This window comes from Triticum urartu, unplaced genomic scaffold (assembly GCF_056163025.1).
Source record: "Triticum urartu cultivar PI428250 unplaced genomic scaffold, HENAU_Tu73 scaffold1, whole genome shotgun sequence".
Lineage (NCBI taxonomy): Eukaryota > Viridiplantae > Streptophyta > Magnoliopsida > Poales > Poaceae > Triticum > Triticum urartu.
In genome coordinates, this window is record NW_028259461.1 from 3,373,316 (window position 1) to 3,445,404 (window position 72,089).

At 45.7% G+C, this 72,089-nt stretch overlaps 2 protein-coding genes and 1 pseudogene across 2 annotated transcripts; 2 read left to right on the forward strand and 1 right to left on the reverse strand.

The window, feature by feature from the left end:
• Positions 1-4,561: 4,561 nt before the first annotated feature.
• On the reverse strand, positions 4,562-6,518 carry LOC147956163 (uncharacterized; annotated as a pseudogene).
• A 24,973-nt stretch (positions 6,519-31,491) lies between these two features.
• On the forward strand, positions 31,492-33,967 carry LOC147956164 (uncharacterized). The gene is made up of 5 exons (XM_087538196.1): positions 31,492-32,065; positions 32,152-32,217; positions 32,433-32,677; positions 32,771-33,466; positions 33,608-33,967. Exons 1-5 carry the CDS (start codon positions 31,492-31,494, stop codon positions 33,965-33,967), a joined length of 1,941 nt encoding a protein of 646 aa, XP_087394322.1.
• Positions 33,968-34,577: 610 nt separating this feature from the next.
• LOC147956165 (uncharacterized) lies at positions 34,578-35,492 on the forward strand. Its single transcript, XM_087538197.1, has one exon. The coding sequence runs from the start codon at positions 34,578-34,580 to the stop codon at positions 35,490-35,492; it is 915 nt and encodes a 304-aa protein (XP_087394323.1).
• Positions 35,493-72,089: the final 36,597 nt, after the last annotated feature.

Below are 72,089 nucleotides of genomic sequence, written 5' to 3' on the forward strand. Positions count from 1 at the left end.
TAAAGAGAGAGGCATAACACTAACACCGGCTCCAAGATCACATAAAGCAATTTTAACATAATTTGTTTTAATGGAGCATGGTATAGTAGGTACTCCTGGAACTCCAAGTTTCTTTGGTATTCCACCCTTAAAAGTGTAATTAGCAAGCATGGTGGAAATTTCAGCCTCCGGTATCTTTCTTTTATTAATAATGATATCCTTCATATACTTAGCATAAGGATTTGTTTTGAGCACATCAGTCAATCGCATACGCAAAAAGATAGGTCTAATCATTTCAGCAAAGCGCTCAAAATCCTCATCATCCTTTTTCTTGGATGGTTTCGGAGGAAAAGGCATGGGTTTCTGAACCCATGGTTCTCTTTCTTTACCATGTTTCCTAGCAACGAAGTCTCTTTTATCATAACGTTGATTCTTTGATTGTGGGTTATCAAGATCAACAGCAGGTTCAACTTCTACATCATTATCATTACTAGGTTGAGCATCATCATGAACATCATCATTAACATTTTCACTAGGTTCATGTTCATTACCAGATTGTGTTTCAGCATCAGACATAGAGATATCATTTGTATTATCAGGTGGTTCAGCAATAGGTTCACTAGAAGTTTGCACAGTTCTATCATTTTTCTTTTTCTTCCTTTTAGAAGAACTAGGTGCATCAATATTATTTCTTTGAGAATCTTGCTCGATTCTCTTAGGGTGGCCTTCAGGATACAAAGGTTCCTGAGTCATTCTACCAGTTCTAGTAGCCACTCTTACAGCATAATCATTTTTCTTACTATTCATTTCATCAAGCATTTCTTTCTGAGCTTTAAGTACTTGTTCTACTTGAGTGGTAACCATAGAAGCATGTTTGCTAACAAGTTTAAGTTCACCTCTAATATTATCCATATAATCACTCAAGCATTTAATCATAAAGGTATTCTGCTTTAATTGTCTACCAAAATAAGCATTAAAGTCATCTTGCTTAAACATAAAGTCATCAAACTCATCCAAGCAATGACTAGCAATTTTAGTAGGAGGGACTTCAACTTTATCATATCTATAGAGAGAATTTACCTTTACTACCTATGTCGGGATATCGGGAGGTTCTTCAGTAAATAAGTAATTGAGATCATATACTTCTTCAACAGGCGGTAAGTTAAGACCATGTATTTCTTCAATAGGAGGTAAATTCTTAACATCTTCAGCTTTAATACCTTTTTCTTTCATAGATTTCTTTGCCTCTTGCATATCTTCGGGACTGAGAAATAGAACACCTCTCTTATTCGGAGTTGGTTTAGGAATAGGCTCAGTAATTGGCTCAGGAGCTGGCTCAGGAGGTGCCCAATTATTTTCATTTGCCAACATATTATTCAATAAAATTTCAGCGTCATCCGGTGTTCTTTCCCTGAAAAGAGAACCAGCACAACTATCCAGGTAATCTCTGGAAGCATCAGTTAGTCCATTATAAAAGATATCAAATATTTCAGGTTTCTTAAGAGGATGATCAGGCAAAGCATTAAGTAACTTGAGAAGCCTCCCCCAAGCTTGTGGGAGACTCTCTTCTTCAATTTGAACAAAATTGTATATTTCCCTCAAAGCAGCTTGTTTCTTATGAGCAGGGAAATATTTAGCAGAGAAGTAATAAATCATATCCTGGGGACTTTGCACACAGGCAGGATCAAGAGAATTAAACCATTAATTAGCATCACCCTTCAATGAGAATGAAAATATTTTGAGTATATAAAAGTGGCGCGATCTCAGAATATTAGTAAACAGGGCAGCTATTTCATCTAACTTACGAAGATGTGCCACAATAGTTTCAGATTCATAGCCATAAAAAGGATCAGATTCAACCAAAGTAATTATATCTGGATCAACAGTAATATCATAATAATCCTGATCAGGAACACATATAGGTGAAGTAGCAAAAGCAAGGTCGGGTCTCATCCTACCTCTAAAAGATTCCTTACTCCACTTAATTAGTAACCTCTTACGTTCAGGTTTATCCGGACAAGCAAGAATAGCTTCATAAGATTCATTATTAAAAAGATAACTCTCAGGAATAACAGGCATAGGTTCATCATCACTAACATCATCGTGTTCAGGTTCACTAATTTCTCTTTCTCTAGACTTAGAAATTTGCTCATCTAGAAATTCACCAAGTGGCACAGTAGTATCAAGCATAGAAGTAGTTTCATCATAATTATCATGCATAGCAGAAGTGGCATCATCAATAACATGCGACATATCAGAATTCATAGCAGTAGTAGGTTTAGGTGTCACTAGCTTACTCATAACAGAAGGCGAATCAAGTGCAGAGCTAGATGGCTGTTCCTTACCTCCCCTCGTAGTTGAGGGATAAATTTTTGTCTTAGCGTCTTTCAAGTTCTTCATAGTGTCCAGCAGATATAAATCCCAAGTGACTCAAAGAATAGAGCTATGATCCCCGGCAACGGCGCCAGAAAAAGGTCTTGATAACCCACAAGTATAGGGGATCGCAACAGTTTTCGAGGGTAGAGTATTCAACCCAATTTTTTTGATTCGACACAAGGGGAGCCAAAGAATATTCTCAAGTATTAGCAGCTGAGTTGTCAATTCAACCACACCTGGAAACTTAGTATCTACAACAAAGTGTTTAGTAGCAAAGTAATATGATAGTGGTGATAACGGTAACAAAGTAAAGATAGCAAAAGTAATGTTTTTGGTATTTTTGTAGTGATTGTAACAGTAGCAACGGAAAAGTAAATAAGCGTAAACCAGTATATGGAAAACTCGTAGGCACCGGATCAATGATGGATAATTATGCCGGATGTGGTTCATCATGTAACAATCATAACATAGGGTGACACAGAACTAGCTCTAGTTCATCAATATAATGTAGGCATGTATTCCGTAAATAGTCATACGTGCTTATGGAAAAGAACTTGCATGACATCTTTTGTCCTACCCTCCCGTGGTAGCGGGGTCCTATTGGAAACTAAGGGATATTAAGGCCTCCTTTTAATAGAGAACCGGAACAAAGCATTAACACATAGTGAATACATGAACTCCTCAAACTATGGTCATCACCGGGAGTGGTCCCGATTATTGTCACTTCGGGGTTGCCGAATCATAACACATAGTAGGTGACTATAGACTTGCAAGATAGGATCTAGAACTCACATATATTCAGGAAAACATAATAGGTTCAGATCTGAAATCATGGCACTTGGGCCCTAGTGACAAGCATTAAGCATAGCAAAGTCATAGCAACATCAATCTCAGAACATAGTGGATACTAGGGATCAAACCCTAACAAAACTAACTCGATTACATGATAAATCTCATCCAACCCATCACCGGCCAGCAAGCCTACGATGCAATTACTCACGCACGGCGGTGAGCATCATGAAATTGGTGATGGAGGATGGTTGATGATGACGACGGCGACGAATCCCCCTCTCCGGAGCCCCGAACAGACTCCAGATCAGCCCTCCCGAGAGAGATTAGGGCTTGGCGGCGGCTCCGTATCGTAAAACGCGATGAAACTTTCTCTCTGATTTTTTTCTCCTCGAAAGCCAATATATGGAGTTGGAGTTGGCATTCGAGGGCCACTAGGGGGCCCACGAGGTAGGGGGGCGCACCCAGGGGGGAGGGGAGCGCCCCCACCCTCGTGGACAGGGTGTGGGCCCCCTGGTCTTCATCTTTGGCGAGGATTTTTTATTATTTATTCTAAGATATTCCGTGGAGTTTCAGGTCATTCCGAGAACTTTTGTTTTCTGCACATAAAACAACACCATGGCAATTCTGCTGAAAACAGCGTCAGTCCGGGTTAGTTCCATTCAAATCATACAAGTTAGAGTCCAAAACAAGGGCAAAAGTGTTTGGAAAAGTAGATACGACGGAGACGTATCAGGTTGCATAGAGTTCAAAGGAGTGAGAAGAGGGTTTGAGGTTTTGAAAATGCAAAAAAAATCAAAAACATCACCTTAGCTTCATTTTAGAGTGACTAAGGAGGATCTGAAGTTATTTTTGCATTTAAAAACTATAAACTTGTTTTATTGCTGACTTTGTATTAAAGGGTGTTTTTTAAAAATAAATTAAATAATATGAATACTTATTAAAAAAAGGTGAGACTTCGTATTGATCCTATATAGGTATAATATAAGCTAAGAAAATCTTTTTTGGGTGATTTTGAGAAGGTCGAAAAAAACTTGCTTAGAAATGGGGCCGTTTTCCCTTACTTTGGAGCCTGTTTGGACAACGTTTTCAGTGACTATGAGTTGGACTTCACAAAAAGGGTTGGATTTATGAACTAAAGTGCATAGTAGTACATAAAACGATGCAACATCATAGAACAAACAAATGAACTCAAAAAATATTGGAGATAGGTTCAAATTTGAATGTCGGTTCAAATTTGAATTTTATTTCAAGTCAAATCAACATCATAGCACATAAGTTTTCACATGAAAGAACATAAGTTTTCACATCAAATGACAACAAACTTAAGTTTTCACATCAAATTTGAATGATTTCGACTCTATTTCTTTTGCTTCTTTCTACCACTCGATTTCTTCTCCTTTTTTGCACCGTTTGGTTACACGACGCATAGTTTGTTGATGCTGATGCTCTTGCTTTTTGGCCCCTTGGTTTTCTTGCCAACTCCACTAGGCCCCCTCAACTTTTGCACCTGAGCATGTCTCACTTCTTCAGTTTGCACTTCTACAGATTGAGTAAATGGCACACATTGTTCAACTACTTCAGTTTGCAACTCAACACTTGGCAGCACAACCTCCAAACATGGCAACATAGTTGTCACAGCAGATTCGCATGGCGACACAACAGTTGCTTCATCTGCAACATTTTCAAATTGCCCTAGCGCCTGCAAAACAGATTCAGTATGCATCACATCGTCCAAAAAAGAAACACTTAGCTCATGTTCAGCAGTAACAGTTTCAGTTAGCTCCATATCTTTGTCACCAAACATTATCTGCTTAGTGCTCTTCCTTCTAAAGCCATTGAGTCTTGCTTTTTTCACTGGCCAGCATTGTTCAACAACAAGAGGTGGGGCTTTTTCTGCACGCTTCCTCCTAAAAAATAAAGCATTTGACTTGGTTAGATACTACAACAAGTAGCAAAATCAAAAGCTTGCAAAAACAGTAACATAAACATACTTTGGCCTCTGAGGAGTGTAGATGCACTTGGATGAACCAATTATGTGCCCAAGTACCTCACACAACTTGCACCTATTTTTGTTACCTTTTTGAGCCCTTTTGGGCTTATCATTCTTTTCCTTTTCCTTTTCCCCTTCTTACTACAACCACCTTTCTCAAACCAAGCTTTGAATCTGCTCTGTTTAGGCCTCCCAGACTTTCTTCTAGTGACAGGGGGACACAAGGTAAATTCTATTTCCACCTCAGGCCACTGAGATTGGTCAGTCAGTGCAGGAATTGGACTTGCATATGCAGCTTTGAATTTCTGTACTGAATAATACTCATGCAAATATGGGTGCATATTTAACCTGGGTTTAGATGCCAAAAAAGTATGGAATGCTCACATGGTTTTCCAGTGTGTTGCCACTCTTGGCAAGTGCACTCATGCAACTCAGTATTTACCACATGCCTCTTGCCACTCTTTGTATCTCTAAGTTCAACACCCTACAAGGAAGATTTCTCAACAGATAGATGTGAAAGATTTCTACTCCTGTTGACCACCTGTTGTACCACTACTGGAAGCTTGTCCCCTTCCAAAATATTAGCAATTTTTCCTCTCGACTCCCACAAACGCATGATCATGATCCTTATTTGGTCCACCATGTCATGCACAGGCAAGTCTTTCAAATCCTTCACTTTGTTGTTAAAACTTTCTGCCAAGTTGTTATTGATATGATCACATTTTATGGCAGTATTAAAACCTGATCTATACCACAACAGAGAATGGTGGGTGTTCAACCATGAAGCAAATTCATTATCACTACATGATGCCAATATCTTACCAAGGTGATAGGAATGTGTCTGTCTGGTGTAGGATCTTGCTGCTGGCCACATGCGCCCAAATTCATCTCCTCTGAATTTTTTTATCAGATTCATCCACATATGTCCAAAGCACTCCCTCTGCTCAGCATGTGGGAAAACATTTTTACTGCATTTTCCAACCCTTTACATGCATCTGTGTGGATGGCCAAAGGAGAAACTGGCCCTATGCATCTTTTCAGTTGCATCATGAACCATATCCATGATGCCTCTGTCTCTGATTGAAACATTCCTATTGCAATTGGGAACATCCAGTTGTGTCCATCTAGAGCATTGCATGCAGCCAACTGACCATTCCACTTTCCAGTCAAAAAAGATGAGTCTATGCTCAAATATGGACGACAACCTGCTTTGAATCCATCTATGCAAGGCTTCAAACACATAAAAAACTTGCTGAATAAAACCTTGCCATCCTCTGTTACCTCTGTATCTATCTCCACCACACTCCCAGGTGACCTCTTCTCCACCTCTACTTTAAAACTATACAACATCCTAAATGTATTTGCCCAGTCACCATACAATGATTTCATGGCCCTTTGTTTTGCTTTCCACACTGTGGTATAATGCAGCTGGATGGGGTATAGCTTCTCCAAGTCAACTTTAAGCCTCTTTGCAGTAGTGTTTGGAGTCTTGGCTAAAATATGAGTAATCTTCTCTATAACCCAAAGCTGTGATGTCATCTTTGAAACTCTCTGTGAAGTGGTCATACATGTATGCTGGTGTGCTATTTGATTTACCCTTATTATACTTCCATCAGGTTGTAGTCTGGCAGACAAGTACCATTTGCAAGGATTGCCACCACCATCATAACCTTTGCACCGAGCATAAAATTTCTTTCGATCAGTCCACATAGTCTTGGCATCAAACTCTTTTTTCACTGCATAGGTCCTAAAAGACATCCTAAACTCCTTCATGCTTGGCCACAACTTTCCCACCTCAATAACTGGGTTCTCTTTGTCATACAAACAAACCAGCTCATTATCATCTGCATCATCCACATCATCTGCAGCCTCTCTCATCAGTTGTTCTTCATCCTCATTTGCATTTCTAGGGCCTGTGTTACCTTCAGCAGGCGAAGAACTGTCATCCTTCTCCTTATCTTTGTCATCAACTTGAATGCCAAACATTTCGGCCATATCAATGTCAGATATTGGTGTAATGACCAAATCTGTTTTTCATTCAACTCTACTACATTCCAGTAAACAACAATCTTCCTAGCACCATGGGTTCCCTCCTCTCCATCTGCATCAATCCCTGTATCTTCAGCTACTACAGTCGGTTCAGTCAACAATGCCAACATCTTCTTTTGTGAAACCTACTCATCATCTTCCATCTGTGCAGCCATCTTTGATTGCACATAACCAACTCTGGAATGAGTTTGCAGATCAATTAGCTCTACATAAAATGTTACTTGTTTGCTTGCCCACCCTTCTTGCTGATCAATTTCAGCAACCATGGATTCTCCATCTTTAATTCTCACATATTCACCATTATAGTTATCGAAATGTTGCAGAGATACCTCTTGTTCTGGACCCCAAACAATACTCTCCCAAATTCTCTCCACCAAATTGCCCACGCCCTTCTCCTTCATGCTCTCCAATTCCTGGGGATCAACATCTGCAAATTTGACATCCAACCTCACAGTGGTATCTCTATCAATGTCTTGGACACTGCCATCACTGAGCTTGGCTTTACAGGGAAAAAATTTCCACTATATTTGCGAATGTGGTGGCAAAACCTGAACCTCCCCTGTTTTGTCAATGGCAGGCAGCGGCCGCAGTCACTACCAAATCGAGTTCGATTCTAAATCGCCAAGAAAAGAGGGTGGCATTACCGATTTGAAGCACTGGCTCCTCGCTCCATCTCGTCCAGCCCTCGCTCCATCTCCTATCCAATCAAGATTCTAAAACGCCAAGAAACAGGGGCTGCATGAGGCTACAGATTTATCCAAAATTCAGTGGAATGGGAGTAGTGTTTGGAAAATACTCAGTCGCAATAGCCGCTGCAGAGAAAGGCGCTCCGCCACCGGGCCGCAGAGAAGAAACAACCCCCGGATCCAATGGAGCCTGATTCTAAATCGCCAAGAAACAGAGGGCAGCATGAGGCCACGACCCCCCAAAATTGTGGGGAGTGGGACTAGGGTTTCGGGCTCACCTCGCAATAGCTCTACTGCTGCCGAGAAATGCGCTCCACCACCGCGGAGAAGAAACCGCTGCCGGAGAAGATGCTTACGGCAGCGCCGCTCGCCCAGTCCAGCATGGGCCCCTCCAGCACGGGCGAGTCGAGCACGGTCACACAGTCACCGGTCGAGTCGTGGACGGTTGACTCTTGACTACATGGCCATAGGTGGACCCCACCAGTCAGAGCACATAACCCCTAGTGTCCTAACCAAACCTCAGCATAACTAACAGCCAACTAGCCGCGTAAATGGTGTGTCGCATGGGAGCTATTTTTTCCAACGCAGATGTCGCATGAGAGCTATTACAGCCAACGACGTCGCATGAGAGACAATTCACACCAACGACGTCGCATGGGAGCAATTTGCCCGAATTATTCACTCTAGTTGGGGTGGATTGTTGCTTTTGCTGCTGCTCCAGCCTGAGCGGAGTCTCTTCCAAAAATCTGCGAGTGCTTGGGCAACCGTCCTTGTCAACCTCATTTACTAGAGGCCCACTCCGTGGTCCATTTGGGTTATTCCTTAGCGTGCGGATTCCCGAGTTTGCTCCGTCTTCCTTCAAGGAGGCCCTCGCTCGTTCAAGGTTTTTTTCCCTCGACAGTGTATGCAGTTCTACCATATATGTGGCGCCGACGAGCTCCGAATCTTGTATGAGAGAGGCAGCTAGCCGAAGGAGTCATTGTCATCTTACATGGTGCCGACCTTCATCACCATCATCGGTGCTCGTCTATGTTCCATGCTTGGTTGTGGTTGTCGACGGCGAAGGTTCAAGGTGGAAGCGCGCTGGTCGGTTGTCGCTTGGCGTGTCACTCTACACATGTGTGGTTGAGTGGCATGAGTAATCTAGGGCATTATAGTAATTTTGCCCCTACTTGGGATTGTAATCACTTCTTTTAAATCAATGGCATGTCTATATTTTCGACAAAAAAATCGAGCATACATTTGTCTCGACACAAAAACTATCGTAATCGGAAGGAATGGCGCCTGATGGCACTGCACTAATACCCCAATTTACTTTAGTCTTCCCGAGAGAAAAAATAGATGGAAATTGGCATTTAATCTCGGTCAACACGGCAAGCATATCCTTCACCTCATCTCCTGGGCTAAAACGATATTTAAGGACGTGATCCCAGCTGACAGGAACAGATGAAACAGCAAATCTAGGTCAAGTTAATTTGTTAAACTGGTAGCAAGATCACGGGACAGATAGAGATAGCTTGCCTTGCCGGATCCGTTGATACAGTCGCCGTGTCATCGCAAAAGGGAAAGGAATAGAATGGAAAATCGAAATTTAAATTCGATTTCATGCAGGCTAACGATCGGCATCCTTTCTTCGCTAATCTGAATAGGTTGTCCATCAGATGTAAAATGGGTGGTGGGGAGCAGGGATGGGAGCACGGCGAGGGGAGCAGGCAAGCCTCAACGCAAATTATATTGTCGCCAACAGGAAAAAACCAACAAGCACTAGGACGCCGCGCCTACATTTGCAACGGAGATGCGACCACCGCACCGACATTCTTCTCGGCAGCCGCCGACTGCTAGTTCCTCCGGGCCACGTAGGAGCCCTCGCCTGGCCGGCGCTGGCCCTCCTCCAGGCGACCTGCCTAAAGAGCTGACCGAGAAGATTCTCCTCCACCTTTGTCCGGAAGGCCAAGGCCTGTGTCGCCGGCAAGAACCAGTGCCGTTACATCTCCAGCCCCTGGTTCCTCCGCCACTACCGCGCGTTGCACCCGACGCCTCCGTTGCTCGGCTTCCTCAAAAACACAGGGAAGAGGGCCATCTCCACCAGCTTCGTTCCCACCTCCACGTTCCATTTGAATCCCCGCTCGGTTCCATGATACTACAATGCCCTTGATGTCCGGAATTGGCCGCGTCCTCTTCCACGACGGTCCATCCCTCCACAGAGTGATGGAACATCAGAAAGACCTTTTTACACCCTTCCCCCGGGAGGCTTTGTTGAGGGGGCATCTGGCCCAGATTACCGGCAGAGAGGTGGTTACCAAGGTCATCGTGGTGGTCGCGGTGGTCGGAACCGTTATCGCCAACCTCCACCGCCTGTCGTTGTGGAGTCGACGGCGTCCTCGGAGGTGGCTGCTTCAGGACAGACACCGGAATTGTCCGGCTAGGTTATGGATGCGGTGACGGCGCCGGCTAATGCTGACGTGCCTGTGATTGAGCCCTTGGTGACGGGTGCTGTCAGTGCCGCCAACAAGACAGATGGTGATAGAGCTCCCAAGTGGGCTTGTAAAAGGAGAAGATGTTGTGTTATCGTTGTGGTGAGAGAGGACACTTTATAGCAGAATGTGTGACTGAGTTATGTGATACCTGCCTCGAGCCAGCGCATCATACGGGGGAGTGTCCGATATTGCGTGATCAGATACAGAGTATTACCATTTATGAAGTTTACTGTGCCGAGTTCATGTTTTTTGAGTCTCCTAGTGCGAGGGAGATCCCAAAGGAGCCCCAGAGCACGACCACGGGGATTGTCAAAGTCACGAAAGGTGATGTGTCTGAGGCTCAAACTATGCAGAGGCTTAGTGTGTTAGCTCCAGGTAATTTTCAGTGGGAGCTTATGCGACTCGAGGCCAATATGTATAAGGTGGACTTCCCTACAACAGAGGACTTGGAGCGTCTTCTCTGTTTTGGGTTGTGCCGAGTACCTGGCACCGAGTGCATCCTCGAGTTTCATGAGTGGAAGAAGGTAGAGCCACAGGGCAAGCCTCTCACTCAGGTCTGGCTACGATTCTCGGGGGCTCCATCGAAGCCGCTTCAGGATGCTCGGGTCGCTGCTAGATTGAGGATGCTGGTCGGGAAAACTGAGAGGGTGGACATGGCCTTTACCAGAGCTAACGGGGTGGCACGACTAATGATGAGTGTCCTAGACGTCGAGTTTGTGCCTGACGTGGTCAAGTGGACATATAGGGGCCTGGTATACAACCTTGAGATTGAGTTTGAGGACACCGATCTCTTTGCTGAGGCTCTAGCAGGGACTGATGTGGATATGAAGGATAAGGATGATGGATCGGGTAATATGGAGGCATGAGGGGAGGATGTTAGGCATGAGTTGTCCAATAACATGGGTTCCGCCTCACAGACGCCCGGGACTGGGGCTGCTCCTTCAGCTACGGTGCCTATGAACACTCTGAGATTTGATTCTTTTGAGCCAGCTTCTGCTCCTCCTAGGTTGTGGAGCGATCGGGTGGCGTGTGAGGATGTGCTAGAACACACGCTTCCCACAGGACTTTGCAGACGCAGATGCCTATCCTGTTGTTTCACCGCACGTGCGGACTCAGATGATGCCGGTCGTGGAGGTGACTGCGTTGTCGTACGGTGACGGGACCGGTTTGGGAGGGGGTGTTGTGGCTCTAAGATTGACAGTAGAATGGGGGGTAGGTATGAGGAGGCAAGATCCTAGATATGGAGTAGTTGTACACACGAGTTTTACGAGTTCAGGCCCTTCTCGGAGGAAGTAACAGCCCTACGTCTCGGTGCCCTGAGGCGGTCGACTGGATTATGTGTGTGTGTTTACAAAAGATGCGAACCCTTGTCCCAGAGGAGGGGGTGGCTTATATAGAGTGCACCAGGACCCCTGCTCCCCGCAGTTACACAGGGTTCAATGTACATTAAGAGAGGAATGTTACTGGTAATGCTAGCCATTAAGTGCTATAAATGAGAATTAAGCCTATAAGTAAATGCTCGACCATTGTTGGAGCAGAGTGGCTTTAGATCTTCTGTTCGTCGAGTGGCTTCTGCGACGGTCGAGTGACATTGATTCTTCCGAGTGGAACGTCTCTGGTCAAGTGGATGATGGTACCCTTTGAATGATTCTGGCTTTAGGGTGATATCCTAGCGGAAGGTGTCTAGGTCAGGCCTATGACCCTACCCTAGGTACACAACCTCATCATTAGCCCCCGAATGGTTCAGGGTCCGAGTGGAGAAGGAGTTGATAACCTCTCTGATTCAGCTTTTGCGCTTCGGAAATGTCTTGTCGAGAGGTCGAATGAACATTCAAGATGACCTCAAATGCTTGTTCAGTCACTTTGATCCATTCTTGGTTTTGTCGAGTGAACTTTCATTGTTGAGCTTCGAGTGTTGATATGGGAAAAATCTTCCGTCTGACGGGTTGCTCTGCTGTCTGCGGATTTCACAGGATTCGAATTTTGGGAAGCGCGCCAGACGGGGGAGGCCGCACTAATCGGGGCGGATTAGGCAGGCCGCCTCGATCTCCGCGCCACCTTTTTCGCCATGTATCGCACGCGCGACTGTTGCGGGATTTGATTGGATCGCCTGGGCCCACGAGTCAGCCACTCGGAAATACCCTCATATAAGGCGTTGGACGGGGATTTTCACACAGTGCGTTCTCATTGTTCCCCTTCCTCCTCTATTTTCTCCACTGCATCTGCCTCTGCTCTCGGCGTTGTCGTCCTGATCGAACTCGATCTGCAGCCATGGGGAAGGAGAAGACGGTGGCGTTGGAGCGTGCGAAGAAGGCGACGGCAAAGGCGAAAGGGAAGAGGACCAGCCGGGGCGGATCTTCGTCGAGGTCCGGCCTGCCGCCGGGCTGGATCCAGGGCGACTGGATCTGCTCGACAATCAGCCCAGATGATATTGATGACTTGGTTGAGGGGGGATTGATCCCTCATGAATCGGTGTGGCTCCCGGGGAACGAGACTGAGCCGCAGCCGCAGGAGGGTGAGTGCGTTCTCCTTGCCACTCACGTCGACCGCGGGTTTTCTTTGCCTCCCCATCCTTTCTTTTGCAGTTTCTTGAACTTCTTTGGGGCTCAACTCCACCACTTTTCTCCAAACACCACCATGTACCTTGCCGCTTTCGTGTCCATGTGCGAGAACTTATTGGGTTGTCAACCACACTGGGGTCTCTTCAAGCACATATTCACGTGTCGCTCTCAGACGGTCAAGAAGGCCAACCCGAGTGACGAGAGGACGCATGTGATACAGATGTGCGGGGGTCTTGGAATTCAGATGAGGAACAAAAGCACTTTCCAACTATGATCCTTCCCGACTCGATCCGGGGTTGGCAGTCGACCTGGTTCTACTGCAAGGACCAGCCGACTCCGGGACAGTCGACTGGACTTCCCCCCTTTTCCATGGCTTGAGTGGAGAAGCCCTCCACCTTGAGAGTGATCCCAGAGGAGAAGGTGCAGGTGAAGGTGTTGGTCAAGCGGGTTGTCCAACTCGTCCGCGACAGAGTGACCGGTATGGACCTGCTGGAGGTCTTCCTCAGTCGACACATCCAACCACTCCAAAGTCGTGACCATCCGATATGGATGTACTCGGGACTCGAGGATTCCACTCGGATCCACCCGAAGGATGTCAGTGAGGACACAGTGGAGCAGTGGCTGAGAGGTATTACCGGCAACAAGGATAACCCCCGGGGGTCTAGGAGGGTGGTTCCATTCGACCATTTGCGCCAGCCGGAACAGGTACGATTCTGCATTATCGAGTGTCTTCTTGATTTAGTATGTAGCATCTTGTTGACGGTCAACTGTCTTTCTTTTGTTCGTTGGCTTTCAGGCTCTTGTTTATATGTACTCAATACCCAATGGAGTACAGGAGCAAAATGTCGAGGGAGAGGCGAGCGGGGGCGAGAGTGGCGAGTGGCACTCGGATGTAGAGGAGGACGAGGAGAGCGAAGACCCGAGTGATGAAGAAGAGGTCGACTCGCCTCCTCGCAGAGAAAGGAGGTCCAAGCACGCTCACGACCCGGCAATCACCCCTGACCTGGTGGCCACACCAACTGGGCAGTCTTCAAAGCGCCCTCGGACGTCTTCTCCAGTGCCGACCGAGAAGGTATCGAAACAGCCCAAGACTGCACCGCCTCCAGTGACGAAACCACCGAAGGCCACATCTTCCAAACCTCCGAAGGCTTTGCCCAAAATCAAAGTGGTCATTCCCACAGTCTCTGGGTAACAATCTGGCCTGATCCTTTGGTTGACTTGGGTAACAGAACGTAACCGACTGAATGCTGATATTTGCAGTGCTGCCACTTCTGGAACTTCCACCCACCAGTACCGAGACAAGGAGATGGAAGACGCGGTTACCTCCAACCCAGGTACAATTCTCGTGATCTTGTTCCTGATTATTTGGTCGATTAAATTCTGTTGATTCACTTGGGGTCGACTGATTTCTTTGAAGCCCCACTCAATGTTATCGAGCTTCCGGAAGACGACGAAGACGTGATACCGAGGCCCAGAAGGAGCAAGAAAGCAGCGGCTGGCAAGATATCCCAGTCGGAACTGGCGATAGAACAAACAGTCCAGCAGCCTGAAGATGCAGGTAGAGCCTCTATAACTTTTTTTGTCCCAGTGTCGAGTGAACGCCCCGCACCGTCGACTGTACCAGTGTTTTCTTCAGTCATCCAACCTCATGCCTCGGAGCCCCAAGCTGCTGCATCTGGACCGTCTGTCCCCTTCTTCACCACCTATCATGTTCCGAAAAGCCAATTGGACACCGCTGCAGAGGCTATCCGTCAGGCTGGCGTAATGATGGAGCAGATGAAGGCGGTGCAAGACAATAGCCAGGCTTCTTATGATGCCAGCGCGGCTCTCCGAGCCAATGTCCAGGTAAGTTGACTTCCAACTGAACTTGTTCTCTTAGGATATGCTGCCTGAATATTTTCCTTTGTACAATCTCTTGTTGTCTGCTTCGAATCTGTACACCCACTGGGTGTTTTGTTGTCTTTAGTATTTGCACTCTTCCACTCGGTCTGGTTGAATGAGATCTGAACCAGTGGGGACACGCTAAGTGCACCCACCGGGTGTAGTCCCCAAGATCGCAGTCGACTGCGGGCAGTCGGCTGGGGTCTGAGCGCTTCTTTCTCTTTCCTTTCTTCCACTCGACCTGGGCAGAGCATGCCGAGTGGGATCTGAACCAGTGGGGGCACGCCAAGTGCACCCACTGGGTGTAGTCCCCGAGACCGCGGTTGGCTGCTGGCAGTCGGCCGGGGTCTGAGTACTTTGTTTTTTTACTCGACCTGGGCGTACCGGCTGAGTGGAAACTGAACCAGTGGGGGCACGCCAAGTGCACCCACTGGGTGTAGTCCCTAAGACCGCAGTCGATTGCTGGCATTCGTTTGGGGTCTGACTAAACTTTGAAATTTTATTCACTCAGAAGTAAATAATCTTTGATCTTGTCGATTGATATGTCTTTTACTCTCTGCAGAAACCGTGTACTCTCACTTCCAAGTTTGCTGAATTTGAGGATAAGCAGAGGCAGCTCAACCTTGACCAGGAACTGGCCCAACAAAACTTGAAGAAAGCTCAAGATAAAGTTGCTGGTATGGAAGGTAACTGCCTGTCGACTGCTCATGTCGATCGTCTTTTTAAATTATCCCTTTGATCTTTTGTTTGATCTAAATGCTTATTTTGTAGAGAAAATGAGGTTGGCTCTCGAGAAGAAGGACTTGGACCTTGCAGCTGCGCAGAAGGAGGCTCAAGAGAAGACTACTCTTGCTGACAAAAAGCTAGCTTCAGTCGGAGCGCTGGAAGTGGAAGTAAGCAAGCTGAAGTCCTCTCTCACTAAATCCAACCGAGAGGCGACTCGTCTGAAGAAGGATAAGGTGGCTCTGAACGAGAAGCTGGAATCCATGGCTCGTAAGAGAAATGACTTGGAAGCTTATCTGAGAACTCTCGCCAAGAAGCTCTTTCTTATGCTCGAAGGTACCCCTTTTAATCCGAATGCTTTGCTGCTTGCAAGTTAGTCCTATCCAGTCGACTCACTAACTCCTTGACTGTAGAATTCTGCCAAAACTTTGACAAGGAGACTGGACAGATCGAGACGGGTTTGGACCCTATCGTTTCTCCAGTCGGCGATGAGGTTGCCATGAATGTGCTTCGACTGGAATCCCGCGTCGCCAGTGTTACAAGTTACCTTGCTCGTCTGAAGGTGGCAGTTTCACGCATCGACTCACCGCTCTGGCCAAGGGCGATGCTTCAAAATGATCTCGAGTCTCTGATTACTCGACTCAACGAGGTCCCCGGTCGAGTGCAGGAATGGAAGAAGTCCTCTGCCCAATGCGGTGCTGACGTGGCTCTATCGCTGCTAAGAGTCCATTGCAAGGAGGCCCGTGAAGATAAGCTGGCGGCGAACAAGGTTGCCAACACCAAAAGGCATGACTTCCAGTCCTTCATGGAGAGTTTCATTATTGCTGCCACTCGGATCGCTGATGGAATTGACTTGGACGAATTCGTCGAGCCTGCGAGCCCTCCTCCTGCCGAATGAACAAACTTGAGATTTAAACTTGCCTTAAATTTGTCTCGGAATGCCGAGTGGTTTCTGTAACCGCTAAACTCTTTTGGGCCTGATGCCCGAGTACTTTTATCTTCGTTTTGAGACTTTTGAGATTTTATCCGATCTTGGTTTATCTTCTGCATATGATTGCGTTCATCTTCGAGTAGAACTTGTTCTTCGGTCGGACTCTCCTTCGAAATGCAACTCTGAAGTCAACCTGCACCTCGCCGTCCTTGTGGATAAGGATGGAGCGCACATTGTATTTGTGGCGCAGCTCCAAGGAGAGGGTTGCGGTCGACCTGCACCTCGTCATCCCTGCGGATAGGGATGGAGCGGCATTGTACTTGTAGCGTAGCTTCGTGAGGGGATTGCAGTCGACCTGCACCTCGTCATCCTTGCGGATAGGGATGGAGCGGACATTATACTTGTAGCGTAGCTCCATGACAGGATTGCAGTCGACCTGCACCTCGTCATCCTTGTGGATAGGGATGGTTTTGGAACTTAGGTGAGTACTGGACTGCAGCTAAGCCTCCAAGTGTGAGGTTTGCTCATCACTCAGTAGGATTTTTGAAACTTAGGCGAGTACTGGACTGCAGCTAAGCCCCTGAGTGAGAGACTTTCTCATCACTTGGTAGGATTTCTGAAACTTAGGCGAGTACTGGACTACAGCTAAGCCACCGAGTAAGAGACTTGCTCATCACTCGGTAGGATTTTTGAAACTTAGGCGAGTACTGGACTGCAGCTAAGCCTCCGAGTGTGAGGTTTGCTCATCACTCGGTAGGATTTTTGAAACTTAGGCGAGTACTGGACTGCAGCTAAGCCTCCGTTTGTGAGGTTTTCTCATCATTCGGTAGGATTTTTGAAACTTAAGCGAGTACTGGACTGCAGCTAAGCCCCCGAGTGAGAGACTTGCTCATCACTCGGTAGGATGGTTTTGAAACTTAGGCGAGTACTGGACTGCAGTTAAGCCTCTGAGTGAGAGACTTGCTCATCAATCAGTAGGATTTTTGAAACTTAGGCGAGTACTGGACTACAGCTAAGCCCTTGAGTGAGAGACTTGCTCATCACTCGGTAGGATTTTTGAAACTTAGGCGAGTACTGGACTGCAGCTAAGCCTCCGAGTGAGAGACTTGCTCATCACTCGGTTGGATTTTTGAAACTTAGGCGAGTACTGGACTGCAGCTAAGCCCCCGAGTGAGAGACTTGCTCATCACTCGGTAGGATTTTTAAAACTTAGGCGAGTACTGGACTGCAGCTAAGCCCCCGAGTGAGAGACTTGCTCATCACTCGGTAGGATTTTTAAAACTTAGGCGAGTACTGGACTGCAGCTAAGCCCCCGAGTGAGAGACTTGCTCATCACTCGGTAGGATTTTTGAAACTTAAGCGAGTACTGGACTGCAGCTAAGCCCCCAAGTGGGAGACTTGCTCATCACTCGGTAGGAGTTTTGAAACTTAGGCGAGTACTGGACTTCAGCTAAGCCCCCGAGTGAGAGACTTGCTCATCACTCGGTAGGATGGTTTTGAAACTTAGGCGAGTATTGGACTGCAGTTAAGCCTCCGAGTGAGAGACTTGCTCATCACTCGGTAGGATTTTTGAAACTTAGGCAACTACTGGACTGCAGCTAAGCCCCCGAGTGAGAGACTTGCTCATCACTCTGTAGGATGGTTTTGAAACTTTGGCGAGTACTGGACTGCAGCTAAGCCTCCGAGTGAGAGACTTGCTCATCACTCGGTAGGATTTTTGAAACTTAGGCGAGTACTGGACTGCAGCTAAGCCCCCGAGTGAGAGACTTTCTCATCACTAGATAGGATTTTTGAAACTTAGGCGAGTACTGGACTGTAGCTAAGCCCCCCGAGTGAGAGACTTGCTCATCACTTGGTAGGATTTTTGAAACTTAAGCGAGTACTGGACTGTAGCTAAGCCTCCGAGTGAGAGACTTGCTCATCACTCAGTAGGATTTTTCAAACTTAGGCGAGTATTGGACTGCAGCTAACCCCCGAGTGAGAGACTTTCTCATCACTCGGTAGGATTTTTGAAACTTAGGCGAGTACTGGACTGCAGCTAAGCCTCCGAGTGAGGGACTTGCTCATCACTTGGTAGGATTTTTGAACATTAGGCGAGTACTGGACTACAGCTAAGCCTCTTTGTGAGAGACTTGCTCATCACTCAGTAGGATTTTTGAAACTTAGGCGAGTACTAGACTGCAGCTAAGCCCCCAAGTGAGAGACTTGCTCATCACTCGGTAGGATTTTTGAAACTTAGGCGAGTACTGGACTGCAGCTAAGCCCCCGAGTGAGAGACTTAATCACTCGGTAGGATTTTTGAAACTTAGGCGAGTACTGGACTGCAGCTATGCCACCCACTGGGGGATTTCAGAAACATATGTAAACAATCGACAATCTTTTTAGAAGACTGTAAAACTCTTGTCTTTGATAAACAAAATACAAAGGTGTTTTTTATTACATCTCAGCAGACTGAGTGTTTATGTATAAAAGGGGCGGAGCCGCTCTGCATTCCAGGCGCGTGGCTCGTCTTTCTTGTGCTCGACGTCGTAAAGGTGGTACGCTCCATTGTGGAGCACTCTGGTGGCCACAATGGGGCCTTCCCAAGAGGGAGCAAGCTTGTGCGGTTTCTGCTGATCCACTCGGAGAACTAAGTCTCCCTCTTGAAATGTTCGACTCCTCACATTTCTGGCATGGAATCGACGTAAATCTTATTGGTAAATGGTTGATAGGATCAAGGCCATCTCTCTTTCTTCTTCAAGGAGGTTAACCGCATCTTGTCGCGCTTGTTCTGCTTCTTCCTCTGTGAAAAGCTCGACTCGGGGTGCATTGTGGAGCAAGTCACTCGGAAGTACAACTTCGGCTCCATAAACCAAGAAAAACGGGGTTCTGCCAGTCGACCGATTGGGAGTTGTCCCCAATCCCCATAATACTGATGGAAGTTCATTGACCTAGGCTCCTGCTGCGTGTTTGAGGTCACGCATCAGTCGAGGTTTCAGTCCTTTGAGAATCAATCCATTTGCCCTTTCAGCCTGTCCATTCGACTAGGGGTGAGCAACCGAGGCATAGTCGACTCGAGTACCTTGTGAAGCACAAAAAGTCCTGAACTCATCAGAATCAAAGTTTGATCCGTTGTCAGTGAGGATGCTATGGGGAACACCATATCTGAATGTTATCTCTCTGATGAAGCTGACGGCAGTACTGGCATCAAGGTTCTTGATAGGCTTGGCTTCAATCCATTTGGTGAACTTGTCGACTGCTACAAGCACATGAGTGAATCCACTCCTGCCAGTCCTCAAAGGTCCAACCATATCCAATCCCCAAACATCAAAAGGCCAGACGAGCGGAATGGTTTTCAGGGCTGACGCAGGCTTGTGAGACATGTTGGAGTAGAACTGACAACCTTCACACTTGTCGACTATTTATTGTGCCATCTCATTTGCTCGAGGCTAGTAAAATCCCGCTCAGTATGCTTTGGCCATAATGGTCCGAGAGGACGCATGGTGACCACAGGTCCCCGAGTGGATATCATTGAGGATCACTTCACCTTCTTCAGGTGTTATGCATTTCTGGCAGACTCCGGTCCCACTTTCTCTGAACAACTGTCCTCTTATCATGGTGAAGCCCTTAGATCGACGGACGATCTGTCGAGCATCTTCTTCATATTCTGGGAGTTCTCTTCTAAGAATGTATGCGATATATGGTACCGAGCTCTTCGCAATGCTGAAAGCTGCGGAGGTAGAAATCAAAAAGGAGCATCAAGTGTTGATGGTTAACAAGACCACTAGTTTCAAGAAAAAGGGCAAAGGGAAGAAGAAGGGGAACTTCAAGAAGAACAGCAAGCAAGTTGCTTCTCAGGAGAAGAAACCCAAGTCTGGACCTAAGCCTGAAACTGAGTGCTTCTACTGCAAGCAGACTGGTCACTGGAAGCGGAACTGCCCCAAGTATTTGGCGGATAAGAAGGATGGAAAGATGAACAAAGGTATATGTGATATACATGTTATTGATGTGTACCTTACTAGAGCTCGCAGTAGCACCTGGGTATTTGATACTGGTTCCGTTGCTAATATTTGCAACTCGAAACAGGGACTACGGATTAAGCGAACACTTGCGAAGGACGAGGTGACGATGCGCATGGGAAACGGTTCCAAAGTCGATGTGATCGCGGTCGGCACGCTACCTCTACATCTACCTTCGGGATTAGTATTAGACCTAAATAATTGTTATTTGGTGCCAGCGTTGAGCATGAACATTATATCTGGATCTTGTTTAATGCGAGACGGTTATTCACTTAAATCAGAGAATAATGGTTGTTCTATTTATATGAGTAATATCTTTTAATGTCATGCACCCTTAAAGAGTGGTCTATTCTTATTGAATCTCGATAGTAGTAATACACATATTCATAATGTTGAAGCCAAAAGATGCAGAGTTGATAATGAAAGTGCAACTTATTTGTGGCACTGTCATTTAGGTCATATCGGTGTAAAGCGCATGAAGAAACTCCATACTAATGGACTTTTGGAACCACTTGATTATGAATCACTTGGTACTTGCGAACCGTGCCTCATGGGCAAGATGACTAAAACACCGTTCTCCGGTACTATGGAGAGAGCAACAGATTTGTTGGAAATCATACATACCGATGTATGTGGTCCGATGAATATTGAGGCTCGTGGCGGATATCGTTATTTTCTCACCTTCACAGATGATTTAAGCAGATATGGGTATATCTACTTAATGAAACATAAGTCTGAAACATTTGAAAAGTTCAAAGAATTTCAGAGTGAAGTTGAAGAACATCGTAACAAGAAAATAAAGTTTCTACGATCTGATCGTGGAGGAGAATATTTGAGTTACGAGTTTGGTGTACATTTGAAAAATTGTGGAATAGTTTCGCAACTCACGCCACCCGGAACACCACAGCGTAATGGTGTGTCCGAACGTCGTAATCGTACTTTACTAGATATGGTGCGATCTATGATGTCTCTTACTGATTTACCGCTATCGTTTTGGGGTTATGCTTTAGAGACGGCCGCATTCACGTTAAATAGGGCACCATCAAAATCCGTTGAGACGACGCCTTATGAACTGTGGTTTGGCAAGAAACCAAAGTTGTCGTTTCTTAAAGTTTGGGGCTGTGATGCTTATGTGAAAAAGCTTCAACCTGATAAGCTCGAACCCAAATCGGAGAAATGTGTCTTCATAGGATACCCAAAGGAGACTATTGGGTACACCTTCTATCACAGATCCGAAGGCAAGACATTCGTTGCTAAGAATGGATCCTTTCTAGAGAAGGAGTTTCTCTCGAAAGAAGTGAGTGGGAGGAAAGTAGAACTTGACGAGGTAACTGTACCTGCTCCCTTACTGGAAAGTAGTACATCACAGAAAACTGTTTCAGTGACACCTACACCAGTTAGTGAGGAAGCTAATGATAATGATCATGAAACTTCAGATCAAGATACTACTGAACCTCGTAGATCAACCAGAGTAAGATCCGCGTCAGAGTGGTACGGTAATCCTGTTCTGGAAGTCATGCTACTAGATCATGATGAACCTACGAACTATGAAGAAGCGATGGTGATCCCAGATTCCGCAAAATGGCTTGAAGCAATGAAATCTGAGATGGATCCATGTATGAGAACAAAGTATGGACTTTGGTTGACTTGCCCGATGATCGGCAAGCAATTGAGAATAAATGGATCTTCAAGAAGAAGACTGACGCTGATGGTAATGTTACTGTCTACAAAGCTCGACTTGTCGCGAAAGGTTTTCGACAAGTTCAAGGGGTTGACTACGATGAGACTTTCTCACCTGTAGCGATGCCTAAGTCTGTCCGAATCATGTTAGCGATTGCCGCATTTTATGATTATGAAATTTGGCAGATGGATGTCAAAACTGCATTCCTGAATGGATTTCTGGAAGAAGAGTTGTATATGATGCAACCGGAAGGTTTTGTCGATCCAAAGGGAGCTAACAAAGTGTGCAAGCTCCAGCGATCCATTTATGGACTGGTGCAAGCCTCTCGGAGTTGGAATAAACGCTTTGATAGTGTGATCAAAGCATTTGGTTTTATACAGACTTTCGGAGAAGCCTGTATTTACAAGAAAGTGAGTGGGAGCTCTGTAGCATTTCTGATATTATATGTGGATGACATATTACTAATTGGAAATGATATAGAATTTCTGGATAGCATAAAGGGATACTTGAATAAGAGTTTTTCAATGAAAGACCTCGGTGAAGCTGCTTACATATTAGGCATTAAGATCTATAGAGATAGATCAGGACGCTTAATTGGACTTTCACAAAGCACATACCTTGACAAAGTTTTGAAGAAGTTCAAAATGGATCAAGCAAAGAAAGGGTTCTTGCCTGTGTTACAAGGTGTGAAGTTGAGTAAGACTCAATGCCCGACCACTGCAGAAGATAGAGAGAAAATGAAAGATGTTCCCTATGCTTCAGCCATAGGCTCTATCATGTATGCAATGCTGTGTACCAGACCTCATGTGTGCCTTGCTATAAGTTCAGCAGGGAGGTACCAAAGTAATCTAGGAGTGGATCACTGGACAGCGGTCAAGAACATCCTGAAATACCTGAAAAGGACTAAGGATATGTTTCTCGTATATGGAGGTGACAAAGAGCTCACCGTAAAAGGTTACGTTGATGCAAGGTTTGACACTGATCTGGACGATTCTAAATCGCAAACCAGATACGTGTTTACATTAAACGGTGGGGCTGTTAGTTGGTGCAGTTCTAAACAAAGCGTCGTAGCGGGATCTACATGTGAAGAGGAGTACATAGCTGCTTCGGAAGCAGCGAACGAAGGAGTCTGGATGAAGGAGTTCATATCCGATCTAGGTGTCATACCTAGTGCATCGGGTCCAATGAAAATCTTTTGTGACAATACTGGTGCAATTGCCTTGGCAAAGGAATCCAGATTTCACAAAAGGACCAAGCACATCAAGAGACGCTTCAACTCCATCCGGGATCTAGTCCAGGTGGGAGGCATAGAGATTTGCAAGATACATACGGAACTGAATGTTGCAGACCCGTTGACTAAGCCTCTTCCACGAGCAAAACATGATCAGCACCAAGTCTCCATGGGTGTTAGAATCGTTACAGTGTAATCTAGATTATTGACTCTAGTGCAAGTGGGAGACTGAAGGAAATATGCCCTAGAGGCAATAATAAAGTTATTATTTATTTCCTTATATCATGATAAATGTTTATTATTCATGCTAGAATTGTATTAACCGGAAACATAATACATGTGTGAATACATAGACAAACAAAATGTCACTAGTATGCCTCTACTTGAATAGCTCGTTAATCAAAGATGGTTATGTTTCCTAACCATGAACAATGAGTTGTTATTTGATTAACGAGGTCACATCATTAGTTGATTGATCTGATTGACATGACCCATTCCATTAGCTTAGCACCCGATCATTTAGTATGTTGCTATTGCTTTCTTCATGACTTATACATGTTCCTATAACTATGAGATTATGCAACTCCCGTTTACCGGAGGAACACTTTGGGTACTACCAAACGTCACAACGTAACTGGGTGATTATAAAGGAGTACTACAGGTGTCTCCAAAGGTACATGTTGGGTTGGTGTATTTCAAGATTAGGATTTGTCACTCCGATTGTCAGAGAGGTATCTCTGGGCCCTCTCGGTAATGCACATCACATAAGCCTTGCAAGCATTACAACTAATATGTTAGTTGTGAGATGATGTATTACGGAACGAGTAAGGAGACTTGCCGTAACGAGATTGAACTAGGTATTGGATACCGACGATCGAATCTCGGGCAAGTAACATACCGATGACAAAGGGAACAACGTATGTTGTTATGCGGTCTGACCGATAAAGATCTTCGTAGAATATGTAGGAGCCAATATGGGCATCCAGGTCCCGCTATTGGTTATTGACCGGAGACGTGTCTCGGTCATGTCTACATTGTTCTCGAACCCGTAGGGTCCGCACGCTTAAGGTTACGATGACAGTTATATTATGAGTTTATGCATTTTGATGTACCGAAGGTTGTTCGGAGTCCCGGATGTGATCATGGACATGACGAGGAGTCTCGAAATGGTCGAGACGTAAAGATTGATATATTGGAAGCCTATGTTTGGATATCGGAAGTGTTCCGGGTGAAATCAGGATTTTACCGGAACCCCCCGGGAGCCATATGGGCCTTAATGGGCTTTAGTGGAAAGGAGAAAGGGGCAGCCCAAGGTGGCTGCGCACCTCCCCCCTCCCCTAGTCCTATTAGGACTAGGAGAGGTGGCCGGCCCCCGTCTCCCTCTTTCCCCCTCGGGGAATCCTAGTCCAACTAGGATTGGGGGGGGGGGAGTCCTACTCCCGGAAGGAGTAGGACTCCTCCTGCGCCCTTCTCCTGGCCGGCGCCCCCTCCCCCTTGGCTCCTTTATATACTGAGGCAGAGGCACCCCAGAAACACACAAGTTGATCCACGTGATCTATTCCTTAGCCGTGTGCGGTGCCCCCAGCCACCATATTCCTCGATAATACTGTAGCGGAGTTTAGGCGAAGCCCTGCTACTGTAGTGCATCAAGATCGTCACCACACCGTTGTGCTGACGGAACTCTTCCCCGACACTTTGCTGGATCGGAGTCCGGGGATCGTCATCGAGCTGAACGTGTGCTTGAACTCGGAGGTGCCGTAGTTTCAGTGCTTGATCGGTTGGATCGTGAAGACGTACGACTACTTCCTCTACGTTGTGTCAACGCTTCCGCAGTCGGTCTGCGTGGGTACGTAGACAACACTCTCCCCTCTCGTTGCTATGCATTACCATGATCTTGCGTGTGCGTAGGAAATTTTTGGAAATTACTACGAAACCCAACAGGTGGTGGTCGGGCGCGGTTCGCGAGCGGACGGGCAGGCCGATGCGTGGCCTACACGCGGCGGGCGCGGGGTAAGGGAGCGGTGAGGGGAGCGCCGGCGCGGGGAGCAGCAGCAGGGAACTGCGATGGTCACGAGGCGCGGGTGACCGGGTAGACCGAGAGCTCGGCCGAAGCTCGAGCGCCGCAGTATGGCGCGGTAAGCGGCTACGACACGACAGAGGGAAACGGAGGGGAATGAGAGCTCATAGTGGGGGCGCACGGGGTCCGGTGACAGATTAGTAGCAACAGCGGTGCGGCAACGATGATGGACGACGGCGGCGACCCGATGAAGAAGAGGGAGCGGGCGTCGTCTTGGATGTCCTCGGCACCGTCACGGTGGTGCAAACGAGGCCGCGGAGTACGACGGTCCTTCTGGACACGCTAGCGGGTCTCGGGGTCGTCGAGGAGCACGCGGACGGCGACGACGACGGCGAAGGTGGTGCGTCAAGCGGAGCGGCTTCGGGCGTCCACGGGCGTGGCGTCAACGGCAACAGGGTGCCGCGGCGGAGCGGATTTGGCGAGAGGGGGGAGGGAAGGAGGCGAGGTGGATCTGGGAGCAGGAGAGGAATCGAGGGGACGAGGGGGAGTCCTTATCCTCTGCCCGACGGCGCCGGCGAGATGGTCAGGGGCAACCCCTCCCCTGTAGCGACGCGGTTAGTGGAACAGGGGAGGTGGGTGAAGGGAATGGTGGGCCGGTTGTGGCCAGCCCAGGGGGTTAGGTGCCGGATGGCCCAGTTGGCCTGGGGTTTTCTTTTTAACTTTTTATTTCTTGTTTGTGTTTTTGTTTTATTTTGTTTTATTTATTTTCACCTTAACTTAGTTTAAGTAAAATGTAAAACTAGTTTCTAAACTAGTATTACTATTTATACCTCTTCCACAAAAAGTTTCGTACTCTAATAAATTAGTTTGTTAGAAATTATAAAAGGCATTTACATAATTGTTTAAGCCACAGTTTTATACACAAAGGGCATTTAGACATTTTGGAAAAATGATAGTTCACTACCAATATTATCAAAAGAATATTTGCCACATGATGAACATATTAGATTTCATGTCTACCAAATATGAATTTTTGACTTTAGATTGAATTTGAATTTGAATTGTGATTTGGATCAAATGAAGAATAGCAACAGTAACATGATGACATGGCACCATTAATAAGGGATTACTGTAGCATGACACTAGGGGTGTTACACCAGGGAGCTCTCTGAAGGGCAGCGACGCGGACAAGGCGACGCCACCGCCCTCGCCGGTCGATGCCGGCATCACCACGGGCGAGGCACGGGCACACTACACCGACATGTTGATGGAAGAGCGCCACCACCCTCGCCTGTCCAAGCTGTCCTACGCCGCTGCACGCGAAATCTGCCACGAGCGGTGGTGGCTTCGTGTCGGACGTGCCCTGCCTCCACGGTGACGAAGCCAACATGTCGGTGGGTGCCCTCACTGCAGCGGCGGAGCATTTAATGGGTGGCCAAGAGGCCGTCGTAGGCAGGGGCGAATCCAGAACAAAAATATCCCGGTGTCCACATGCACATCATCTCTACTCCTAATGTTTCAGTCCGTACGTGGTTTCGTTCGCTCGTACCCTTCCCATCCCATCGAACGATAGGCCACCCCTCGATCCCATTCCACTTTCACCGTTTTTTTTATTTTTTTATTAACCGAGACTATCCCAAATAAACCCCACAAAGGCCAAACAATATTAATCGATGACATCCTTTCCAAACAATAATAACCTTTCCAAATAATACTTTCCATACACAATAGGAATCAAATATTAACCGATGGCATCCTTTCCAAACAATAATAACCTTTCCAAAAAATATTTTCCATACACAACAGGAATCAAATATTAACCGATGGCATCCTTTCCAAACAATATTATCCTTTTCAAATAATACTTTCCATACACAACAGGAATCAAATCGCATCGCAATCGCAAACAGATATACAACGCCAATCAATCTTTTCGTTCTTTCCATCTTACACCTCCAATGCCCAAAAATAAAGCGACCAATCATACTCTGTCCATCTCATGCCTTCCATATACAACAACAAACCAATTTTCAAAACGTTTCTGAGCGGGACGGGCGAGGCCTGTTTCTCCATGCTTCCAGGTCTCGGTTTGGGATCCTACCAGTTTGCCATTGGAGCGGGTGGGCGAGGCCTGTTTCTTTCAAAGTTTGCCATCAGAGCAGGAGGCACCGGTGCCGCCGCGGCTGCGAGCAACAGGTTAGCACCTACTGTTGTTCGACCAAGTTTGAACCATAGGGCAGTAAGTTGTGCACGCTTCACGATTTCTAACTTTACCTTTGTTGGTGAGTGCCGCAACTGTTCTTATGTAGTAGCCCCAACTGTTCATTATAGCCCCAGCGATGCACACATGGCCTTCTTGTATGAGCGAGGCATCGAGCTGTTAGATTTAAGGAAAAAATGGTATTAGAATCGCTGTAAAAGAGGTAAATCTCTGCGATTAGAATCTATACTCCTGTTCTTGATATGGACAAATGCAAAGCTTCGATTGTCACAATTTTTATAGATGGCAGAGTGTGTAAATCACTTTTTAGTAAATCACCAGTTTTGTTCTACAATGCCATATGGAGATATACAGTAGTTATCAACTGTTTTCTAATAACTCTTTCCTCAAATAGTATGCAAGGGGGTGAAAAGGTTACTGCCCTGTTCCGATGAGCTCACATATTTTAATGTGGCCCATTAAAACTCCTTGAGCTTCTTGCTGGACGTGACTTCATCATTTCTAAAATATCTTCCAAACTTTTATGTTTGTCTCTTCAATGAACTAGGAACCCAGGTAGTGATGCCTCGCTGGGGTATTGGTGAGCATGTGATGAGTTTTCTGCACGTTTTATAACCTGATGAGTGCATTCAACAACATAAATCACTTCAGTACCAGGGGAAAATCAGCAAAACTAAAAACTATTTAAAAGCAGGAAGGAATAAATCCAATGCAAGCTTCCATTGTCACAATTTTTATAGATGGTAGAGAGAGGGCGTAAATCACTTTTTAGTTACAGTGGTTCTCAAATTATGTAAATCACTTTTTAGTAAATAACCTTTTTAGTTCTACAATGCCATATGGAGATATACGGTAGTTCTCAACTGTTTTCTAAGAACTCTTCCCTCAAATAGTATGCAAGGGGATGAAAAGGTTACTGCCCTATTCCGGTGAGCTCACAGATTTTAATGTGGCCCATTAAAACTCCTTGAGCTTCTTGCTGGACGTCGACTTCATCATTTCTAAAATATCTTCCAGACTTTGATGTTTGTCTCTTGAATGAACTAGGAACCCAGGTAGTGATGCCTCGTTGGAGTATTGGTGAGCATGTGATCGGTTTTCTGCACGTTTTGTAACCTGATGAGTGCATTCAACAACATAAATCACTTCAGTACCAGAGGAAAATCAGGAAAAGTAAAAACTATTTAAAAGCAGGAAGGAATAAATCCAACATTTGTTGCATATATATGTTTAGTTATCACAAATATTGAGGGTTTAATCTCTGGCGCTTCCTTAGTGTTGAGTCATGGGCTTTCCAAGTAGTTGATGTTAATGGGTCTGAGATATTGTAGGTTAAAGTATGTTAAATATAGTAGATGGTACTTGTTGATCTGTTTTTCCAATGATAGTTGTCTGTGACAGTGATGTCCTCAAATGACTTGACCCCGTTTGGTTCTCGGTGGGAAAGGGTGAATCTTTATAAGCAACACCGACAGCGACAAATGGAGGCAACAAATAACCTCCGACGCCCTCTTGGTGATATCACCAATGTTGATATACTCCCGAGCGAGGGTCCAGGTATATGGAATTTGAACAATATTGGTTTTTACTAATTTGATTTCAAGATTGGTTTATACTAATTTGAAAAATCCCTTTTTGCAAGCCATGTGATGTGCCCCACAACCATCGAGCGGCTTGTTTATTCGTGAAGCAATAATACCATCTCCCTCAACCATTGAACTCCCCAAAGGGAGTCCAGGTATAACTCATCAGCAAGGTTTGAATGCCTCTGATATTGGTTTTTACTAATTTGAATAATATTTCAGATGCCATTGCATCTGACCCACAACCGTCAAGCGGCCTGGTTATACATGAAGCTACAATCCCCTCTGCTGAAACCATAGAACTCCCCAAAGGGAGTCCAGGTATATCTCGCGGTCCACTTGCTCGTAATCTGGTTTGTTTTATCATTGATATATTGTAGCCCTCATGGTGCATGATTGTAGCGGTAAATACGATTAACCTGTAGCTCCAGTCAACCGTGAGATCATTTATCTTGAATGTTTTGGTTCAGATGCTAATGTGTATATACATGTGTACAATAACAGATCCAGCTACAAGGGCCCGGGATGCCAAGAACGCACGGAGAAGAGCAGCTTATAAAAAGAAAAAAGAAGACCAAGGGTACCAAGAACAGATCGATAAGTTGAACACATGCAGACGGGAATCTTACCAGAAGAAGAAACAACATGACACAAGAGAACAAAGAGAAAATATAAATGCACAGAGGCGAGCAGCTTATCAGAAGAATAAACAAGACGACGCAAACACTGGTCATGTCTTATCACAACAGCAAAGAGATATTGTAAATGCAAAGAGGCGAGCCACTTACAAGGAGAAGAAGGAACAAATAAACACGCATAGACGTGAGACAGATCAGAAACATCGAGATAGCTTGACACGAGTGCAGAAAGGGGAGATGAGTGCTCAGCACCGACAACGGGAGAAAGCTATGCGGAACACCCCGTGTGCTGAATCCATTGCGATGCCTCGTCCTGATTTAGCAACCTCAGCTGCGGCAAGCACATGCGGTCACACCTTCAAAACTTATGGTATTTCTCGCATGTGTACTCCACATCTTTTTTTCGTATGCATTAAACAAATATTTACTTGCTCCGTATCGGTGTAGCCGCCTACAGTTGCAGTACGGTGGACGATAATATCGTCATGTTGGATCCTGCGCAACAATCCCATGGTGAACAAATAGATTATGCTCCTACCGTCACGTCATCCCCCACATACATTCGCAACACCGAAACTGATGGTAGTTATCCCATCAGTAATCAGCTTTCATTTTTTAATCATTCAACAGTTATTTATGATAATTCATAAATGTTGCAGGTGCATACCTAAGTAGAATCTTTGGTGACGGTGCTGTAGATGGCGACCTCATCGAAAACGATGATCACCTAAAAAGTGTCGACCAGCAAACCAGTGATCTGCTAACAATAGCGGATAGTGCAACTGACGAGCAGAGGCATGAGTCCAGAGCTCAGCTTAGGACGACAGAGCGAGCTTGCAAGGGAGGTATGGCGGCGAAGAAGCGTCAGGAGAAAATTGTCAAGCGAAAATCACCAAAGGTTCCACGTGGTGAGAGGAAGGCTCTGCTAGATCGTCGTAATGAAAGCTTTGCAAGTAGGGTGAAGACCCGAACCGCCAGGACCATCTCCATACCGAAAATGAGCTCAACGGGACAACCAACCATACTTGAAGCACACGGTGCCTCAACCTCATCTAGCACGCCGGAGTACACGATCAGGAGTGAAGGTAACACTCCCATCCTTACTCTCCTTGCATCCCTTGACACTGAACCCTCATTTATTGATACGGCACCTGCGCAGACGACATGGACGCTTGCCTTAGTGGTCTCATGAATGATAATGCCAACCCTGACAACCTCTTCGATGATGAGTATTACATGTTTGCTGGTGGAGGTATGTACACTAGCTTGAGCAAGATCCACACGTTGGGAGTATCGCATTAATTAGAAACATTGTTTGCCGGCTCGGTTGTTGATGACATGGAGCACGACGAATTGGAAGACTCAAGTCACAATACCTATGTCGACCATGATCCATTGGACTATGTGTACTCAAACCTCCCCGACAGTACACACATCCTCAAGCATGCCGCGAACTGTGACCATTGCAAGGCCAAGAAGTTTGTGTCCGAGGCCCCAGGATTCTGCTGTCGCAATGGGTAGATCGAGCTGAAGCAACCGGAGCCCATCCCGGAGCTAACGAGGCTTTGGTCTAGCACGGATGCGGACTCTAGGCATTTTCGGGAGAACATACGGTTCTTCAACGGCCACTTCTCCTTCACAACTCTCGGCGTCAGCCTGGATGAAAGCTACACAAACATGAAGTCTGGGGTGTACACCTTCCGGGCGCACGGCACCATCTACCACAATGTTCATTCCTTCGGGACAACATCCCGTCCAGAGCATCTACAGTTGTACTTCTACGACGACGACCCCGGCCTAACCCATCGCCAGCCTGCCACCAAGAAATTAGATCATAATGTCATCAAAAAGTTAGTGGACATAGTCAAGGAAACCCCGTACTCCCAGCAATTTAGGAGTTTGGGTGCCCACAGGGACAACCTCGACGATTACATGATAGACCTCAACACGGACCACAGACTAGATCAAGGGAAGTATAATAGACCTCTATCATCGGAGGTAGCTGCAATTTGGGTGGAGGGCACGGACCTAGCGAAGAGGTTTGATTGGAGGATTACACTTGGCGGGAATGACAACCAGAGGCACAGTATACATGTGAAGTCTGGCTCGTATGACCCGCTCTCTTACCCATTATTCTACCCAAGGGGTGAGCTTGGTTGGCACCTGAAACTACCTAAACGTGATGTCCCTTGGACGGTTGTGCAACAATCAAGAGGTAGACGTGATGATGATGATGATGATCAGGATGCAGGTAAGCCTTATGCGTATTCTGTCGTTTAGATGAATTGTATAGTTCTCGTATGAATCCTAATGTCCGCGTTACTCATCCATATGCAGAGGGGAATAGCAGGTTATGCGTCTCCGTGAGAGACTACTACTGTTACATGCTGCAGACACGACCTGGTATATTCAATCCCATACTCTGTGGAGCATGATTGCTCCAGCAATGGGGGTGGACATGTACATCAAGATTGAGAGTTGTAGGTTGAAATAGTACAGGAAGAACCAGACAAAGATCCGTGCCGACCTATATAAGGGAGTTGTTGATGCAATTACATCTGGGGAGACCCGAGCAAGCGCTGTTGGAGTAAGGATTGTGCTCCCTGGAACGTACCCAGGTGGCGACCGCGACATGAAACGGAGACATATGGATGCCATGGCAATTGTCCATACCTATGGGAAGCCTGACATCTTCTTGACCATGACCTGCAACCCTAACTGGGAAGAGATAATGAATGAGTTGCTTCCTAGTCAGACAGCGCAAGACCGACCTGATCTTGTGGCTCGTGTGTTCCATGGCAAGCTAGAGGCTATGAAAGAGATGTTGTTCAAGAAGAATATCCTGGGCGTTGTTGTCGCACATGTATACGTAGTCGAGTTCTAGAAGAGGGGCCTCCCCCACGCACACTTTTTGTTGATCATGGATTCTGCCTATAAGCTTGTCGTTCCGGAGCAGTACAACCGACTCATTTCTGCCGAGCTCCCAGACAAGCAGAGGTATCCTGAACTCCATGCCTTAGTACTGAAACATATGATGCACGGACCATGCAGTGCTCTCAACCCCAAAAATGTGTGCATGCAACAGAACGAGTGCAAGTGCAGATACCCGCGACCATTCAATGAAAACACGGCACAGGGCAAGGACTCATACCCAGTTTATCATCGTCGAGATGATGGTCAGCAGGCTAAGGTCCGAGGTAAAATGTTGGACAACAGATGGGTTGTGTCGTATAACCCTTACCTTCTGCGGATGTTCAATTGCCACATCAACGTTGAGGTTTGCTCCAGCATAAAGGTCGCCAAATACCTTTACAAGTACATATACAAGGGCCATGATAGGGCTTCTTTCAGCATCGACCAGCCCGACACCGATGGTAACATTGATGAGATCAAAAGATACGTAGACACGAGGTGGGTTACTCCTCCAGAGGCGATGTGGAGGATATTTGGCTTCCCCTTGTGTGCCAATGACCCACCTGTCCTACAGTTGCCTCTTCATCTCCTGAATATGCACAGGGTGGCATTCAGTGAGCAAGCTCACTTGACCGACGTAGTCGCCTCTGACAATGCTTCCAAATCCATGTTGACAGAGTATTTCAAAGCTAACCAAAAACACCCGTGGGCTAGGAATATATTGTACAAGGATTTTCCTGTAAGGTTCACATGGCAGAAGGGTAAGAAGTATTGGAAAGAGCGGGTGGAGCGTTATTAGATAGGTCGAATTGTGTCTGCCAATCCTGCCGAGGGGGAGCGATACTATCTGCGTGTGCTGCTAAACGATGTTGCTGGCAAGACATCCTATGAGGACCTGCTCACCGTGGACGATAGGCTATGCGGGAGCTTTAGAGAGGCTGCCGAAAGGTTGGGACTCATCGAGGCAGATAACACGCTCGACGACTGTCTTACCGAGGCAGAGCAGTGGGCAATGCCATGTTCTCTCAGGAGGCTCTTCGCAACAATTTTGGTGCATTGTGAGCCGGGCGACGTGCGTGGTTTATGGGATAGGCACTTCGAGCCTATGTCTGATGACTATCGCCGATCACACACGTGCCCGGTTGAGGTCGAGCAGATGGTGTTGATTGATATTAGGGGTATGTTGCAGTCCATGGGCAAAGACACAGCTGATTTCGCTCTTCCAAGCATTGATGATTAGTTCGACCCAACCGAGGGCGAGGCCAGAGAGGTTATCGAGGAATCCACCGTCGATTTTGACATCAACGACACTAAATTGGCATCATCGCTAAACTTGGAGCAGAGGGTTGCATACGACGAGATACTAGCTGCAGTTGAACGTGGTGATGGGGGGTGTTCTTTGTTGATGGCCCGGGAGGTACAGGGAAGACCTTCCTGTACAGGGCGCTACTCGCCAAGGTTCGAAGCGAGGGAACATCGCTATCGCTACCGCGACGTCATGCGTCGCCGCTTCTATCATGCCTAGAGGTAGGACTGCCCACTCGAGGTTCAAGATCCCATTAAGCTGCGACGACGGCGCCTCATGCACCTTCACGAAGCAGAGTGGTACCGCCAAGCTACTGAGGATGGCCTCATTGATACTATGGGACGAGGCCACCATGACTAAGCGACAGGCGGTCGAGGCACTGGACAACAGCATGCGCAACATCATGGGAAGACGAGACCAACCCTTTGGAGGTAAAACTGTTGTGTTTGGCGGGGACTTCAGGCAGGTTCTTCCAGTCGTCAGGAGGGGATCCCGGGGTCAGATAATCGATGCAACCCTCCGAAGTTGACATCTCTGGAAGGGTATGCGCCAGCTAAGGCTCGTCACCAACATGAGGGCTCATAATGACACCTGGTTTGCGGATTACTTGCTAAGGGTAGGCAACGGCATCGAGGAAGTTGACGATCAAGGAAACATACGACTCCGTGAAGATATTTGTGTGCCGTCTACAGGCGAGGGTGACGACCTGGAGAAGCTGATTGACCATGTGTTTCCGATACTACATGACAACATGTCCGATCCGAATTACATGACTTCTCGCGCAATCCTCTCCACCACGAACGACAACGTCGACAAGATAAACATACGCATGGTAGAACGTTTTCCGGGAGAAGAAGTAATCTACCATAGCTTTGACAGTGCAGAGGACGACCCATATGGCTACTACGCTCCCGAGTTCCTTAATGGATTGACTCCCAACGGTCTGCCTCCGCATGCACTCAAACTGAAGCTCAACTGCCCTATCATACTTCTGAGGAACATTGATCCGGCTAATGGTCTGTGTAACGGGACGAGGCTTGTGGTGCGAGGTTTCCAGAGGAACGCCATCGACGCAGAAATCGTGATTGGACAACACGCGGGTAGGAGGGTTTTCCTTCCTCGAATACCCCTATGCCCGTCTGACAACGACATGTTTCCATTCAAGTTCAAGAGGAAGCAATTTCCTGTAAGTCTTAGCTTTGCTATGACGATTAACAAGGCTCAAGGACAGACGATTCCGATCGTTGGCGTGTACCTACCTAATCCGGTGTTCTCTCATGGTCAACTCTATGTCGCATTGTCTCGAGCCACCGTGAAGAGAAATATAAAGATCCTCATTGAGAAGGAGAAGGAGAATGGCAAGAAGCAAAGCAGTAAATCAAAGAAGCGAAAAAGACCTGCCTTGTCCTTACAGACCTCAATGAAGAACATCGTCTATAAGGAACTCCTTACAGGCTGAAGTCCGCTCTTAGATATGACATGGATTTACTCTTATGCTACATATAATTTGGTGCTCTTCGGTGTTCTTGTACATATCTCTATCTTTGGATGTTACCAATTGAACTTTATTATGTTTATACTACAAGTCAAGTAATAATAATATTGCCTCGAATTTGAGACTTTGCAAGTTGCCAAATTTTTCTGTATGTGACATTATTTTTCGTTTTGCTGGTTTGCTTATGTATAGTATTCTTTTATTGTTTTGTAATCAATCATCTACTACATCTAAACTCGGCTTTGTTTTCCTACACAAATATTGCACACTGCCTGGGTCACTCTGTTGTTGTAAAACTAGACTCCACTGTAGTGTTCTACATGAGAGAAATATTTATGATGCGGCCCCAAAGCAGGCACAGGCATTGTTATTTATTTATTTTTACTATGTTATTTATTTCCCTTAAGCAGAATAACTCTGGTTGCTTGATCATGACCAGAGGCTATCTTTGGTATTAGAACTACAGTTACACCAATGGGTTATTTGCATCTCAAGTTAAATTAGTCACTGTTAATCAACAATGAAATGTGGCCGTTGGTTCTTCAATAATTGATGGTACAGATGGGCAAAGCAGCAATTATATACCACACTGGATTAATGGTACAGGTGGTGAAAGCAGCAATGATATACCACACTGGATTGATGTTACAGATTGGACCCAAATACCTCCCTGAATTTTTTTTCAAAGGGTGCGATACTGGACCACCACACAATATCGAAACTACATCTTTATATTATTTATCATATGTGGAGGTCTCTGTATAGTCTCTTATTTCCCCCTTAATTGAATTTTATAATCCTTACTTTTCAATACATATCTGGACATTGGTGGGACAGAATGTAAACATAAAAAATATAGAATTCTTGTTGAGATTAATATGCACCTTTATTACATCCAGGGACAGGGTCTTGGAGAATTTTCATCCGCTTGGTTATTTTCTCACGCCGTGCCAATAAAAAAAGTAGACTTTCAGCGACCAGATTTGTAGCTTCTGTAATGGGGAGTGTGAATGTGTATCCATGGGGTGTATAAGAATACGCAAATTCAAAAAGAATACATTTAGAATAGTCAAAACTGGAAATTGTGCATTGAATTGACCCTTTCTGCAAGGCTATGGTTGTCAGTTGCTTGACCCCTTCTTGCCCTCACATGGATGAAACCTTGCTTTGGTGGTGGAGGATTTTGATCAACAGCCTTAGTAGTATTTCTTGAATCAGTTTCATCATCTTTTCTGAAACTACCAGTCTCATCATTGGATTTATGTGCCTTGAAACACTTTGCTTCTGTGTCAGTCTGCACATTAAGATTCCAGTGAATTAGCGATTAGGACAGACGGGAGAAAGAACAATGATCACTTGCTCTCTGCATAAGCTGTGTTGTGGGCATTTTTCTTTATTACTAGAATATAACAAAAATATTGTAAACCACCTTCTGGCCTGCCAAGTGAAACAACTATTAAACTGTCAATCGGCACAGCACAGCTTTTATAAGGGGAACAAAAATGGCACTACTAAAATCAAATATCACATATGACAATAATGATAGCTTGCAGACCATCACGAATATGATGCCTGCTAAAATATCACAGTAGGTTATCATGTTTATACTCAATCTATACTATACTCACTGGACGATTTATACTCCCTCTTCAGTTATAAAAAAACACAGTACTCTGTATTCCTGAGTAGTCTCATTGCGAACAATAATATTACACGAAAATATCACAAATATATTAACTTTGATCTCTGTTACTAATTAGGAAGAAGGTCATTTCTACTGAAACCACAATGACAATGTCAATACACTGCAAATGCCAGTGAACCTGTAATCCCAGTCCACGTCGTCGGATGAGTGGAGGAAGGGGATGGGAGGGGGCGGCGGTGGGAGAGAGGGAGCCGGTTGTGCTTGCATCTGATCGCCGTCGGCGTGGACTGGCCGTAGTAGGCGTGGGCGGGGACGCCGGCGTGGGCGCACACGAAGTGCTCAGGGCGGTCAGCGTGTACCGCCTCCGATTGCCGTCGGCTGTGTGCTCGGAGAAGAAGCCGAGGGAGGCGAGCAGGCGGAGGAGACGCTCGAGGACGGACGGGTCCGGGTGGCCCGTCGGGAGCAACTCCGCGGCCGAGGGAGAGGAGTGGACTGGCCGCTGCCTGATCTCTCGATCTGCCACTTCTCTTTTCTGATGAGAACAGGGGAGGGGATGAGAGGGCGCAGCAGTGGGAGGTGAGGGTGGAGGTGTCACGACCGGTTTTCCGGACATAAATTTCCAGAAAATGGCCGTTGTGCTCACCAGCCCCAGGATTACTGTTAGCTGACGAGGCACCAACTTGTTACAGAAATTCCAAGCAAAAGTACAAAATGTGTAGTACAAGACCATTGTGGCCTATGAGTACATCAAATGGTTTTCTAGTGGTCGATGGCGGAAGCGGTTTGTGAATCATCAGTGTATGGGACTCCATTTCCCACGGGAACAGCTGACCAGGTTAACTCCTATCTTCGCGAGGCTGCTATCACCGTTGCTTAGTTTCCGGGGCTGTCACCGCAACGCTCCTCTCCATGCAGAAATCCGGCCAAGACAATAGCCAGGGACAAGCCAGTGAGTACTTTGAATGTACTCGCAAACATTATGAACACTGGGATAATATAATTGATAATCATGCACTGAAATATTCTATGATCACATCGTCAGTCACAAATAAAATATCTTTTATGCATGCAAGCAGTTTATTTATATGCAACATGAATAAGCAATAATGGAGTGGGAAATAAAATGCCGCAGTCGGGCGTCTGTGCGACACCACATAAAGGGCTTACAAAGTAAATAAATAACAAGCAATGCCATAGTCGGGCGTCGGAGCGACACCACATAAAGGGCTTAAAAAGAAATGCCACAGTCGGACGTCTAAGCGACACCACATAAAGGGCTTAAAAGAAATGCCACAGTCGGGCGTCTGAGCGACACCACATAAAAGGGCTTGAGAATAAATGCCATAGTCGGGCGTCTAAGCGACACCACATAAAGGGCTTAAAAGAAATGCCACAGTCGGGCGTTTGAGCGACACCACATAAAGGGCTTAAAAAGAAATGCCACAGTCGGGCGTCTAAGCGACACAACATAAAGGGCTTAAAAAGAAATGCCACAGTCGGGCGTCTAAGCGACGCCACATAAAGGGCTTAAAAGAAATGCCACAGTCGGGCGTCTGAGCGACACCACATAAAGGGCTTAAAAAGAAATGCCACAGTCGGGCGTCTGAGCGACACCACATAAAAGGGCTTGAGAATAAATAATCACAATGAATATCCAGGAGGTAGAACCATCCCAGGGATACTCGATAATACAATAATGCAACGGGTTAGTCCATCATAAAATAATAATCATGGTTCTCACAAGTCACCAGTCGGTATCCAAGTTTGGTTTAACAATTTCACCTCCGAAGACCGACATTAAGATCAACACTTGACCCATCCCAGACTGTAATCCTTTACCATGGACACGGCTATTCGAATAGGTTTAATCTCTGCAGAGGGTGTACTCTTTACCCACGAGTAACGGATTCCTTTAGTCCATTGGGACTAATTCCGTCTACGGCCTTTTAGTTGAAAACACGCCTAACTTGCACACACCAGCTTAACTCATCGGTGTCTGGAATCACCCACGACACTTGTTAAGCAAAACTCTAAGTGGGGAGGCTACAACCTCGCGTAGCATGGGATCAAATTTATATCGTGCGCTCTAAGGGGTGGCCTCCCCTCTCGGTCCCAACCGGAAAAACCCATGCCCCCTGACTAGGTAGCATGCCTACCAGCTACAACCGATATCTTCCACCATGGCCTCTCTGTACGGTGTGTGCTGGAAAGGGGTTGACGACTTACTGAACCATACCCTACCTGCGGCAGGGACGAGTGGTAGTACGAGGCAAGTATGGGGGTTACTGGAACAAGACTCGATCTGCGGTCGACTCAGGAGGTTTATAAGTTCCCTGCATGACATGTATATCAAATATATTTCAACCAAAGAAATCACCACTCAATGTACCTTACCATGCCATACCGGACATAACCGTCCCGACGGGGACCGTCGACAAGCTCACGCCTACCCAAGGCCGAGGCTTTCCCGGATTCCTTTCCGGCATGCATGCAAGGCACATGAGGATGATTACCATCACAATAATATTCATTTCCAACAGCAAGGAAATCACTGATATGCTTCCATGCAAATGATCATGTCACATGAAATAACAAGTCCTCCGAAGTAAGGTGGTGTTATAAACATGTCAAATAACACACCAAAAACATTATGCCAGGGTTCAGAATGCTTGCCTTTAAGTTGTGGAGGGGTGAGGTGCTCTCCAAAACTTTTGAAAGTTTCTTCTCTCTCTCCAAAATCCTATTTTAAAATATATTTGAATTAACACACATTTCAAAAACAGTACAAAAAAGTTGTTTGGAAAATTTTCAAATAAATCTTAAAATAAACTAGACCAAATTTGAGGAAGGTAGGAAAAAGAATCAACTCATTTGGAGTTATAATTAAAAAGTTATAGCCAGTCAAAGTTCTGGTCAAATCTGTTTTTAAATTAAATGTATAAAAGAAAACGCTTCAAATAGAATACGCTTTCGGTGCAGGGTAAACATACTCGCGAGTTTTACGCTTCCACTTATCCAGCGTGGACGGCGCGCGTCTCACTGACAGTGGGCCCGCCTGGCCCACTGGTCAGGTTTGACTGGTCTATTTCTCCCTCCTCTTCCTTTGGCCGAACGGAGGCGGGGCAACGGCGGTCGTCGCCGGCGAACGGTGGCTCCCCGCGGGTTCCAGAGGGTCTGGATGGATCCGCGACTCCAGCGCGGTCCTCCAGGTGGTCGCCAGGCCGGTGGGGACGGAGGGAGCTGCCGGCGGCGAGCTTCGCGGCGGAGGAGGCTTCGGGTGGATAGTGAGTTTGGTGCTGCGGTGGTCTCTGACCAAAATCGAGCGTGGGGTTGTACTCACGAGAGGGAGGGAGAGCTCTTGGTGGATAGAATGGAGAGGGGGAGGCACTGGTGGCGACGGAATCGGCCGAAACTTGGCGGCGGCCGAACCGGCCGGACTCGGGGAAGAAGGCCTTCCCTGGTCGATTGGCTGCCACTGGGGGCTTCCTGGAGACCGCTTGAGGCTACCTTCGTGCGGAAACGAGCTCGGGGCTCCTTAAATAGGCGAGGCAAGGCGGTTCTTGGCGGCCGTGGATAAGCTCTCCGGCGAACCGCCTCTCTGTAGCTAGGGCGACGTGGCGGCAACGAGGGCTAGCAGACATGCTTGCGGATGAGCTCGCACTGCTCCAGGGGCCAGGTGGCGAGCGGGAGAGGCTTGGGCGGCGCTGCCCGTGGCAGAGGCGCACTGCCGACGCCGGCGTGCCGCCAAAAGTGCTCTGGCGGTGGCGCTGTAGGGCGCCAGGGCGGGCTGTCGTGTTGTGGCGAGGCGGGGAGTGCGTGGCGAGGTCCTGCCGTGTGGGCCAAGACAGGGGCGCGACGCGGCGGCTCGTGTGCGCGGCTGCAATTTGCGCGCTCTGGGCGCGCCCAGCGCACGCCCACCAGATGCTCGGCGAAATGCCATGGCATGCTAGGTGGCTCGGTTGGATCTGGGGGTTAGCAGGTCTAGGTTTGGGCTTGCAAGGGGATCAGTGGACAAGCTGGTTTGGTCAGGAGATCAGGTTCACAGTGCAAACCAAAAATTCATGCCAAAATAGATCATGCCCATAAGGTGTTAGACAAAATGCCAAGGGCACTTAGGCAAGTCTTGGAGTGGTCAAAAACTCCATATCAGTGTCCCCTTAGATGCAAGAGAGAGTGGTAGGGTTAGTTTGGCAAAAGGAGAAACTTGTTAGTGCAAGTTTTACAAAACTTCAATTCTGGACAGGAAATAAATGGCATCATTTCATGAACCAAAAATGACCCAAAGGGTGCATACTCCTGGACTTAAGGGTTTAACATGGAGGACTATAAGTAGGAGAAAGAATTAAGGGCTAAAGAGCAAGCAAAAATATGGTTTCTGTACAATCCATCATGTTGGACCAGAATGAAGATGAGGTTGAATCACTTAAAATTTGCAAAGAACAACACCAGGTTTTTGCATAAAGTGGAATCATAGGCTATTACCATCATCCCATAATTTTGGTGGAGGCTAGAAAGAATTATTTAAATGAGTTGTAGTGCAAAATTGCCCACTGGACCAGAGAACAAAATTGGTTGTAGAGCTCAAAATATTTCATAAAATAAAGATGTTTTTGCACAAAAGTTATTGAATAACATCACATGACATCTCCAAATTTTTGTGGGAATTTTAAGTGAATCTATCAAATGGTTGTAGTTCAAATATGGCCATTTAACCTTGAAAAACCATTTTCAAGAAAGTAAAGATCAAGCAACTTAATTATTTAATTAGTTATATTAAATAAGGGAAAGTTTCTCTTGAGATATTAAATATGTCCAATGACATATTTGAAAAGTTCTCTCTTTGGGAAAAACTCATCATAACAGGGAAGGAAATGATTTAAAAATCAAAATGGAGCTCAGAAATTCAAAGTTTTAATTCCTGGCAAAAATTTTAATTCATTAAAACAAGGCCAAATTTTTGGGGTGTCACAACACTACCCCCCTTGAGAAAAATCTCGTCCTCGAGATTTGTTAAAAGCTGTGTTAAGAAAATATTACGCAATAAAGATGTGGCTATAGTGAGAGGGCAATAAGTGGTGAAAAACCATAGTGTGAATACTGGTGCTGCGTGGAAAAATCTACGATTCGGGACAAAAACGTGGGATTCTACGCTAGATATAAATTTAGAATAATTTCTAAATTTAAATATACGCTGGTCGTACCCGAGAGCACAGTGCTCTCTCTGCCTGACAGGTGGACCCGGGGCCCATAGTCAGCCTCTTCTTCTCCCTCTGGCTCTTTCTTCTCCCTCTCTCCCGTGCTTTCTCTACCGGCGACGCCTAGCGCGTAGGGCATGTAGGCCGTACCGCGGTAGTGCGCGGCGTGCTAGCTGCCGGGGCAGTGTGCACTCACCTCGCGGGCCAGCGTGATGTCGGCACTGCTCGCGGATTCGACTCCGAACACCGGCGATCGGGCGACGAGCGGCGTTGGTGGACTTCGCCCACCGTACACCGAGCTCGAGCTATAAAAACGGTCGAGGTGTCCCTCTCTTCTTCCTCACACCTGGCCTCACTTCTCCTCCTCCTTCTTTCTCCATTACTGCTTACAGAAGCTCAGGTGAGGCTCTAATGGCAGAGGCGATGCCGGACTGGTTTGTGATCCTGATATTTGGAGGGCTGGCGACACTACTGGGGCTCTCTGTGCTCCTGTGCGCGATGATCCTCGACGATAGTCGCGACGCTGCTGCTCGGGTGTTGGCTCTCCGCGGTGGTGGTGATCATGAGGAGTAGATGGGGTGTGCCGGGTGCTAACTGTTGTTAGGGGGGGTGATTAGCTGGATGTAACACCGTTGCAAAGTTTTGCAAACAGTGTATGTGTTCGAATGGTAATGGTTGTGAGTCTGCTGCGTGGTGCTGTGTGAAATTAAATAATCCACGTCGTGAGAAGGGGCAGATGTAGCAACTCAGGGAAAAGAAATCTCACTCCAGGATTTTGCGAGGGAAAAACAGTTAATTTAAAGGAGCATAAACCACAACAGAAACTACGCACATTAGTAGAAGCCAATTAATTGACTTGTCGTACAAACTCAGGGTATCACGCATAAGTCACACATAAATAAATGTCGCAATAATGAACACCGCAGCAACGTCTAAAATGGAAACGGTAACTGGATGGGGTCCCTAGAAAACGTCTCTGGTACTGGGATACACTCCTCTTCTATCGGGGAAAGTGGATTGACCAGTCGATGCACGTGTCTCTCCTGGTCGGGCCTTAGTACTCTGCCGATGGCGATCTGAGGATTTAAATCTGCGAGGCTCTGGAGATAACCCATCACACGTTGGGTTAAACGCTCTTGAGCGATGACGTACTGGACAAGGTTGGCCAGGACCGGGTCTCTCTCAATTCGTCCACCGGGAAAAGATGTCACTCCTCCGGGCGCTGCACGGCTCGGGAAGTAATAATACCCTCGTTCGCTGGCATAGGGTACCGCGGATCGAAGGCGAGCAAGCGCTTCGTATGCAACAGCTTCTATGGCCATCTGTGAGGTTGGCATAGATTTCCCCACGAAGGAGACCTCTGTTGGGTCTTGGTTTGAGTTTACGGGAGGGATGTGCACTTCTGCCCAATATCTTGAGGTGGAAGAGGTGATCCTCGATTTGAACAGCTCGTACTGGGGTGGCTGGGTAGCGCCCATGGTACTGCAGGTAAAATCCCGCAATATCTTGACAAAACTTCCTGGGGTTGCATCTGGGTTCTCAGATAAATGCTAGGGCTCGGCATGGCTAGGAAATGGTTGTGAGGGTGGTGCACAAGGTGAGAGGTGCTTGGCAAGGTCACGCGGTGGCCTTTTATAGCACTGGAGCTGGGTCATTTTTACCGTGGTGAATGGTAAAGAAAATTTTCAGCTCTGTTCCAAGGGTCGAGGTCAAGCCACAGATTCACACATTTCACTATAGTGATGTGTTACTGTGGGGGTTGTCGAGGAGGTTTTTGGTAACTGTGCCTAGGATAGAAATCTTATACTGCATACTGGCGCATCCAGGCAAGGCTACTATTAAAACAGAGGCACGACAACAGGCGGCGCTTACTTACAAGGTCACACGATAAAAAGTGAGGGTACACTGGGACTCGACACTACTCGAGTGACTTAGTCTACCTCGTTTATATCCAAGCGGGCGTGCCTTGTGGATGTCGAGGCTTCTCTTCGGGTCTCGTCGTCTGAATTAGCTGGAGTGGGTTGAGGGGCTGCAGGCTCGGGGTAGCGATGAGGACCATCTCGGGGATTGTTGGCCACAATCCCATTGGAGTGTGCTCCCAATATGCGACGAAGCACCTCTGGGGTTATCGCAGCACCTTGGCCTATGGCTGGGGCAGGCCTCAGGGACTCGATCGAGTGTCCAAACAGCACGACTGGGTTGTCGGCGTTGGGCTCGTTTTCTTCTCTCGCCGGGGCTCGACGAACCAGCTCTCCACGAGCGGCGATTAGATCAATAGTGATTTGATCGCATAGTTCCTCTAGTGCACTTACATAGCGCACTAGGTGCAACAATGCAGGATCCGTCTCGTGATCTCCGTTGGCAACTTGGGGTGGCCTACCATACCCTTCACGTCTGGGGTAGTAGTGGAACGAGCGACAGTTAACTCTGGGCGACAAGTGCCGGAGATGAACTATAGCCTCTCGAGCAGCTAGTTGGATGGCTTGAAGCTCAAAGGAAGTTGTTCTTCCGGTGAACCTGTAGGGGCGCTCGGGCTCTAGACCCCTACCGTAGAGGTGTACAGTGGCCCAGAATTGACAGTTCTCACCGCTCATGGTTCCTTGGTACACAACCTATTCTGGGGGCTCTTCTAACGCATAGGTACGACGGGTGAGGTTTGCGAGTATGGTCACAAAGCCTCCGAGGTTGGTTGCTGTGGTCTCATTGTGTACGACAGGTCCAGGCATTGTGGCTCGGTTTGGGGTAGAGGTTGTGCTGTGCTGTGTTGGGGCTAGCGTGCCCCTTTTTATAGGAAAAAGGGGACGGATTCTTCCTTCGCACGCTTGCGAGAAAGGACTATTTAGGATTCGATCACTAGCGCATGAGTGACAGGTTAGGTTGATAGGTTGGGCACCGACTGCCAAAAAGTGTTGGGTCACTGTGTGGCTATCTTGCACGAGAAGCTTGGCTGGGGTTTGGTTATGGTTTGGTGGGTTGGTTTGCCTAAGTTTATAGACCCGGCTAAGATAGGATTAGCCAATGGTCAGCCTGGCTCTGATACCAAGTCTGTCACGACCGGTTTTCCGGACATAAATTTCCAGAAAATGGCCGTTGTGCTCACCAGCCCCAGGATTACTGTTAGCTGATGAGGCGCCAACTTGTTACAGAAATTCCAAGCAAAAGTACAAAATGTGTAGTACAAGACCATTGTGGCCTATGAGTACATCAAATGGTTTTCTAGTGGTCGATGGCGGAAGCGGTTTGTGAATCATCAGTGTATGGGACTCCATTTCCCACGGGAACAGCTGACCAGGTTAACTCCTTTCTTCGCGAGGCTGCTATCACCGTTGCTTAGTTTCCGGGGCTGTCACCGCAACGCTCCTCTCCATGCAGAAATCTGGCCAAGACAATAGCCAGGGACAAGCCAGTGAGTACTTTGAATGTACTCGCAAACATTATGAAAACTGGGATAATATAATTGATAATCATGCACTGAAATATTCTATGATCACATCGTCAGTCACAAATAAAATATCTTTTATGCATGCAAGCAGGTTATTTATATGCAACATGAATAAGCAATAATGGAGTGGGAAATAAAATGCCGCAGTCGGGCGTCTGTGCGACACCACATAAAGGGCTTACAAAGTAAATAAATAACAAGCAATGCCATAGTCGGGCGTCTGAGCGACACCACATAAAGGGCTTAAAAAGAAATGCCACAGTCGGGCGTCTAAGCGACACCACATAAAGGGCTTAAAAGAAATGCCACAGTCGGGCGTCTGAGCGACACCACATAAAGGGCTTAAAAAGAAATGCCACAGTCGGGCGTCTAAGCGACACCACATAAAGGGCTTAAAAGAAATGCCACAGTCGGGCGTCTGAGCGACACCACATAAAGGGGTTAAAAAGAAATGCCACAGTCGGGCGTCTAAGCGACACCACATAAAGGGCTTAAAAAGAAATGCCACAGTCGGTCGTCTAAGCGACGCCACATAAAGGGCTTAAAAGAAATGCCACAGTCGGGCGTCTGAGCGACACCACATAAAGGGCTTAAAAAGAAATGCCACAGTCGGGCATCTGAGCGACACCACATAAAAGGGCTTGAGAATAAATAATCACAATGAATATCTAGGAGGTAGAACCATCCCAGGGATACTCGATAATACAATAATGCAACGGGTTAGTCCATCATAAAATAATAATCATGGTTCTCACAAGTCACCAGTCGGTATCCAAGTTTGGTTTAACAATTTCACCTCCGAAGACCGACATTAAGACCAACACTTGACCCATTCCAGACTGTAATCCTTAACCATGGACACGACTATTCGAATAGGTTTAATCTCTGCAGAGGGTGTACTCTTTACCCACGAGTAACGGATTCCTTTAGTCCATCGGGACTAATTCCGTCTACGGCCTTTTAGTTGAAAACACACCTAACTTGCACACACCAGCTTAACTCATCGGTGTCTGGAATCACCCACGACACTTGTTAAGCAAAACTCTAAGTGGGGAGGCTACAACCTCGCGTAGCATGGGATCAAATTTATATCACGCGCTCTAAGGGGTGGCCTCCCCTCTCGGTCCCAACCGGAAACACCCATGCCCCCTGACCAGGTAGCATGCCTACCGGCTACAACCGATATCTTCCACCATGGCCTCTCTGTACGGTGTGTGCTGGAAAGGGGTTGACGACTTACTGAACCGTACCCTACCTGCGGCAGGGACGAGTGGTAGTACGAGGCAAGTATGGGGGTTACTGGAACAAGACTCGATCTGCGGTCGACTCAGGAGGTTTATAAGTTCCCTGCATGACATGTATATCAAATATATTTCAACCAAAGAAATCACCACTCAATGTACCTTACCATGCCATACCGGACATAACCGTCCCGACAGGGACCGGCGACAAGCTCACGCCTACCCAAGGCCGAGGCTTTCCCGGATTCCTTTCCGCCATGCATGCAAGGCACATGAGTATGATTACCATCACAATAATATTCATTTCCAACAGCAAGGAAATCACTGATATGCTTCCATGCAAATGATCATGTCACATGAAATAACAAGTCCTCCGAAGTAAGGTGGTGTTATAAACATGTCAAATAACACACCAAAAACATTATGCCAGGGTTCAGAATGCTTGCCTTTAAGTTGTGGAGGGGTGAGGTGCTCTCCAAAACTTTTGAAAGTTTCTTCTCTCTCTCCAAAATCCTATTTTAAAATATATTTGAATTAACACACATTTCAAAAACAGTACAAAAAAGTTGTTTGGAAAATTTTCAAATAAATCTTAAAATAAACTAGACCAAATTTGAGGAAGGTAGGAAAAAGAATCAACTCATTTGGAGTTATAATTAAAAAGTTATAGCCAGTCAAAGTTCTGGTCAAATCTGTTTTTAAATTAAATGTATAAAAGAAAACGCTTCAGATAGAATACGCTTTCGGTGCAGGGTAAACGTACTCGCGAGTTTTACGCTTCCACTTATCCAGCGTGGACGGCGCGCGTCTCACTGACAGTGGGCCCGCCTGGCCCACTGGTCAGGTTTGACTGGTCTATTTCTCCCTCCTCTTCCTTTGGCTGAACGGAGGCGGGGCAACGGCGGTCGTCGCCGGCGAACGGTGGCTCCCCGCGGGTTCCAGAGGGTCTGGATGGATCCGCGACTCCAGCGCGGTCCTCCAGGTGGTCGCCAGGCCGGTGGGGACGGAGGGAGCTGCCGGCGGCGAGCTTCGCGGCGGAGGAGGCTTCGGGTGGATAGTGAGTTTGGGGCTGCGGTGGTCTCTGACCAAAATCTAGCGTGGGGTTGTACTCACGAGAGGGAGGGAGAGCTCTTGGTGGATAGAATGGAGAGGGGGAGGCACTGGTGGCGACGGAATCGGCCGGAACTTGGCGGCGGCCGAACCGGCCGGACTCGGGGAAGAAGGCCTTCCCTGGTCGATTGGCTGCCACTGGGGGCTTCCTGGAGACCGCTTGAGGCTACCTTCGTGCGGAGACGAGCTCGGGGCTCCTTAAATAGGTGAGGCAAGGCGGTTCCGCGGCGGCCGTGGATAAGCTCTCCGGCGAACCGCCTCTCTGTAGCTAGGGCGACGTGGCGGCGACGAGGGCTAGCAGACACGCTTGCGGATGAGATCGCACTGCTCCAGGGGCCAGGTGGCGAGCGGGAGAGGCTTGGGCGGCGCTGCCCGTGGCAGAGGCGCACTGCCGACGCCGGCGTGCCGCCAAAAGTGCTCTGGCGGTGGCGCTGTAGGGCGCCAGGGCGGGCTGTCGTGTTGTGGCGAGGCGGGGAGTGCGTGGCGAGGTCCTGCCGTGTGGGCCAAGACAGGGGCGCGACGCGGCGGCTCGTGTGCGCGGCTGCAATTTGCGCGCTCTGGGCGCGCCCAGCGCACGCCCACCAGATGCTCGGCGAAATGCCATGGCATGCTAGGTGGCTCGGTTGGATCTGGGGGTTAGCAGGTCTAGGTTTGGGCTTGCAAGGGGATCAGTGGACAAGCTGGTTTGGTCAGGAGATCAGGTTCACAGTGCAAACCAAAAATTCATGCCAAAACAGATCATGCCCATAAGGTGTTTGACAAAATGCCAAGGGCACTTAGGCAAGTCTTGGAGTGGTCAAAAACTCCAGATCAGTGTCTCCTTAGATGCAAGAGAGAGTGGTAGGGTTAGTTTGGCAAAAGGAGAAACTTGTTAGTGCAAGTTTTACAAAACTTCAATTCTGGACAGGAAATAAATGGCATCATTTCATGAACCAAAAATGACCCAAAGGGTGCATGCTCCTGGACTTAAGGGTTTAACATGGAGGACTATAAGTAGGAGAAAGAATTAAGGGCTAAAGAGCAAGCAAAAATATGGTTTCTATACAATCCATCATGTTGGACCAAAATGAAGATGAGGTTGAATCACTTAAAATTTGCAAAGAACAACACCAGGTTTTTGCATAAAGTGGAATCATAGGCTATTACCATCATCCCATAATTTTGGTGAAGGCTAGAAAGAATTATTTAAATGAGTTGTAGTGCAAAATTGCCCACTGGACCAGAGAACAAAATTGGTTGTAGAGCTCAAAATATTTCATAAAATAAAGATGTTTTTGCACAAAAGTTATTGAATAACATCACATGACATCTCCAAATTTTTGTGGGAATTTTAAGTGAATCTATCAAATGGTTGTAGTTCAAATATGGCCATTTAACCTTGAAAAACCATTTTCAAGAAAGTAAAGATCAAGCAACTTAATTATTTAATTAGTTATATTAAATAATGGAAAGTTTCTCTTGAGAGATTAAATATGTCCAATGACATATTTGAAAAGTTTTCTCTTTGGGAAAAACTCATCATAACAGGGAAGGAAATGATTTAAAAATCAAAATGGAGCTCAGAAATTCAAAGTTTTAATTCCTGGCAAAAATTTTAATTCATTAAAACAAGGCCAAATTTTTGGGGTGTCACAGGAGGCGGGCAGCTGCGGGGGTGAGGGCGGAGGCCGGCGACCTGCAAGGGTGAGGGTGGAGGCCAGCGGCCGGCGGCGATGCGGGGAAGAGGAGGGCGACACGGGCAGGGGAGTGGATGACGTTCAGAGAGGGGAGTGGCTGTGCAGTCAGTGGCGTAGCCACAGGGGGTGGCCAGGGTGGTCCATGGACCACCCAGGGATGCGGCCCATTAACTTGCTACAATATGTGAAAAAAGAGTTGGGTCAAGGCCCAAGTCCAACAACTCACGAACAGGACCACGTCTGCACGATCAGATCGTTCGTTTCCTCTCCTTTTTAGCTCGTACAATCCTCTGAATTTTTTTCTCGTCGCACGCTGAACCGCTGGAAGACTCAAACCGACGCAGGGCGACACAAGATTGGCCAATCTAAAAAATACAGAAGCCCTAGCGTCTAGCAAGGCGGTGATCGCCGACCAGTGAGCCGGCGACCCGCGACCAGCCGGCCGGCGGCACTAGCAAGACGCAGGGCGGAAGTAGACTATGCACCAGAGCCCGGAGGCCGCGCACAGCGCCGCATCGGTTAAGGAAGGAGCTCCACTTCTCCACGGACTTCACATCTCTTCTAATTCGAAGTATGATTTCCAAATCCCTTAGGTAAAATATAATTTCACCTTTATAGTTTGAACAAGTTTAGCCGTGAGTGCAAACTTTAAAGATTTTCGCAACTTGGAATTGACAAGTTGAGCTCAATGATTACATGAGTTCATTTGAACTGATAATTGGTAAACTGAAATTCCTTTTATTGTATAATTGTTGCAAAATGAAGAGAACCGAAGACATTGCATCACATACATTAAGTGATATGCTTTCTTCAGAGTAAATGAGAATGTTATAATCAAGACTTTCCCGACAAATAACGTGTGTTATTCCGACAAATAAGATGTGTTATTTTCTTTTGGGCAAATTTAGGACCCAAACCATGATTTTTCGTGTGCTTTGCAAGACCCTATTAATATATGCTTTTGGCAAATCATATACCGGTATGTGGATATTTTGCATTCGTGGTACAAAAAAATGATGTCCATTGGACCACCCTGACCTAAAATCCTAGCTACGCCACTATGTGGATGGATAATCCTCAGCTCCGTCGCCGCCTGCCAACAGCTTCTCAAGGAAAATTCTGGAGCGCTCGATGCCTTTTTTTTAGATAGCTTGCCAGACATGGTTTTTAGTTGAATCGTCAGTTTATATGTATATATTGTCAATTTGCCATTTGTAGTGGACTTTAATTTTTATACAATTGTGATCGTGTTATATTGTCTGTACCTGTAAAATTTAGCATACATTATATTTATATAACTTTTCTAAAATATTTCAGAAGCCCGTGGCAACACACGGGCATTCTACTAGTTTTCCTATATGTATGAGTGGTGGGCGGTTGAGTTCCTACACGTGTCAGCCAAGAAATCTACACGGACCTCTCATATCCAATAGCCAGACCCAAGCGACTAAAACAACAAATGCCCCGTAACAACCGGGACGTACATATCTAATCTAGTGCATCAAAGAGCTCCCTTTGTAGGCAGCTTTATTATCTTTAGGCGACTGATTTGGGCCGGGCGCACTGGTACCGTACGATCTGCAAAACTAGAACCGTACGATCTCCTATCCTTCCTCCTCTGTCTTGTTCTCTGAGAAAAAAGATCCCATCACGCCGCCAGAGACGAGCGACGCGCCCGATCTAGAAGCTTTGCCCGGCGTGTCTCGCCTGTCGCCGCCCTCGCCGGCCGCCGGCCGCCGGCGCCGCCGGCGCCGCCGTCGTCTCTTTTGTTTCTCGACAACTCCGTGAGTGCAGCAGCTTGTCCCTGTAGTTGCAGGTCCCCATTACGACAGTCGCAGCTCCGGTGGCGGCCGCCCGCATCCCCCGCGCACGCCGGGCGCAGCACCTCCCCGATGAGCTCGCAAAAAACCTGTACTCTCCCTCAGATTGCCGGTAGGAGCAAAAAAGGTATCGGTTCCAGCAAAAAGAAGCTCGTCGATGTCGCCCACCGTCGTTGTTAACCGGTGTAGCTTCCGTGGCTGCTGCTTCCAGCAAAAATGCTTCAACAACAAAAAAAATGGTTTTCGCTAGTATATACAAGGATAGACACCAAGCAATAGTATATACTCCATTTCTTTATATAAGGTGTTTTTTTTTCTAAAGTCAAACGAGTGCATGTTTGACCGAATTTTTAGAAAAATATATCAGTACCCACAATATGAAATTTATATCATTTGATTCCTTCAAGGAATATAGTTCCATATTTTATCTATTATGTTTTGTAGATGTTGTTATTTTATTGCATAATCTTGGTCAAACATTCAAATGGTTGATTTACACGGAAATCAATACACCTTATATTTTGAAACGGAAAATAACACAACCAACAACACAAATTATATGGCAGTGAGATTTCTTACCAAAATGAACTGGTTCATGTGATGGGCTAGCTATATCATCTTGTGTCGAGGACTTCATTTTTTTAAGAAACCTTTCCATAAATTCTCCTGTTAATGATTATCATTGTGTTAGCAAAAATGTATGAGTTACATTATTTGTGTTTGCATATGCAATAATAGAAACAATAAACAAAATATATGTTTTTCGTGAGAAATAAATATAACATATTGATTGAACAATATGATTAGGGAGTTAAACTTACTCAACATTCTGCTTTGCCGTTCTCGATGAAATAATCCTCCCCTGATTAGATGTGAATCGCAGTGACTTGTTCTCAATTATAATAACTTTAAATTTTAAAACCCTAGCCAAACAATTAGAAACCTGAAATATAAAAAATTAAAATTCCTACACATGGTTGAGATTTCAGATTTGAGAGAGATCGGCAATTGCCAAGTCTGGAGTTGAGACGTACCTTAAATTTGCAACAATCTCTCAGTGGGCGAAGATAGAGGCGGCCGGCTAGCGATGCTTGAACGTTTCAATGGACAACTAGGACGAACCAGCGACTGGGTGCCGGCAATTGGCAGCGCGGTGGTGGAGAAGCCGACCGGACGAGCAACATAATAGGCGCACGTACAGGCATATTGGGGATCAATTAATTAGATCGATAGCTTTTTCTCAACAGGCGCACATACAGGGATCGATTAATCGATCGGTCTAGAGTGGGCATTTACTTAGATGGGCTGCTATGCCTGGCTTGTGTTCGTGTCTATTGGTGGGCTGGCCGGTGTCCAGGTCAAAAAGTTACAGGTGTCCATCCCAAAAGACTGTACCATGTACAAGGTAAACACAAGATTTACCCGGTGCCAATGACACCGGAAGAGATAACGTGCCTTCGCCCCTGCGTAGGTAGCTAGGACGGCCGGAGAAAGCCAGAAGGCCGCGAGCACAAGAAGGCTATGGTGACCGTCGGTCGTCACCACTCACCAAGAAGGACATCATGCGCTCCAGGACTCCGGGTATATCCCAGTGCCCGAGGTCGCCTTGGCCCGTTCTCCGCTCGTCAAAGGGTCGACGGGTCGTTCCTCCGTCAGGGTCCTTGAGGCTCGCGTTGACGAGTGCGTCGTCTTTGTTTCTCATATACTCCGAGGTCTTGGATTTCCTATCCACCCATTCCTCTGTGGCCTTCTTTACTTTTGCGATCTTCAATTCCACCACCTCGCCCCCAACTCCATTCTTCACATCGCCTGCTACGTTACATTTTGTGAGACATTCCTCTACATTGAGCCCAGCTTCGCACTCTGGCTCAAGCTTTTCTGCATCAATATGAAAATGAGTGACAACAAATCCACAGAGTGCGGGGTGTCTATTATAAGCAGGATCCCGGGCACCAAATGGTTGTCAGGGAAATTTATTAAGACTATGAAGAATCAGAAGGAGGAGTGGTTTTACATGGACGTTCCATTGTTCAACCAGGATGGGATCGCCACTTGCTTCTTGAGCGCCCCCCCCCCCCCAAAGACTCCCTTGGGAGGAGATAGAGGGGCTGGCAAAGCTCATGGAGAGGATTGTCTACTTCATCGAGAGGGGTGTCACCTTGATTGATGTGATGCATGTGGCGCTCAACTGTGGTGTCTAGCCCCGTCAAGCACGAACTCAGCCTCTGTGGGGTTCACCTGGGAGGTTGACGTGACCTCTGTCATCTGAGGTTTCTACGCGAAGAGAACCATCGCAGTGATGCAAAACCTTCACTTTCCCTGCAAGGATCAGGCTTTCTCGGAGAACTTTTTTACGGTACCCTATACTGCTTGGTGTGAGGGGACTAGTATAACTAAATCCTACCGTTAATTTCATGTGGGCAGTAATAGGCATTTTCTGTTCTTAAAAAGCAATGTGAATCTTCTCTTTAGTACGTGAAGGCCTAAATGGGATTATGTATGAGCCAAGATGCCAGCCAATTTCGCTTGCTCGCCCCCATGGCCGCCATGCTCTAGCTGACCTTGCTGCCGCGTGCCGCATACTGCGACCCGACGCGCTCGTCTACCTTGGCATCGTGTCCCCATTTCTCCATCTGCGTCGCCCAACCCCATCATAGACATACATGGAACAAGACATGGTGGCCACAGCTCGGTCGGCACGCTCCTCCGTCCTACCCGGGCGCCATGGCCGAGACAGCGAACTTCTGTACACGGCAAGTCTCCGCGCCGACGGACAATGGTGCCAAGTTGTTTCATCACCACCGTTGTGAACCAGGACAAAATGAGAGCAGTGTGAGGTATGTTCACCATGGGAGGGGCACAGGCCAATGCCTCATGGCCGTCGGACCTATTGGAGAAGAAAAGCACGGTCCAGCCGTCCAGGCTGAAGCCTACGCCATGCTGTCGAGCGCCGGATCCATGCACGGGGAAGGAAAATGATTCAAGCTTGCAAGGGAGCGAAGACGGGCTGGGGAAGGAAGAGAAGGCACATCGGTGGCCACCGGAACTCTACCAGCGGCAGTGGACAAGAACAACGGCCGGTGTGGGTCGGGGACGGGCTGAACTGCAGAACATGTATACTGGTGGTTGAGAACAGTCATGGCCGTTGGATTTCGTGCATGGATGGTCTATATTCACTACTGGGTACCATAAAAGAGCTCTTCTCGGATGTGGGGGGGGGGGGGCGATGTCAGCTACTGGGCTAAGCTTCGTCCTAGCAAGGTTTGTCGACTTGCTCCACTCTTCATTGTAGGGTGTTGTAATTTTGTGGGGTTAGGTTAATAGATATATTTTGCTTCTGTTCGAGGGAGAAAATTCTCATGGTTGGAAGGTTGTAGATCTTAGCTGCGGGAATCTGCACCAACGATAGTCACAAACTCTTCTTCTGCCGCTACTAAAGTTGGTAACGATCCAATCAAACTTTTTATACATCTTCATAGCGGTCCTGTCCTGGGTTGGTGCATAGGACGATTTTTTATTGTTTTATGCTGCATAACCCTATGCATGCAACTATCCTATATAAATAAACTCCCTCAATGTTCAGTCCAAATCCTCCGGGAAAGTTCTCCGAGAGTGTTGCTGTATAGGGTACCGTAAAAAAGTTGGGGCGCCACCTGGTGGCGCCTCTTGAGGCGTTGCTGTGCGCACTAACCAAGCTGCTGTAGTTATTAACGTGATAGTGTAGATAAGCGAAAGTGGTTAAAAATATAACAACATCACCATCAATTATCAAGCAAGAACTCTGCTTCAATTAATTATAGTAACCGGCCTGTCTTAGAAACAATTCTGCAACAACACATGCATATAACCAATTAAAAATGACAGAGGAGATGCAATGAAATGTAAGCTATATGAATTCCTTCATAGGAATGTGTTGTTATTTATATGAATAGGAGAAGATCCAGAGCACAGCTGACAGGAAATATGATACGATCTCTCTCCTGGTGCCCTCCGAACCATCCTCAACTGCACAAGCAAGACATAAGATATTAAGCAATTTTACAAACACTTCATCTTTATAAATTCAATGAGTACTCTCTAGCATATACTTTGAAAATAAGAGGTCTTGTTCATCATTTCACAAAACCTGCATATTAGTGTAGCAAGCAAAGGCATGCAAAATACTGGACATGTTTTGGTTCATGCACAGAAGCAGAGAAATAGCAAGATCTAGAAAAACAGCGCAAGAGTAATCTTTACAACGCCATCTCAGAGAAAGACCAGATGAGGTGAAGAAAAAAAATGATGTATCTGGAGCAATTGTTTTCCTCTAGTTACCATTTGATTCAGTATTTTGTCCAATCTCAAAATCTAAGATATGCCCGTATCCAATTATTAATAAGTTAACTTGCAACTCTTGGCACAAAACATGAGTAGCTTGATAATAGAAGAGCCCTCAATTTTCCACTTTTGATGAAGGGAAATCAATTAGTTTTAAAATACATGGGAAAAGTTGATGTTAATAACTAATGTTTGTGCTGAAATAAAGTAGTCCACAATATGGGAAGCAAAAAAATGGCATGAAGGAACACTTGCCGCTTTCACACCCAGTAAAAGTAGTAATGATGTAGAAACCGATGGAATTCTTTTCTTCTTGTACTCAGTATTGATCTCACTTGATTCAGTTTCAGAAAACGATTTGCCGGAAGTGGCGTAAGTATCTGGTAACAAATTGAAAGATCAATAAATATGCACCAGTTGACCATATAACTTTCCAAAAGAAGAACACGATGATTTGTTCCTGTAGTGACTGTTGCAGAAGAATATAGCCGAACAAAAGAACTCATATTAGAAGTTAAATAGACACCCATGTTAGGTTCATAAACTGTGATGCTAGCTTTTGGTCATTTTCTTGTTTCACGAGCACAATTATTCGGTTATTGTATCATATTATTGAGAGGATAAGGAAAATCATGCTCGCCAATTCTTTTCATCCGAACAACCATAAATATTGTTTGAAACCTGAAAGCACAAGGTAAAGAATTGACTGAAAGAAACTTGGAGAACAAAAACCTAATTAGAGGACATGCTACCTTATTTGCCGATTTAATCTCAGATGAGTTGGTTTCTTTATCAATACTATAATTGTTGTTTTCACAAGATGCAACAGAAGCACCATTCACTCTTGAAAGAAGATTTTGATTTGATCCATTCATGTTGTTGATACAGTAATAGATTAGTATGAAGAATATAGCTATCAGTTGTTGCAAAGGATGACTCTCATACAGTGTCAAAATTCATGTCACGCAGCTGACTGTCACCCCCTGGAAGAAGTGAATTCAGGTTAGTCAAGAATCGTCGGAACCAAAATCAGACAACGCAAAACTGAATCAGAACCGCCAGCTCAAGGTGGGAGCGGGGGTGTGGCGGCAGCCATGCCCGAGTCCCCGGCGTCCGTAAATCCGAGGAGGAAAATATGAGCGAATGTCAGGGATGCACACACCATGGATGACCTCCTTGCCTCCATGGTCCACCGCCTCGAGGCAATCCGCCTCATCGGCCGATCTGGTTGGCGGGTGGAGCTAAAAGGAGCTCGGCGGCCATGGCGCGGGCGCGATCAAGCAAACTTTTGGAAGAGGGGGACAGAGGCTCGACATTGAATAGATATATTATACCTGAAAGTGAACATTTGTATCAAAATGTTAGGGAAGAGGTCATCCTACAGAATTAGCTCCTGCTACAGAATTAGCTTGTGTGTGTCAAAATGTTAGGGAAGAGGTCACACAATTAGCTCCTGTGTATCAAATCTTCGGTAAGTATGTCTTGTATTGTATAACAATATAAGTCAACATGCTACAAAATTTAAACAACAACTGTAACAGGATGCAAAATCAAAGGAGGTGTACAAGGAGGGAAAGGTAGCAATGATATATCTCTAACTAACTTTGAACTTACCTATCAACATAAGACATTTTCTTAATAATGGGCAGACTCTGCAAGCAAACCATTTTTCGCAAGAAAGGGGGTAAAATCAAGCATTTTACACAACTATAAATGATTTTCAGCCAAGAAGATGAAAGGAGGACAAAAATACCCATGAATACAAGATATAATTATTGAAGTTATTCTCTGCGACCATCATATAATCTATAGAAGTTAAAAGTATCTAGTTGACAGGAAACCTGTCTTTGATAAGACTGATGGTGAAGATGTAACCTTAGAAACATCATTAGTGTCCAAAACAATTCAGATAGATCTGTACTCAATTTGTCATTATGCCTTTTACATGGTTAGTAGAATTCCTTGTGATATATAATGTGACTAATTACTCTCACAATAAAAACAGGAGATATCAAGTCCAAGGAAGCACATGAAGTCAAGTACAAGCATGGAATCACTTCCTATTGTTCTTAATTAAAACCAAAGTTCTAAAAATATAGCACTGCAGAGGACCTTCAAGTTACATTTCTCATGAGCAGCTTCCAGCATTGACACCCAAATAAGAGCATTAATAATCTTTTCATCGCCAGCATTGACACCCTAATAAGAACAAATGCCACAGATATCCTGCAAAGTAAATTCCTATTATTGGTACTGAATTGCCAATGGCGTCATAAAAGAATATAAATTTCAATCAAAAGAATGCATGATGCATCAAATATTAAGCGGTAAATCAGCTCAAGTGAAAAGGGCATGGAATCCTGGCCTCAAGATTAAGTTTCGGTATAAATTGCAGGTACCGCAAACTCAAGCTAATACAACGATATGCGAGAATCATGTGGAGATGATGAGAGACGAAATAAAAGAGAACTCACAGGAAGTGCAGATCAGGGTGAGAGGGACAGAACCTGTAGGTCTAGCCGACGCCGTCGGAATCAGCAAAACCAGAGAGGAGGACGACCTCATGTGGACGAAATTTCAACAACAAAAAACTCTGCAAGTCTGAAGTGTCACAATTATATTTTTTGTTAGTTGTCTTAATCTGTACATTACATGACCAATGTATAATAGTACCCTATCTTTTTCTAAATGGCTCTTCTGATTTTTGGAGAGTGCAGACCAATGAGATTATCTTAACTAAATTATCTCGCAATTTCATTAGAGACTACAGCAGTGGCAAGAAAGCATCATGGTTCAAGTTATGCAACTACCAACCTGTGTTTTATTGAAACATAAGAAACTTAGCTTAAGTACATTATCTTACAACTTCCTTAGAGACTACAGAAGCAACAAAAAGCATCATGGTTTAGGCTTTGAAACTACCAAAATGTGATCTCACGCAAAGAAAAAAGACAGTAATTGTTCAGCTTAGCATCATGTTTCAGCTTACACAACTACCAAAATGTCAGTCTAAGTCATTGTCTAATGGTTTCAGAAAAAGGATCACGAGAAAGGTCACCCATTAATGTGATTCAGATTCAGCCTACCACAAGGCCAAAGTAGTTAATCTTCATCTACGTTGGCATCATCCGTTGCGCCGTTTTGCTCCTGCGGTACTGTTTTTTATCTAGTTTCCTCCATTACGCTCCATCCTTCATTTTTTGCTTTTGAAGATTGCATAAAGAGTTGAGTGCAATAGAATAAATCTGAATGTTCTTTTATCACAATTGTGTCCTAATACAAAATCTACTCACCACAGGCGAAGGAATCCGAAATTAATGTAATACCACATTCATAAGGATATAGAGCCAATAGAATTGCATTGTTGTTCACTATTTATTTATTCTCCCATTTTATAAAAATTGTGTGTAAATACAATAGCTATTCTCTACAGCCAAAGGAATTTCAAAATTCACACAACCCCTCGTTCATAAGGATATAAAGAGACAATGAAATTCCATTGTTGTTAGCAACTTCTATCTATTTATGCTCCCAGATTCTCACTAATAATCTACGGACTTTGCCACTTCACCTTCATTTGCATTGTCACATAGAGTTACTTATCCATGTAGCATCTAAACCCAAAGAATGTATCTTTGATCGACACTACTGAGCAAGAGTAACAGACTAACAGAATGGAGACAAGTAGACAACAACACTGACCTTACAATGCAGTTCTCAGGGGCTCAACAAACTCTGGGAACTCAATCTCATAGAGCGCCTTGAAGACATCTTCAGCATTGATCATGTGCACCTTTCCTTCCTTGCACTCATCATTTGCCATGCAAATAAGATCAAACTCATGTTACTATTATTATCCCAAGAAGAAGCCTAATATTATGCTCTCTGGCACTCTCCCCATGATCAAATAGCAAAGACATTAGCTAAAGACGTTCACGATGAAGATCCTAAACCAACAGTGCTAACTGCTAACTGATGCCAATAAATTAACTTCCACTATTTTCTTCCCCCAAGAAACCCCCAAAAATTTAACATAAGCATCAAATTCGTCACCCAAAATACATAAGAACAACATTTCAGACTTCAGTCTACATGCTACAGCACCCAGCGGCAATCAAATTTAAACATCCATAGTGCATATTAGGCACTGATCCTGATAAATATATCTTGCTAGCCTGCGATTGTAAAAAAAACAAACATACATTTAAGTTATATATGCCCATGAATACATGTAAGGAACCACGTCAACCAAAATTGAACCAAGCTTTTTCCATTTCATTTTGAATCTCAATCAACACAAGGCTTTTCCTTTTTGAAACTCAATCTAACCACGATAGATTGACAACATGAGGAACTGAGGAAGAGGAATTGAGGACTTAACATATTGGAGGCTTGGAGATGGACGAGATAAGCAGTGAGTTGACACGACCGCCAGCCGTTGCAGAAGATCGGAGTGTCGGAAGCTGCAGCCTCTAAATCAGAGAATGATGATGGGGGAGGTCCACCGTGCTAGGAGGCCGGCAGCCAGGACCTCGGAGGGGGAGGCTCGCCATGCTTGGATGGAGAGGCGGTAGTGGTAGCAGAAGCGCGGGATGTCGATGCCGCGACCTCGCAGGCCTGGAGAACGGAGAAGCCATTGGGGATCCGCACGGTATGGCCGTCGACGAACACCTCGAGCGCGTCCTCCGGGTTGGGCGGTAGATCGACGCGCGCCCCGCCGACGGGCTCCCACGGCGGCGGCGGCGGCTCCGAGTCGGCGGGCGGCACGGCCGCGCTGGCCTCCGGTGAGCTCACGGTGGCGCTCGAGCTGGGAACATGGGAGGAGGTGAGGAGAGGTGGCAGCCTCTCCCTCGCTGGGGAGCGCGCGGGACACCCGCCTTGCTGTCGGGGGAGGAGCAGCGCCGCCCTTCCTATCAGATTAGCCACAAAAGTGAAGACCCTAAGGAGAAGCAGGCCTTTCTCTGATCGGCAGCGCCAGAGGGGCGATGGGGTAGCGGCGGCGGCGGCGGCTGCCGCAACCTAGTTGAGAGGAGGAAAAATGAAAGAGACAGAGAGACAAAAGAGGAAGAAGCGTGTATGGGAAGGAAAGCCTACCAGCGAAACAAAAGCAAACGACGTGGCTATCTTGAGCTGTCGCCTTTGATGCACAGCTGAATGGTTTTAATGGTCCCAAGGTGGTGCGTAGTCGTCGACGGAGGGCTGCGCATTGGATTTGGCTAGACCGGCCCACTTTCCCTCGTTCCTCTCTCCTGCCAGTTTTATCACCATTTTCTCTCCAAAGATGAAAAACAATTCCCTAATCCAGCTACCTTGTGCTTCAACCTGGGTTTCCCGGAGGCCATGGCAGGCTCCTTTGAATCCGACGTGTGCCATACATCCTAGGTTTTGGCAGCAAATTTTTTGACTCCAGTTATTTTTGACAAAAGATAAATTTTATTGACTCAAAATGAATATCAAGAGGGTACAAATACAATGAGCACATACCTGATATCTAGATAGTTAAGATGCACACAACCAACACACACGCGTGCGCACACACACACACACAAACACAACTAAACACGCCAACAAATAGCAAAATCATATAGGACAAACTACAACAACATCCATATCTGCACCGACCATCTCTTAACACCACAAGGACAATGATGTTTCACACAAGGACACCTCCTGGAAGAGAGCGATGATCAAGCGCCACCAGCATTAAAACCACGCAAGTCTAGATTCACTTTTCACACTGAAGAACGAGTGCAAGCTTATCGGAGCAATGCCTTTAACAAGGTAACGACACAAAAACATCTTCATTGCTAGGAATAACCAACTTGGGTCAGACCTAGGTTTTCACCTAGAGTTCGAGACATGGTACTCGAGAAGTACCACAAAATTGAAGTCAATATCATGTTATCGCCACAACTTTTTCGCGATCCAGTAACTACATGCGTTGCCTAGAAAATTAGCCGCCACCATTGCGCAACCATACCCCCTACATCAAGTTGTCATCCATAGATTGCATCTCACCGGCCAAGGCAACACCGGATCTGAATCATTCGGGCAAATAGCTCCCATGCGACGTCGTTGGTGTGAATTGTCTCTTATGCGACGTCGTTGGCTGTAATAGCTCTCATGCGACATCTGCGTTGGAAAAAATAGCTCCCATGCGACACTGCTGCCTAATCCAAAGACACATGTTTAAAACTCGAATTAGGTGAGCGGGACCCACAGCGTGGGACCCACTAACTTATCCAACTCAGCATTGGTCAGGTGAGCGGGACCCACGCGTGGGACCCACTAACTTATCCAGGTCAGCATTGGTACAAGAGGACACTGAGCCGTGCCCCGAGCCGTGCAGCACCTGAGCCCATCCTCCCCCCTCCCCCTCCCCGGCCGTTGTTGTTCTTCTTCTCCGGCGACGACGCGCAGCAACACCGTTCTGGGCCGCGACCTAGCAATGTCGAGCTCCGCTTCAGCCTCCCGCCGCTCATGGCCGCGCTATGGCGCAGTGCCCATGACAAGGTGCCCTGCATGCCCACGTATTGCACCCCTGAAGCGGCTAGTCACAACGACCGACAAGAATGGCAAACTTGGGCGGGAATTCGTGACATGCGAGAGCAAACCAGAGCAGGGAAAGGTGAGATTTTACTTCTCAATATGCCAATTTTGGTTTTTGTCTCCCAATTTCATATTTGCCCAATTTTCCCCCATTTTTCATCGGATTTGGGATTTAGGATTCATCTTTCCAATTTCAGAAATTGAAGTAATGCACCCATTTTGAGTGGCTAGATGAGTACATAGAGCGGATTCAACTGGAGGGTGCATCAAGGGAGCTCGATTTACCATTGGAGGCGGAGAAGTTGGGCAAGTTTGGATCGGGCGCGTCTGGATCTGGGGCCCCTAGATCTGCCCATTCCATTGGGGCTACTATGGGGGATGCAGTAGTGACAGCAGAGCTGAAGAAGCTGAACAAGCAGATGAAGAAACTCATCGAATTGCAGAAGCATGGCAATTTGATGGGGCTGATAGCCGGACTTCTTTATGTTTGTGTAATTGCGCTCGCATTTGTTTATGTGATGATAATTAGTCGTAAGTGAATAGATTGGGAATCATTTGTAATCGTAATGATATGTATATTTGAATAAAAGTGTTGCGCTGTACGAATTCAGCATGTCCTCTCCACTCTGTTTCGGCTCCGTTTTTTAGTTCTTCAGTTCGTCATCAGTTTCAGTTTCAGTGATAGAGGGAGAAAAGGAAAAAAAGGTTCGTCCACAGTTCCCCGAAAAGGCCAGGCCCATATAGAAGTTAGGCAGTGCCGAATAGAACATATCCAGGCCCATTGATAAAAGAAGTGTAGCTAGTGCAAAAAAAGTGCACATGGTCATTGACATCGATATATCTTTTCGGCTTTAGGTTATTTCACAAATTTTAAGTTTCCTGCAGTCACCTTTTTTGAGATAACTCATCTGATAATTATTTGAGCTATTTTTATGCATAAGCTATCGTGTCCGATGGTAGGGTCCCGTGTTGTTTCGGCTAAAGCAAAAGGTTGGTTCTAGTTAGCAGTCTAACTTGCAGTCTTTGTGAACCAAAAAAGTTGCAATTGTTTGGTTCTAGTTTATTTGAACCAAGCACCATTTTTTAATTATTTTTTTGACTTGTGCTATGGTGTTTTCAAAGTTTTTACTCGTGTGTTTCAAACGAAAAAGGTTGTGCCCCTCTCAAAAAAGAAGACATCTAGTGTGCCCCTAGTAGCATCTCCTCACAACATAGAGGGGCATCCCCTTACAACATATAGTGCATAAAACATAAAAGGAAGATAATTAACTAGACACGTGCTAACAACAGCTTATATGATTGGATCATGTTTTAGTGCATTTTTAGTACACATGGCCACATAAATAAAATGCAATGGAGAAACTTTAGGACCGAAAAAACATATAGATAGATAGAGGGGCATCGGGTACCCTAGTAGCATAGATAGATAGAACATATAGAGGGGCATCCCCCCACTACATATAGTTCATAAAACATGAAAGGAAAATAATTAAAACTAGATAGATAGAAGACACGGGCACACACGCCCGAACCAACACAAACACAAACTAGATAGATAGAAGACTCACTCTTGAACAACTCCTTGGCCCCTCCTCCTTGGGCCCCTCCTCCTTAGCCGGCGCCCCTCACTCGTCGTTCTCCGGCATCTGGTAGGGGAGGGTGTGCATGCCGTTGGAGTGAGGGAAGATGTGGTGGAAGTTGGTGAAGATGTTGTAGATCGTGAACGCGATAAACTCGCATCCACACCAGAACACCTCGCCGAGGAGGTGGTGAGCGTCGTAGGGGTTGGTGAAGGTGACGTAGAGGCCGATGACGAAGCCGTTGGTGTTGCCATCGTACTGCTCGTGGAGGTGGAACATGGGCGGAGTGCCCGGAGGTAGGTGGCGGTAGCCGGCTTGGAGGAAGAAGCGAGCCAACTCTCTAGGGCCCCTCCACCTTGAGATGGCCCACACCCTCAGGCTATTCTCGACGATGACTCCGGCCGGGTACTGCCTCTCCGGCATGGTGCGAGGGCGACGGTAGAAGGGCCGTTGAACTGCATGGTGGCTCGAGTGGTGGATTTGGCTCGAAAAGAAGAAGGGGAGGAGGATTGAGAGATGAGTGTGAGAGCATGAGGAAATGGTGCCCTTTTATAGCCGCGTTGTAGCCGTGGTCAATGAGTACACGGTGCCTTCTCGATCGTTTTCTCTTCTCCGTTCGCACTGGCATAAGTAATTGCGGGCATTAATTCAAAAAACGACGGGCATAGCATCCAAAGAGGCACAGGCCCGTTCATCCGCGCGTGACACTGAAAAAGGAGCTGCACCACCGACGCGTCCGTCTTGTTCAATCATGCATTTGTTAAAATAGCTTAGATGCGACGTACCTATACGGTGCGCCCCTGCCGAGCTTTACTGCGTCGATGCGTGCATGCAAGCCCGCATGCAAATGGCTAGGCTATGTCACACGAGCACAGAATAGCTAGGCTGCGACGTTGCATGGCATGCATGGGACAGGGATGGCCCACATGTCATTGACCCTCTCGCATGCAGCCCATCCCCCCCTCTCGACGGCCGTGCGCACGCACGCCAGGCTCTACCGGGCCCGATCAGCTCGGCCCAACGGTCACTTAGATGCTCCCCCGCTTAACGTTATCTATTCGTCAGAGAGAAAACGGTGGCCAATCAGATTGGAGAATCAGGGCTCCCACGGATCGCCCCCACGGAATCCTTCTAGAAGGCCTATCCGACGGCCGCAGTTTGGCAGTTCTCAAATAGAATGGTAAAGGTTTATACTCCCCCTCCTCCACAAGCATCAATCCATGGCTTGCTCGAAACAACGAGTGCCTCCAACATTCAACGGGTCCCAGGGGGATCTTTGTTTAATAATTTGGTTTGCTTTGATCTTTTTGGATCATGGGACTGGGCATCCCGGTTACCGGCCCTTTCTCGTGAATGAGGAGCGGAGTCCACTCCTCTTGAGAATAACCCACCTAGCATGGAAGATATAGGCAGCCATAGTTGCACATGAGCTGCTCGAGCATACAAAACAGAATTTCATTGGAAGGTTTGGAGTTTGGCACATACAAATTTACTTGGAACGGCAGGTAGATACCGCATATAGGAAGGTATAGTGGACTCATATGGAACAACTTTGGGGTTTAAGGAGTTTGGATGCACAAGCAGTATTCCCGCTTAGTACAGGTGAAGGCTAGCAAAAGACTGGGAAGCGACCAACTGAGAGAGCGACAACAGTCGTAAACATGCATTAAAATTAATTCACACCGAATATAAGCATGAGTAGGATATAATCCACCATGAACATAAATATCATGAAGGCTATGTTGATTTGATTCAACTACATGCGTGAACATGTGCCAAGTCGAGTCACTCAATTCATTTAAAGGAGGATACCATCCTATCATACCACATCATAATCATCTCAATAGCATGTTGGCACGCAAGGTTAACCATTATAACTCATAGCTAATCAAGCATGGCACAAGCAACTATAATCTCTAAATGTCATTGCAAATATGTTTACTTCATAATAGCTGAATCAGGAACGATGAATCATCATATTTACAAAAACAAGAGAGGTCGAGTTCATACCAGCTTTTCTCATCCCAATGAGTCCATCATATATCATCATTATTGCCTTTCACTTGCACGACCGAACAGTGTGTATAATAATAAGAGTGCACATGCATTGGACTAAGCTGGAATCTACAAGCATTCAACTCAATAGAGAAGACAAGTAATATGGGCTCTAAGTTAAATAAACAATCATGCATATAAGAGCCACTAAGCATTTTCAATATAGTCTTCTCGACCCCCAAAGCAAGGAAAAGAAAAATAAAAACTATTTACACGGGAAAGCTCCCAACAAGAAAAAGAAGGACGGGAAATATTTTTGGGTTTTCTTTTTAATTCTACTACAAGCATGGAAAGTAGACTAACACTAATTTTTTTGTTTTTTTCTTAAGGTTTATCAAACACACAAGAAGAAAACTAGAAAAATAAATTTAAACTAACATGGATATTACAATGAAAGAGTATGAGCACCGACATCTAGCAATGAGTGTGTGTGAACATGAATGTAATGTCGGTGGGAAATACGTACTCCCCCAAGCATAGGCTTTTGGCCTAAGTTGGTCTATTGCCAGGGATAACCTGGCTGATATCCGTAGGTGAAGCTGGGGTCGTACTGCGATGAAGAATAGTTGGGATCATAATGTGATGAAGAGGACTCTGACTGCCACTGGCTGGCAACCGCCTCAGGATCCCAAGAATAAACAGACATTCGTGGAGGCTCCGGTTCCGAGGCTGGTGCAGGATTCCGATAGGCTTGAACAGCCGCCCACGGAACAATGTAAGTACCTGCAGACAAGTTAAACAAAGAGGGAGCAGGCAAAGTAATAGTCTCAGGGTGATGTTTATCAAAGTACAATTTATATTTAAGCGCCCTTTCGCGATTCTTAACAAGAAAATCATGCGCTACCATACTATTATAATCTAAATAAGCACGGGGCAGCGCTGTTTCTTCTTTCTCCTCATGCCTAATAGGTATTTCAAAATGTTCAGCTAGGCGTGAAGCATAAATGCCTCCAAAGATGGGGCCCTTAGTACGGTTCATACTCAACCGTCTAGCAACAATTCCACCCATACTAACAGAGTTATTGCGGTATAAACCATGGAGCAAAATAATAATATCAGGAATACTAAGGTTCCCACAGTTCCCGCGACCAATCAAGCAACGACTAGCAAATAAAGCAAAGTAGCGTAAAACAGGGAAATGTATGCTAGTAATTCTTGCATCAGAAACCTTCCTGGTTTCTCCCACAGTGATAGTGTCAATATAAGCTTCCACTTCATTATGGTGTGGTTCATCTAAAGAACCCTCGAAAGGTATTTCGCAAACCTCGCAAAATGCAGCTAATGTCATCTCCCTAGCAACATCATATAAATGGAACTCTACTGTTGGAGGTGATTTCTTAGGGAAAAAGTAGAAGTTCTGCACAAAAGTATTTGTGAGTAAGAGATACTGATAACGTTGGTCGCGGAGGAAGTTGGTGAGGCCAGCGTTCTCAATCAATAGATAGAAATCTTCATAAAATCCCGGCACTCCTCAAGAAGTCATCGGAAGGCCATTCACACGGCCGGACCTCCGCGATACGAGGCAGATTAAATTTGGGCTTCTGTTCTTCTTCCTTTTGTTTCTCCTTAGAACTTCGGCTCGACGAGCCCCTCAAAAGTCTCTTCATTATTTCTGAAACAATCTGAAATTTTTAGTAACTTCAAACAAAAGTGAACCAACTTCAATAAGATTGATAGCAACTACTCATACAAGTGCCTAGAGCATATATCAAGCATTAGAACTACTTGGAACCATATATATTTGACATGCAAGCTCAAGAACATGGTCACCTATGCAGCACAAATTTGCAATAAATAAAGCACTAGAACAAAAACTAATTGGACCAATGGAGGAGTCACATACCAAGGAACAATCTCCCCAACCAGTTTTGCGAGAGGTGCTTTGAGCAAGGAGATCGAAAATCGCAGCAAAAGTTGCTGGAACACGAGCTTGAGTTGGTTTTTCGGGTTTGTGCGAGACAGGGGAAGAAGATGGGTGCAGGAATAAGTGGAGGAGGGCCACCGTGGGCCCACGAGGCAGGGGGACGCGCCCTCCACCCTCGTGACCAGGTGGCAGCTCCCCCCGCGGTAATTTTTGCACTAAAAATCCTTAAATATTCCCGAAAAAATCATATTAAATTAGCATGGCATTCTGAGGACTTTTATTTTCGGGATATTTTTATATTGCACGGATAAGTCAGGAAACAGACAGAAAAATACTATTTTACTTTATTTCTACTAAAGAACAGAAAATATAAAGAGGGTACAGAAGGTTGTGCTTCTAGTTTCATCCATCTCATGCTCATCAAAAAGAATCCACTAACAAGGTTGATCAAGTCTTGTTAACAAACTCATTCCGATAATCATGGAACCGGAGAAATTTCGAATAACACTATGTTACCTCAACGGGGATATGGACATCCCCAACAATAAGTATATCATATTTCTTTTTGACAGTAGGAAGAGGAAATTCGAAACCTCCAAATATAATCGATGGAATTTTTCCAATAGAGTTGATACTATAAACTTGAGGTTGTTTCCTCGGAAAGTGCACCGTATGCTCATTACCATTAACATGAAAAGTGACATTGCCTTTGTTGCAATCAATAACAGCCCCTGCAGTATTAAGGAAAGGTCTTCCAAGAATAATAGACATACTATCATCCTCGGGAATATCAAGAATAACAAAGTCCGTTAAAATAGTAACGTTTGCAACCACAATAGGCACATCCTCACAAATACCGACAGGTATAGCAGTTGATTTATCAGCCATTTGCAAAGCTATTTCAGTAGGTGTCAACTTATTCAAGTCAAGTTTACGATATAAAGAGAGAGGCATAACACTAACACCGGCTCCAAGATCACATAAAGCAATTTTAACATAATTTGTTTTAATGGAGCATGGTATAGTAGGTACTCCTGGAACTCCAAGTTTCTTTGGTATTCCACCCTTAAAAGTGTAATTAGCAAGCATGGTGGAAATTTCAGCCTCCGGTATCTTTCTTTTATTAATAATGATATCCTTCATATACTTAGCATAAGGATTTGTTTTGAGCACATCAGTCAATCGCATACGCAAAAAGATAGGTCTAATCATTTCAGCAAAGCGCTCAAAATCCTCATCATCCTTTTTCTTGGATGGTTTCGGAGGAAAAGGCATGGGTTTCTGAACCCATGGTTCTCTTTCTTTACCATGTTTCCTAGCAACGAAGTCTCTTTTATCATAACGTTGATTCTTTGATTGTGGGTTATCAAGATCAACAGCAGGTTCAACTTCTACATCATTATCATTACTAGGTTGAGCATCATCATGAACATCATCATTAACATTTTCACTAGGTTCATGTTCATTACCAGATTGTGTTTCAGCATCAGACATAGAGATATCATTTGTATTATCAGGTGGTTCAGCAATAGGTTCACTAGAAGTTTGCACAGTTCTATCATTTTTCTTTTTCTTCCTTTTAGAAGAACTAGGTGCATCAATATTATTTCTTTGAGAATCTTGCTCGATTCTCTTAGGGTGGCCTTCAGGATACAAAGGTTCCTGAGTCATTCTACCAGTTCTAGTAGCCACTCTTACAGCATAATCATTTTTCTTACTATTCATTTCATCAAGCATTTCTTTCTGAGCTTTAAGTACTTGTTCTACTTGAGTGGTAACCATAGAAGCATGTTTGCTAACAAGTTTAAGTTCACCTCTAATATTATCCATATAATCACTCAAGCATTTAATCATAAAGGTATTCTGCTTTAATTGTCTACCAAAATAAGCATTAAAGTCATCTTGCTTAAACATAAAGTCATCAAACTCATCCAAGCAATGACTAGCAATTTTAGTAGGAGGGACTTCAACTTTATCATATCTATAGAGAGAATTTACCTTTACTACCTATGTCGGGATATCGGGAGGTTCTTCAGTAAATAAGTAATTGAGATCATATACTTCTTCAACAGGCGGTAAGTTAAGACCATGTATTTCTTCAATAGGAGGTAAATTCTTAACATCTTCAGCTTTAATACCTTTTTCTTTCATAGATTTCTTTGCCTCTTGCATATCTTCGGGACTGAGAAATAGAACACCTCTCTTATTCGGAGTTGGTTTAGGAATAGGCTCAGTAATTGGCTCAGGAGCTGGCTCAGGAGGTGCCCAATTATTTTCATTTGCCAACATATTATTCAATAAAATTTCAGCGTCATCCGGTGTTCTTTCCCTGAAAAGAGAACCAGCACAACTATCCAGGTAATCTCTGGAAGCATCAGTTAGTCCATTATAAAAGATATCAAATATTTCAGGTTTCTTAAGAGGATGATCAGGCAAAGCATTAAGTAACTTGAGAAGCCTCCCCCAAGCTTGTGGGAGACTCTCTTCTTCAATTTGAACAAAATTGTATATTTCCCTCAAAGCAGCTTGTTTCTTATGAGCAGGGAAATATTTAGCAGAGAAGTAATAAATCATATCCTGGGGACTTTGCACACAGGCAGGATCAAGAGAATTAAACCATTAATTAGCATCACCCTTCAATGAGAATGAAAATATTTTGAGTATATAAAAGTGGCGCGATCTCAGAATATTAGTAAACAGGGCAGCTATTTCATCTAACTTACGAAGATGTGCCACAATAGTTTCAGATTCATAGCCATAAAAAGGATCAGATTCAACCAAAGTAATTATATCTGGATCAACAGTAATATCATAATAATCCTGATCAGGAACACATATAGGTGAAGTAGCAAAAGCAAGGTCGGGTCTCATCCTACCTCTAAAAGATTCCTTACTCCACTTAATTAGTAACCTCTTACGTTCAGGTTTATCCGGACAAGCAAGAATAGCTTCATAAGATTCATTATTAAAAAGATAACTCTCAGGAATAACAGGCATAGGTTCATCATCACTAACATCATCGTGTTCAGGTTCACTAATTTCTCTTTCTCTAGACTTAGAAATTTGCTCATCTAGAAATTCACCAAGTGGCACAGTAGTATCAAGCATAGAAGTAGTTTCATCATAATTATCATGCATAGCAGAAGTGGCATCATCAATAACATGCGACATATCAGAATTCATAGCAGTAGTAGGTTTAGGTGTCACTAGCTTACTCATAACAGAAGGCGAATCAAGTGCAGAGCTAGATGGCTGTTCCTTACCTCCCCTCGTAGTTGAGGGATAAATTTTTGTCTTAGCGTCTTTCAAGTTCTTCATAGTGTCCAGCAGATATAAATCCCAAGTGACTCAAAGAATAGAGCTATGATCCCCGGCAACGGCGCCAGAAAAAGGTCTTGATAACCCACAAGTATAGGGGATCGCAACAGTTTTCGAGGGTAGAGTATTCAACCCAATTTTTTTGATTCGACACAAGGGGAGCCAAAGAATATTCTCAAGTATTAGCAGCTGAGTTGTCAATTCAACCACACCTGGAAACTTAGTATCTACAACAAAGTGTTTAGTAGCAAAGTAATATGATAGTGGTGATAACGGTAACAAAGTAAAGATAGCAAAAGTAATGTTTTTGGTATTTTTGTAGTGATTGTAACAGTAGCAACGGAAAAGTAAATAAGCGTAAACCAGTATATGGAAAACTCGTAGGCACCGGATCAATGATGGATAATTATGCCGGATGTGGTTCATCATGTAACAATCATAACATAGGGTGACACAGAACTAGCTCTAGTTCATCAATATAATGTAGGCATGTATTCCGTAAATAGTCATACGTGCTTATGGAAAAGAACTTGCATGACATCTTTTGTCCTACCCTCCCGTGGTAGCGGGGTCCTATTGGAAACTAAGGGATATTAAGGCCTCCTTTTAATAGAGAACCGGAACAAAGCATTAACACATAGTGAATACATGAACTCCTCAAACTATGGTCATCACCGGGAGTGGTCCCGATTATTGTCACTTCGGGGTTGCCGAATCATAACACATAGTAGGTGACTATAGACTTG

Coding starts and splice junctions, on each gene's coding strand:
- LOC147956165 (XM_087538197.1), top strand. CDS start 34,578: ATGCGCCAGCTAAGGCTCGTCACCAACATGAGGGCTCATAATGACACC.
- LOC147956164 (XM_087538196.1), top strand. CDS start 31,492: ATGAAGTCTGGGGTGTACACCTTCCGGGCGCACGGCACCATCTACCAC. Junction 32,066..32,151: donor TGATGATGATCAGGATGCAG/GTAAGCCTTATG, acceptor ATCCATATGCAG/AGGGGAATAGCAGGTTATGC. Junction 33,467..33,607: donor TATTGTACAAGGATTTTCCT/GTAAGGTTCACA, acceptor GTTGCTGGCAAG/ACATCCTATGAGGACCTGCT.